The sequence below is a fragment of the Grammomys surdaster genome, unplaced genomic scaffold (genome assembly GCF_004785775.1).
Source record: "Grammomys surdaster isolate TR1022 unplaced genomic scaffold, NIH_TR_1.0 280, whole genome shotgun sequence".
Taxonomy (NCBI): domain Eukaryota; kingdom Metazoa; phylum Chordata; class Mammalia; order Rodentia; family Muridae; genus Grammomys; species Grammomys surdaster.
In genome coordinates this window covers 2,661,338-2,733,426 of record NW_021604721.1, presented here as the reverse complement: position 1 = coordinate 2,733,426, position 72,089 = coordinate 2,661,338, and the positions used below count along the sequence as shown (strand labels likewise).

Genomic DNA, 72,089 nt, shown 5'->3' with positions numbered 1-72,089 from the left:
TGTTTACAGCAGAAACACTTGTACCACCCGGCCTTATGTATTGCATTGTTTAATATAGAATGTCCAAGTCAGTTGCTAGATTCCAGCAGAAAGCAATATAAAAAATATTGTACAAACCTACTGTAAAGATACGCACATTGTAGCGCATTCATACTTCAACAGCTAAAGGCACATAAAACACAGCTGATAACACTGAAATCCCGTTACCTGTGACTTTTCACTTAGAATGTGAATTTGGTTTAAAGCAGAAACACTTGTACCATCTGGCCATGTAAGTTTCATTGTTTCATATAGAAAGTCTAAGTAAGTTGCTATATTCCAGCAGAAAAGCCCTAAACAAAGTATTGAACAATACTATTCTAAAGATAAGTGCATAGCAGAGCATTAGTACTTCCAAAGCTAAAGGTAAGTACAACACAGCTGAAAACACCTAAATCATGTTACAGGTGACATTTAAGTTAGGATGTGTGTTTGGTTTAACGCAGAAACACTTGTACCATCCAGCCATGTATATTTTATTGTTTCATAGGAATCTCCAACTAACTTCCTAGATTCCAGCAGAAAAGCACTGTAGACAATATTGAACAAAACTACTGTAAAGATACCTGCATTGCAGTGCAGTCCTACTTCCACAGCTCAAGGCAAGTACAACACAGCTGAAAACACTTAAATCACATTACATGTGACATTTCATTTAGAAAGTGTGTTTGGTTTGAAGCAGAAACACTTGTACCATCCAGCCATGAATGTTTCATTTTTTCATATGGAATGTCCAAATAACTTGCTAGATTCCAACAGGAAATCACTATAGAAATTATTGAAGAAATATGCTATAAAGATATGGACACGGCATACCATTCATACTTCCAGAGCCTAACGCAATTACAAAACAGCTGAAAACACTGAAATCACATTATATGTGACATTTCGGTTAGGATATGTGTTTGGTTTAAAGTAGAAACACTTGTACCATCCAGCCCTGTATCTTTCATTGTTTCATATGGAATGTCCAAGTAAGTTGCTAGATTCCAGCAGAAAAGCACTATAGAACGTATTGAACAAACCTACTGTAAAGATACGCACATTGCAGTGCATTCTTACTTCCAGAGCTAAAGATAAGTACAAGAGAGCTGAAAACACAAAAATCATGTTACATGTGACATTTCAGTTAGGAAGTGTGTTTTGTTTAAAGCAGAAACAATTGTACCATCCGGCCTTGTGTATTGCATTGTTTCATAAGGAATGTCCAAATAAGTTGCTAGATTCCAGCAGAAAATCACTACAGAACTTATTGAAGAAATGTGCTCTAAAGATATGCTCATGGCATAGCATTCATACTTCCAGAGCCTAAGGCAATTACAACACAGGTGAAAACACTGAAATCACATTATATGTGACATTTCATTTAGGATTTGTTTTTGGTTTAAAGCCAAAACACTTGTAACATCCGGCCATGTATCTTTCATAGTTTCATATGGAAAGTCCAACTAATTTGCTAGATTCCAGCATAAAAGCACTGTAGAATGTAGTAAAAAAAAAAAAACCTACTGTAAAGATATGGGCATTGCATTGCATTCTTACTTCCACAGCTACAGGCAAGTACAACACAGCTGAAAACACTGAAATCACTTTACACATGACATTTAAGTTAGGAAGTGTATTTGGTTTAAAGCAGAAACACTTGTATCATCCTCCCATGTATGTTTCATTGTTTCATATGGAATGTCCAAATAAGTTGCTAGATTCCAGCAGAAAATCACTATAGAACTTATTGAAGAAGTGTGTTGTAAAGATATGCACATGGCGTAGCAGTCATGCTTCCAGAGTCTAAGGCAATTACAACACAGCTGAAAACACTGAAATCATGTTATATATGACATTTCTGTTAGGAAGTGTGTTTGGTTTAAGACAGAAACACTTTTACCACCAGGCCATGTATATTTCATTGTTTCATATGCAATGTCCAACTAAACTTCTAGATTCCTGCAGAATAGCACTATAGAACATATTGAACAAATCTAATCTAAAGATACATGCATGGCAGCGCATGGGTACTTCCACAGCTAAAGGCAAGTACAACACATCTGAAAACACTCAAATCATGTTACATGTGACATTTCAGTTAGGATGTGTGTTTGGTTTAACGCAGAAACACTTGTACCATCCGGCCACGTATATTTCATTGTTTCATATGGAATGTACATGAAAGTTGCTAGATTCCAGCAGAAAAGCACTATAGAATGTATTGAACAAACAAACTGTAAATATACACGCATTGCAGCACATTGGTACTTTCTCAGCTAAAGGCAAGTACAACACAGCTGAAAACACCTAAATCATGTTACATGTGACTTTTCAGTTAGGATGTGTCTTTGGTTTTAAGCAGAAACACTTGTACCATCTGGCCATGTATCTTTCACTGTTTCATAGGAATGTCCAACTAACTTACTAGATTCCAGAAGAAAAGCACTGTAGAACATATTGAACAAAACTACTGTAAAGATACTTGCATTGCCGGGTATTCATACTTCCAGAGCCTAAGGCATGTACAACACAGCTGAAAACACTGAAATCACATTATATGTTGCATTTCAGTTAGGACATGAATTTGGTTTAAAGCAGAAACACTTGTACCATCTGGTGATGTATGTTTCATTGTTTCATATGGAAAGTCAAAGTAAGTTGCTAGATTCCAGCAGAAAAGCACTTTACAACGTACTGAACAATCACACTCTAAAGATAGGCGCATTGCAGCGCATTCCTACTTCCAGAGCTAAAGGCAAGTACGACACATCTGAAAACATTGAAATCATGTTATATGTGACATTTCAGTTAGGACGTGTGTTTGGTTTATAGCAGATACACTTGTACCATCCGGCCATTTATATTTCATTGTTTCATGTGGAATATCCAAGTAAGTTGATAGATTACAGCAGAAAAGCTCCATAAAAAGTACTACTTTGAAGATAAGCAAAATGTAACACATTCCTACTTCCAGAACAATACAGATGAAAACACTAAATTCTTGTTACATGTGACATTTCATTTAGGATGTGTGTTTGGTTTAATCATAAACATTTGTACCACACGGCAATGTATCTTTCATTGTAGTGGGAAGAATGTCCAAATAAGTTCCTATACTCCAGCAGAAAACCACCATAAAATCTACTAAATAAACCTACAGTGAATAAACTGGAAATGCAACAACTTCTGACTTCCTGCACTAAAGGCAACTACAATATAGCTGGAAACACTGAATCCACCTTACATGTGACATTTCATTTACATCGAGTTTTTGGTTTAATGCACAAACACTTGTACCACTCGGCCATGTATCTTTCATTTTTGTAGAAAGAATGTCCATGTAAGTTGCTAGATTCCAGCAGAAAAGCACCATAAAACGTACTGAATAAACCTACTGTAAAGATAAGCCAAATGCAACACATTCCTACTTCCAGAGCTAAAGACATTACAGCTGGAAACACTAAATTCACATTACATGTGACATTTCAGTTACGATGGGTGTTTGGTTTAAAGCGTGAACACTTGTACCACAAGGTCATGTATCTTTCATTGTTGAAGATAGAATGTCCAAATAAGTTGCTAGACTCCAGCAAAAAAAGTACCATACAATGTACTGAAAAAACCTACAGTGAAGGTACGTGAAATGCAACAGATTCATACTTCCAGAGCTAAAGGCAGCTACAATACAGCCAGAAACACTAAATCCATGATACACGCGATATTTCAGTTAGGTAGTGTGTTTGGTTTAAAGCATAAACACTTGTACCACACGGCCATGTATATTTCATTGTTGTAGATAGAATGTCCAAGTAAGTAGCTAGACTCCAGCAGAAAAGCACCATACAATGTACTGGAAAAAAAGCCTACAGTGAAGATATTCAAAATGCAACACATTCTTCTTCCAGAACTAAAGGCAACTACAATATAGATGGAAACACTGAATTCACGTTATATGTTACATTTCAGTTAGGACCTGTTTTTGGTTTAAAGCATAAACACTTGTAACACTCAGCCATGGATCTTCCATTGTTTTAGATACAGTGTCCAAGTAACTTGCTAGATTACAGCAGAAAAGCAGCATGCAATGTACTGAATAAACCTCCTGTAAAGATAAGTAAATGCAACACATTCATACTTCCAGAGTTAAAGGCAACTACAATAAACCTGGAAACACTGAATCCACTTTACTAGTGACATTTCAGTTAGGATGTGTGTTTGGTTTAAACAATAACACTTGTACCACACAGCCATTTATCTTTCATTATTGTAGATAGAATGTGAAAGTAAGTTGCTAGATTACAGCAGAATAGCACCACAAAATGTACTGAAAAATCCTACTGAGAAGATACTGTGAAATGCAACACATTCCTACTTCCAGAGCTAAAGGCAACGACAATACAGCTGGAAACACTGAATCCATGTTACATGTGACATTTCAGTTAGGAAGTGTGTTTGGTTTAAAGCAGAAACACTTGTACCATCCGGCCATGTATATTGCATTGTTTCATATGGAATGTCCAAGTAAGTTGCTAGATTCCAGCAGAAAAACACTATAGAATGTATTGAACAAACCTACTGTAAAGATACTCGAATTGCAGCGAATTCTTACTTCCACAGCTAAAGGCAAGTACAACACAGCTGATAACACTGAAATCATGTTACATGTGACATTTCAGTTAGGATGGGTGTTTGGTTTAAAGCATAAACCCTTGTACCACAAGGCCATGTATCTTTCATTGTTGAAGATAGAATGTCCAAATAACTTGCTAGACTCCAGCAGAAAAGCAACATACAATGTATTGAAAGAACCTACAGTGAAGATAGGTGAAATGCAGCACACTCCTAATTCCAGAGCTAAAGGCAACTACAAAATAGCTGGAAACACTGAATCCACATTACATGTGACATTTCAGTTTGGTAGTGTGTTTCGTTTAATGCACAAAACAGTTGTACCACCCAGTCATGTATCTTTCATAGTTTTAGATGGAATGTCCAAGTAAATTGCTAGATTCCAGCAGAAAAGCAGCATACAACATACTGAAAAGACCTATTGTAAAGAAAAGTGAAATTCAACACATTTGTACTTCCAGAGCTAAAGGCAAGTACAACAGAGCTGAAAACACCTAAATCATGTTACATGTGACATTTCAGTTAGGAAGTGTGTTTGGTTTAAAGCAGAGACACTTGTACCATCCGGCCATGTATCTTTCATTGTTTTAGATGGAATGTCCAATTAAGTTTCTAGGTTTCAGCAGAAAAGCACCATACAATGTACTGAAGAAACCTACAGTGAAGATACACGAAATGCAACACAGTCGTACTTTCAGAGCTAAAGGCAACTACAATAGAGCTGGAAACACTGAATATATGTTACATATGACATTTCAGTTAGGATGTGTGTTTGGTTTAAAGCATAAACACTTGTAACACCTGGCCATGTATCTTTCATTGTTGTAGATACAATGTCCAAGTACGTTGCTAGACTCCAGCAGAAAAGCACCATACAATGTACTGAAGAAACCTACGGTGAAGATACATGAAATGCAACACATTTCTACTTCCAGAGCTAAAGGCAACCACAATATAGCTGGAAACACTCAATCCATGTTACACTGACATTCAGTTAGGTCGTGTGTTTGTTTTAAAGCATAAACACTTGTACCACCTGGCCACGTATCTTTCATTTTTGTAGACAGAATGTCCAAGCAAGGTGCTATGTTCAAGCAGAAAAGCAGCATACAATGTACTGAATAAACCTACTGTAAAGAAAAGCAAAATACAACACATTCCTAATTGCAGAGCTAAAGACATGTACAATACAGCTGGAAACACTGAATATACTTTAATTTGACATTTCAGTTAAGACATGTATTAGATTTAAAGCATAAACACTTGTACCACACAGACATGTATCTTTCATTGTTTTAGATACAATGTCCAAGTAAGTTGATAGACTCCAGCAGAAAAGCACCATAAAATGTACTGAAAATAACCTACTGTGAAGATACGTGAAATGCAGCACATTCCTACTTCCAGAACTAAAGGCAACTACAATAGAGCTGAAAACACTAAATTCACGTTACATATGACATTTCAGTAAGGATGTATGTTTGGTTTAAAGCATAAACATTTGTACCACACGGCCATGTATCTTTCATAGTTTTAGATGGAATGTCCAAGTAAGTTGCTAGATTCCGTCAGAAAAGCACCATACAATGTACTGAATAAACCTACTGTAAAGAAAAGCGAAATGCAACACATTCCTACTTACAGAGCTAAAGACAACAACAACACACCTGGAAACACTGAATACACATTACATTTGACATTTCAGTTAGGACTTGTGTTTGGTTTAAAGTATAAATACTTGTACCACAGAACCATGTATCTTTCATTGTTTTAGACAGAATGTCCATGTATGTTGCTAGATTCCATCAGAAAAGCACCATAAAATGTACTGAAAAAACCTACTGTGAAGATACCAAAATGCAACACATTCCTACTTCCAGAGCTAAAGGCAACTACAATACAGCTGGAAACACTAAATCCATGATACACGTGACATTTCAGTTAGGTAGTGTCTTTGGTTTAATGCATAAACACTTGGACCACCCGGCCATGTATCTTTCACTGTTTTAGATGGAATGTCCAAGTAAGTTGCTAGATTGCAGCAGAAAAGCACCATACAACTTACTGAAAAAACCTACTGTGAAGATACACAAAATGCAACACATTCCTATCCTCTTTAAAAAAAGAAAGAAAGAAAGAAAGAAAGAAAGAAAGAAAGAAAGAAAGAAAGAAAGAAAGAAAGAAAGAAAGAAAGATGAAAAGCAATGCATTTGTACTTCCAGAGCAAAAGGCAACTACTATAGAGTTGAAAACACTGAATGCTTCTTACATGTATTGCTTCAGTTAGGAAGAGTGTTTGTGTTTATAGCATAAACACTTGTACCATCGGCTATGCATTTTTCATTGTTTTGAATAGAATGTGCAAGTATGTTGCCGGATTCCAGCTGAAAGGAACTATTAGAATGTATTGAAAAAACCTACTGAAATGATATGAAATGATACACGATAAGCAAAGCATCCATAGTCCCAGAGCTAAATGCAACTAAGATAAAGGTGAAAACAATGAATGCATGTTACATGTAATGTTTCAGTTAGGACATGTTTTTGATTTTGAAATAAACAATTGTACCACCTAGGCATGTATATTTCATTGTTTTGTATAGAATGTCCAAGTAAGTTGCTAGATTAAAGCTGAAAAGACACTATAAAATCTGTTCAGAAAACTGTGTTATAGACACACGAAAAGCAAAGCATTCGTAGTTCCTGATCTAAATGCAACTATTATCAAGCTGAAAACCTGAGTGCATGTTACATATGATAATTTAGTCATGACATGTTTTTGGATTTTGGCATAAACAATTGTACCACCCAGCAAAGCATATTTCATTTTTTTCAAGAGAATGTCCAAGTAAGTTGCTAGAATACAGATGAAAAGCACCATATAATGTACTGAAGAAACCTGCTCTATAGATACTCGTAAATAAAAGCAATCATTGTTCCAAAGTTAAATGCAATGACAATATAGCTGAAATCAGTGTTTGCAAGTTACTTGTGTGTTTCATTTAGGAGAAGCTTTTGAATTTTGACATGCACATTTGTAACTCCCGGCCAAGCATATTTCATTGTTTTGTATAGAATGTCCAAGTAATTGCTAGATTACAGCTGAAAAGCACTATACAACCTACTGAAAAAACTAGCCCTAATATCCATGAAAAGCAAACCATTTGGAGTTCCAGAGCTAAATGCAACTAGCGTAAATCTGAAAACACTGAATGCATGCTACATGTGATGTTTCAGTTAGGACATGCATTACGATTTGGGCATAAACACTTGTACCACCTAGCCATGCATGATTCATTGTTTTGTATAGAATGTTCATGTAATTTGCTAGTTTACAACTGAAAACCACTATACAATGTACTGAAAAAACTCTGTCTAAAGATCCACCAAAAGAAACACAGTCGTAGTTTCAGAGCTAAATCCAACTAGTATAGAGCTGAAAACACTGAATGAATGTTACATATGATGTTTCAGTTAGGACATGTTTTGGGATTTTGGCATAAACACATGTACCACCCAGACATGCATGTTTCATTGTTTTGTATAGAATGTCCAAGAAACTTGCTAGATTAGAGCTGAAAAGTAAAAGCCCTGCTCTATAGGTACATGATAAGCAAAGAGTTCATAATTCCAGAGCTAATTGCAACCACAATAAAGCTGAAAACACTGAATGCATGTTACACATAATGTTTCAGTCAGGACATGTTTTTGGATTTTTGCATATTAAACACTTGTACCACCCAGTTATGGATATTTCATTGTTTTTTATAGAATGTCCAATTAAGTTGCTAGATTAGACCTGAAAAGCGCTATACAACCTTTTACAAATACCTGCTCTATAGATACACGAAAAGCAAAGCATTGGTAGTTCCAGAGCTAAATGCAACTAGTATAAACCTGAAAACACTGGATGTATATTACATGTGATGTTTCAGTTAGGACATATTTTTGGATTTTGGCATAAACACTTGTACCAAACGGCCATGCATATTCAATATTTTCTTTACATTATCCAAGTAAGTTTATAGATTACAGATGAAAAGCACCATACATTGTATGGAAAAAAACGTGCTGTATAGATACACGAAAAGTAAAGAATTCATATTTCCAGAGCTAAATGCAACTAGTATAGAGCTGAAAACACTTAATGGATGTTACATGTGATGTTTCAGTTTAGACATGATTTTGGATTTTGGCATTAATACCTATACCACCAGGTCATGCATATTTCAATATTTTGTAGACAATGTTCCACTAACTTGCTGGATTACACCTGAAAAACACTATACAAGGTATTGAATAAACCCTATAGTATATATACACAAAAAGCAAAGCATTCATAGTTCCAGAGCTAAATGCAACTAGGATAAAGCTGAAAACACTGAATGGATGTTACATGTGAAATTTCAGTTAGGACATGTTTTTGGATTTTGGTATAAACACTTGGACCATGAGGATATGCATATTTCATTGTTTTGTATAGAATGTTCATGTAAGTTTCTTGATTAGTGTTGAAAAGCACTATACAACAAATTGAAAAAAACCTACAGAATAGATACACAAAAAGCAAGCATTCATAGTTCCTTAGGTAAATGCAACTAGGATAAAGCTGAAAACACTGCATATTACATGTGATGCTTCAGTTAGGACATGTTTTTGAATTTTGGCATAAACACTTGTACCACCAAGTTATGCATATTCCTTTGTTTTGTAAAGAATGTCCAAGTAAGTTACTAGATTACAGCTGAAAAGAAATATACAATCTATTCAAAAACCTTGCTCTAAAAACATAAGAAAACCAAAACATTCATATTTCCAGAGCTAAATGCAACGCTGATAAAGCAGAAAACATTGAATGTGATGTTTCAGTTAGGACATGTTTGTGGATATTGGCATAAACACTTGTACGACTCGCACATGAACACTTCATTGTTTTGTATAGATTGTCCAAGTAAGTTTCTAGATTAGACCTGAAAAGCACTATACAACCTGTTGTAAATACCTGCTCTGTAAGTACATGAAAAGCAAAGCATTAGTAATTCCAAAGCTAAATGCAACTAGTATAAAGCTGAAAACACTGGATGTGTGTTACATGTGATCTTCAGTTAGGACATGTTTTTGGATTTTGGCATAAACACTTGTACCACCCGGCCATGAATATTCACTGTTTTCTATAGAATATCCAAGGAAGTTGATAGATTACAGATGAAATGCACCATAAAATGTCTTGAAAAAGCCTGCTCTATAGATACATGAAAAGCAAAGAATTCATAGTTTCAGAGCTAAATGCAACTAGTATAGAGCTGAAAACAATGAATGCATGTTACATGTGAGGTTTCAGTTAGGACATGTCTTTGTATTTTGACATAGACACTTGTACCACCTGCCTATGCATATTTCATTGTTTTGTATAGAATTTCCAAGGGAGTTCCTAGATTACAGCTGAAAACCACTATACAGCCTATTGAAAAACTGACTCTATAGATACACGAAAAGCAAAGCATTCATAGTTCCCGAGATAAATGCAACTACTATAAAGCTGAAAACAATGAATGCATGTTACATGTGATGTTTCAGTTAGGACATGTTTTAGGATTTTGATTTAATCACTTGTACCACCCATTCATGCATATTTCGTTATTTTGTATAGAATTTCCAAGTAAGTTGCTAGATTACAGTTGAAAAGGACTATACAATGTACTGAAAAACCCTGCTCTGTAGATACATGATAAGCAAAGCATTCATATATCCAGAGCTAAAAGCAACTAGTATAAAGCTGAAAACACTGAATGTATGTTATATGTGATGTTTCAGTTTATACATGTTTTTGAATTTTGGCATTAATACTTATACCACCCAGCCATGCATATTTCAATGTTTTGTAGAGAATGTCCCAGTAACTTGCTGGATTACAGCTGAAAAGCACTATACAATGTATTGAATAAACCTGTAGTATAGATACACGAAAAGAAAAGCATTTGTAGTTCAAGAGCTAAATGCAACTAGGATAAAGATGAATGTGTGTTACATGTGATGTTTCAGTTAGGACATTTATTTTATTTTGGCATAAACACTTGGACCATGTGGAAAAGCATATTTTGTTGTTTTGTATAGAATGTTCATGTAAGTTGCTGGATTATTGTTGAAAAGCACTATAAAACAAATTGAAAAAACCTACAGAATAGATACACCAAAAGCAAGCATTCATAGTTCCTGAGCTAAATGCAACTAGGATAAAACTGAAAACACTGAATGTTACATGTGATATTTCACTTAGGACGTGTTTTTGGATTTTGGCATAAACACTTGTACCACCCGGTCATGCATATTTCTTTGTTTTGTAAAGAATGCCCAAGTAAGTTACTAGATTACAGCTGAAAAAAATACGCAACCAATGGACAACCTTGCTCTATAGATACATGAAAAGCAAAGCTTTGTAGTTCCAGAGCTAAATGCAACTGTAATAAAACAGAAAACACTTAATGTATATTACATGTGATGTTTCCTTTAGGAAATGTTTTTGGATTTTGGCATAAACACTTGTACCACCCAGCCAAGCATATTTCGTTGTTTTGTATAGAATGTCCAAGTAAGCTGCTGGATTACAGCTTAAAAGCACTATATAACATGTTGAAAAATCATGCTCTACATAGACACGAAAAGCAAAGCATTAATATTTCCAAAGCTAAATGCAACTACAATAATGCTGAAAAAACTGAATGCATGTTTCAGATAATGTTTCAGCTATTACATGTTTTTGGATTTTGGCATAAACACTTGTACCATTTGCCCATGACTTATTTAATGTTTTCAAGAGAATGTCCAAGTAAGTTAATAGATTACAGTTCAAAAGAGCTATAAAACCTATTGAAAACACCTCCTCTATACATACTCGAAAATAAAAGAATTCATTGTTTAAGAGCTAAATCTAACTGTAATAAAGTTGTAAACACTGAATGTCCATGTAAGTTGCTAGATTACAGCTGAAAAGCACTATACAACCCATTGAAAAAACCTGATCTATAGATACTCAAAAATGAAAGCATTCCTTGGTCCAGAGCTAAATACAACTAGGATAAAGCAGAAAACACTGAATGAATGTTACTTTTGATGTTTCAGTTAGGACATGTTTTTGGATTTTAGTATAAACAATTGTACCACACAGCCATGCATTTTTCAATTCTTTCTATAGAATCTCCAACTAAGTTGCTAGATTACAAATGAAAAGCACATACAATGTACTGAAAACACATGCCATGTAGTTACAGTAAAACCAAAACATTCGTATTTACAGAGCTAAATGCAACTAATATAAACCTGAATACACTGATAGTGAGTTTTATGTGATGTTTCAGTATGATAAGTTTTTGAGTTTTGGCATAAACACTTATACAACGCAGCCATGCCTATTTCATTGTTTTGTTCTGAATATCCAAGTAACTTGATAGATTACAGCTGAAAAAAAAAACTAAACAACCTATTGAAAAAACAGGCTCTAAAGATCCATGAAAAGCAAACCATTCATAGTTGTAGAGCTCAATACGACTACAATAAAGCTGAAAACATTGAACGCATGTTATATGTGATGTTTCAGTTAGGACATACTTTTGGATTTTGGCATAAACCCTTGTACCACCTGGCCATGCATATTTCATTGTTTCATATAGAATGTCCAAGTAACTTGCTAGATAACAGCTGAAAAGCACTATAAAACCTATTGAGAAAACAGGCTCTAAATATTCACAAAGTAAACCATTCATAATTGCAGAGCTCAAGGCGACTACAATAAATATGAAAGCACTGAACGCATGTTACATGTGATGTTTCAGTCAGGACATACTTTAGGATTTTGGCATAAACCCTTGTACCACCCGGCAATGCATATTTCATTGTTTTGTATAGAATGTCCAAGTAACTTCCAAGAGTACAGCTGGAAATAACTACGCAACCTATTGAAAAAGCTTGCTATAAAGGTCCACAGAAAGCAAATAATTCTTAGTTCCAGAGCTAAATGCTACTAGCATAAAGTAGAAAACACTGAATGCATGCTACATGTGATATTTTAGTTAGGACATGTTTTAGAATTTTGGCATAAACACTTTTACCACCCAGCCACGCAGATTTCATTGCCATGTAAGTTGCTAGATTACAGCTGAAAAGCACTATACAACCCATTGAAAAAACCTGCTCTATAGATACCCAAAAATAAAAGCATTCCTTGGTCCAGAGCTAAATACAACTAGGATAAAGCAGAAAACACTGAATGAATATTATATTTGATGTTTCAGTTAGGACATGTTTTTGGATTTTAGCATACACAATTGTACCACACAGCCATACATTTTACAATTGTTTCTGTAGAATCTCCAACTAAGTTGCTAGATTACTGATGAAAAGCACGTACAATGTACTGAAAACACATGCTCTGTAGCTACACTAAAAGCAAAACATTCATATTTCCAAAGCTAAATGCAACTAATATAAACCTGAATACACTGATAGCGAATTTTATGTGATGTTTCAGTACAATAAGTTTTTGAGTTTTGGCATAAACACTTGTACAACGCAGCCATGCCTATTTCATTGTTTGTTCTGAATGTCCAAGTAACGTGATAGATTACAGATGAAAAGAACTAAACAATCTATTGAAAAAACTGGCTCTAAAGATCCACGAAAAGCAAAGCAGTTTTAGTTTCATAGCTAAATGCAACTAGTATAAAGCTGAACACACTGAATTCATGATGCATGTTATGTTTCACTTAGGACACATTTTGGGATTTTGGCATAAACAATTGTACCACCCGGCCATGCATATTTGATTATTTCCTATAGAATGTCCAAGTAAGATTCTAGACAACACCTGAAAAGCACTATAAAATGTATGGCATAAACCTGCTGTATAGATACAGGAAGAGCAAAGCATTCGTAGTTCCTGAGCTAAATGAAACTAGTATAAAGCTGAAAAAACTGAATGCTTGTTACATATGATGTTTCACTTAGGATAAGTTTTGGGATATTGGCATCAACACTTGTACCACCCAGCAATGCATATTTCATTATTCTGTATAGAATGTCCAAGTAAATTGTTAGATTAGAGATGTAAGTACTATAAAATGTACTTATATAATCTGCTCTATAGATACACGGTAAGCAAAGCATTCATAGTTCCAGAGCTAAATCCAACAATGTAAAAGCAGAAAACACTGAATGCGGGTTACATGCAATGTTTCAGTTAGGACATGTTTTTTGGATTTTGGCATAAACACTTGTACCACCCGGCTGTGCATATTTCATTGTTTTGTATAGAATGTCCAAGTAAGTTCCTAGATTCCAGATGAAGTGCACTATGGAACCTATTGAAATAACTGGCTCTATAAAGACTCAAAAATAAAAGCATTCATTTTATTATAGCTAAATACAATTACAATAAAGCTGAAAACACTGATTGCATGTTACATATGTTGTTTCATTTAGGACATGTTTTTAGTTTTGGAACAAACACTTGTACCACCCGGCCATGTATATTTCATTGTTTTGCACAGAATGTCCAAGTAACTTGCAAGATTACAGCTCAAAATAACTATACAACCTATTGAAAAACCTGGCTCTAAGAATCCATGAAAAGCAAATTATTCTTAGGTCCAGAGCTAAAGGCTACTAGTATAAAGTAGAAAACACTGAATGCATGCTACATGTGATGTTTCAGTTAGGACAGGTTTTACAATTTTGGCATAAACACTTGTACCACCCAGCCATGCAGATTTCGTTGCCATGTAAGTTGCTAGATTACAGCTGAAAAGCACTATACAATCCATTGAAAAAACCTGCTCTATAGATACTTAAAATAAAAGCATTCCTTGGTCCAGAGCTAAATACAACTAGGATAAAGCAGAAAACACTGAGTGAATGTTACATTTGATGTTTCAGTTAGGACATGTTTTTGGATTTTAGCATAAACAATTGTACCACACAGCCACGCATTTTACAATTGTTTCTATAGAATCTCCAACTAAGTTGCTAGATTACTGATGAAAAGCACATACAATGTACTGAAAACACATGCTCTATAGATACACTAGAAGCAAAACATTCTTATTTCCACAGCTAAATGCAACTAATATAAACCTGAATACATTGATAGCAAGTTTTAGGTGATGTTTCAGTACGATATGTTTTTGGATTTTGGCATAAACACTTGTACAATGCAACCATGCATATTTCATTATTTTGTACTGAATGTCCAAGTAACTTGGTAGATTACAGCTGAAAAGAACTAAACAACCAATTGAAAAAACTGTCTCTAAAGGGCCAGAAAAAGCAAAGTAGTATTAGTTTCAGAGCTAAATGCAACTAGTAAAAAACTGAACACACTGAATTCATGTTACATGTCATGTTTCACTTAGGATACATTTTGGGATTTTGGCATAAATACTTATACCACATGGCCATGTATATTTGCTTATTTTCTATAGAATGTCCAAGTAAGATTCTAGACAACACCTGAAAAGCACTATAAAATGTATGGCATAAACCTGCTCTATAGATATAGGAAGAGCAAAGCATTGGTAGTTCCTGAGCAAAATGCAACTAGTATAAAGCTGAAAAAACTGAATGCTTGTTACATATGATGTTTCACTTACGATAAGTTTTGGGATTTTGGCATCAACACTTGTACCACCCAGCAAGGCATATTTATTATTCTGTATAGAATGTCCAAGTAACTTGCTAGATTAGAGCTGAAAAGTACTATAAAATGTACTTATATAATCTGCTCTATACATACACGATAAGCAAAGTTCTTTAGTGAGGCTCTACCTTCTAAAAGCTCTACAACTATGTAAGAGACTAGCACCAGCTGGTGGCTAAGCATGCTAGCACATAGCCTGTTGGAGGGCTTTCTGTTGTTTCTTTTCTTCGGGTTGCTGACGTTAAACATTTGCACACTATGCATGCTTTTGCATAGATGCTTTTCCTGCAAAGGAAACACATCAGTGTGCTTCTGAAGACCCTACTTTAACTCCCAGTGAATGACCAAAGTCCCAAAATAATTTCCAGTTCTTGGGGTGGGCACACATGCATAGAAAGCATGAGTGAGAGAGTTGAGAGGTGACAATAATGCAACATCACAATGTGCCCATCATCTACTGGTGACAGCTCACGTTCCCCAAAGATAAAATTGTACTGACTTTTGTTTTTATTCACATACTCTAAAAATAAATTTCATTTTTCAATATTTCATGCTTCATAAACAACTTTGACAGTTCAGCATCTAGGTGGCAAATTCAGTTATACAGCATATTTTTATTAACTGTGCTAAACAGTTCACCTAATAACAAAAATAATGTCATTGATGTAGAAAGTGTACATATTACTAATTTAATTTTTTTTAATCTCATGTCTAAATGGTTAATTGTTATTCTTTGTATACTTCTGGTTATCTTGAAGAGTTAGCTGATTTTCAGTGAGTATGTGTGAGTATTGAAGAAAAATCTATTTAGTTTTGAAACATTCTAAAATAATTTTTTAATTAAAAAAATGCTGTCCTTTTTCCAGTGGATGGTTTTAGCTCCTTTTTCAAAGGTCAAGTGATCATAGGTGTGTGGGTTCATTTCTGGATCTTCAATTCTATTCCATTGATCTTCTTGCCTCTCTCTGTACCAATACCATGCCATTTTTATCACTATTGCTCTGTAGTACAGTTTGAAGTCAGGAATGGTGATTCCCCCAGAAGTTGTTTTATTGTTGAGAATAGTTCTCACTATCCTTCATTTTTTGTTATTCCAAATGAATTTGCAAATTGTTCTATCTCTATGAAGAATTGAGTTGATATTTTAATGGAGATTGCATTGAATCTGTAGATTGCTTTTGGTAAGATGGCCATTTCTACTATATTTATCCTGCCAATCCACAAGCATGCGAGATCTTTCCATCTTCTGAGAAATCTTTGATTTCTTTCTTCAGAGACTTGATGTTCTTGTCATACAGATATTTCACCTGCTTGGTTAGATTCACACCAAGGTATTTTATATTATTTGTGACTATTGTGACTATTTCACTAATTTCTTTCTCAGCCTGTTTATCCTTCTGATTTGTTTGAGTTGATTTTATATCCAGCCATTGTGCTGAAGTTGTTTATCAGGTTTAGTGTAACCACCCAAGCTGCCTCATGTTCAGGGGTCACTTTGAAACAGCCCTTCTGCTGCTCCAGTCCATAGGCTTGGGCCTAGCAAGAGAGAGAGTGGGGGCAAGAGACGCGAAAAATGGAGACAAGACAGAATCTGATCAAGTCTCTCTTTTATTAAAAGGAAATCCTGGATATTTATACCCTTTACCACATCCCTTGCCCTCATGGACAAGCACACCTGAAGGCACTACATCATGTGCCTTGCAGCATGGAGACCACGTGTACCTAGCTAGCAGTGAGGAGACCACATGTGCCTAGCAGCATGGAGGCCACATGTGCTGGCTGCACTAAACAGCAAAACAAGATATGTGAGAAAAACTAGATGTTTATCAGAGTGTGCTCAGCTGTTTCGAGCTGTTGAAAACAAGTCTCTTGTCAGAGTATATGGCTCGAGATGGCTGCAAAGATGATAGTTGCTTTCAGCTAAAAGTCAGCTCCCAACAGTTTAGGAGTTCTCTGGTGGAAATTTTAGGGTCACTTAAGTATACTATCATATCATCTGCAAATAGTGAAATTTTAACTTCTTCCTTCCTTATCTGTATCCCTTTGACTTTCATTTGTTGTCTAATTGCTCTGGCTAGGACTTCCAGTACAATATTGTATAGGTAGGGAGAGAGTGGGCAGCCTTGTCTAGTACCTGATTTTAGTAGGAATGCTTCAAGTTTCTCTCCATTTAGTTTGATGTTGGCTACTGGCTTGCTGTATATCTCTTTTACATTCTGTGAAGATTCACGAAAAGAATACCATAAGTTGTTATTGTGTTAAATGTCAACTATTTGAAAGCAGAAAACACTGAATGCATCTCACAGGTGCTTTTTATGTTAAGATATGTTGCTTTGATTTTCACATAAATACAATAATACCAGGGCATGCCTAGTTCCTTGATTTGTATAGAATAGAAGAGTAAATACCTTTATTATGATGGAAATGAACTGTAATATGTAACGGAAAAACATTCTATGAAGATACAAGAAAAAAATACCATATGTTGTTCCCGAAATAAAATCCAACTATTAGAAAGCAGAAAACATTGAATGCATCTCACAGATGATGTTTCTTTTAAGATATGCTGTTTTGATTTTTGCACAAACACAGTAAAACATGGACGTGCGTATTTAATTGATTTGTATAGGATATATGAGTAAGAACCTTTATTTCAGTGGAAATGCACTGTAGTATGCAATAGTAAAAATTCTATGAAGACATATGAAACCGAAAAGTATTCATTGTTCCCTATTTAAAAGCCAAATATTAGAAAGCATAAAACACTGAATGCATCTCACAGGTCATGTTTCTGTTAAGATATTCTGATAAGATATTTTGATTTTCACACAAACACAGTAAAACACGGGTATGAATATTTCATTGATTTGTATAGAACCAATAAATATAAGAACATTTATTGCCGGGCGGTGGTGGCGCACGCCTTTAATCCCAGCACTTGGGAGGCAGAGGCAGGCGAATTTCTGAGTTCGAGGCCAGCCTGGTCTACAGAGAGAGTTCCAGGACAGCCAGGGCTACACAGAGAAACCCTGTCTCAAAAAAAAAAAAAAAAAAAAAAAAAAAGAACATTTATTACAGAAGGAATGCATTGTAGTATGTAACAAAGAAACTTTATGTGAAGATACACTAAAATAAAACCATATGTTATTCCTGGGTCAAAAGGCAACTATTAGAAATCAGAAAACACTGGATGCATCTCACAGGTTTTGTTTCTGTTAAGATACATTGTTTTGATTTTCTCATACACACAGTAAAACCAGGGCATGCATATTTGATTGATTTGAATAGAATGTACAAGTAAGTACCTTTATGACAGCTGAAATGCACTCTAGAATATAAGGAAGAAACATTCTGTGAATATTAGTGAAAAGAAAACTATACGATGTTCATGTGTTAAAAGCCAACTATCATAAAGCAGAAAACACTGAATGCATCTCACAGGTGATGTTTCTATTAAGGTGTATTATTTTGATTTTCATATAAACACAATAAAACCCAGGCATGAAAATTTTATTGATTTGTATAGAATGTGTGAGTAAGTACCTTTATTACAGCTGAAATGCACTGTAGTATGTAATGGAAAAACATTCTCTGAGGCTATATGAAAAAAACATACATTGTTCCCGCATTAAAACCCAAATATAAGAAAGTACAAACACTGAATTTGTCTCACAGGTGACGATTCTTTTAGAAATGCTGTTTTGATTTTTGCACAAACACTGTGAAACACAGGTATGCGTATTTCATTGATTCTTATTGAGTGTACAAGTAAGGACCTTTATTACAGCTAAAATGCACTATGGTATGAAATGGAATAACTTCCTTTGAAGATACACGAAAAGAAAATCATACTTTTTCCCATGTTAAAAGTCAACTATTAGAAAGCAGAAAACACTGAATGCATCTCACAGGTGATGTTTCTGATAAGATTTGTTGTTTTATTTTTGCATAATCATAGTAAAACCCAGGCATGCATATTTTATTGATTTGTATATAATGTACGAGTAAGTACCTTTATTACAGCTGAAATGCATTGTAGTATGTAAGTGAAAAAGTTCTGTGAAGATTCATAAAAAGAATACCTTACATTGTTCCTGCATCAAAAGCCAACTATTAAAAGCAGAAAATATTGAATGCATCTCAAATGTGATATTTCAGATAAGATTTGTTTTTTATTTTTGCATAAATACAGTAAAACCCAGCATGCATATTTAATTCATTTGTATAGAATGTACTAGTAAGTACCTTTATTACAGCTGAAATGCACTATAGTATGCTATATAAAAACATTCTGTGAATATTCTAGAAAAGAAAGTCATATGTTGTTATTGCGTTAAAAGCCAACTATTAAAAAGCAGAAAATACTGAATCTGAGATCCCCTTTCTTTGGCCATGTGAGACCAGCACCAAAGTCTCCAAGGTGAAGAAGAGGAGACAAAGCTGGATGTCCAGACTTGGTAAGGAGATAGAGACAGGGAGAGCCCAGACAGCTTCCATCACCCCCCAGAACATCCCAAAGTTTTACACTATTTTGTCATTTATCTTAATGGTGATGAAGTTTTAAAAGAGAAAGAGATAAAATGGTTTGATCTGAGGCACATGCTAAAAGCAGCATGTTGGGAATGAGAATGAAGAAAAGCATGAACACTCAGTGACTGATAACTGACTGGTAGAAAGAGCCATGGACAGCCACTAGAGTGCTTCAGTGAGATTGTACCTGTGTAGCATCTCTTGTTGGAGGTGGTAATAAGAAGTGCAGGGACTTGGTGGAGTCTTTGGCCACCTGTGAAAGAGGAGATGGTGGTGTCTTCCACCCAGCTACTCACCTACCCTCCTCGATGCAAAAGATGAGAGAAAACCTCTGAGAGAGACCAGGACCATCAAGGTCCAGCCCTACTTTGCTCTCCACACTGGCTCAAAGGTCCTGGTCACTCTCTGCAGTCTGGGAAAGAGAATCATTGTATACAAATGAATGTACCCTCCTCTTCTTAGTTAACTGCATCTAAGAAAATTAGTTGGTCACATCAGCACATGCTTACCCAGGTCATTTCTCCCATTTAGGCAAAGAGCGGGTGGGAAAAAAAAATGAACTCATGAGACATATGGACCTCAACCTCAACAGTGGATGTCAGTCACTTTCACAGAAGTACTCCTTCATCCTTGAGCTGCCCTGTGATGGTGTGAGATAAAAGTATCTTGTCAGGGTTATTATAATTACTTGTGCTGTTATCGTTTTTGTTTGTTGTTGTTTGAGACAGAAACTCTCTATGAGTTCTGGCTGATCCTGGAGGAACTTAATATGAAGATCATGCTGGCCTTGAATTCACAGAGATCTACCTACCCTCAGGAGTGCTGGAATTGAAGGCATATACTGAAGACCTCTGCAGAAGGGAGACCCTCACTCAAATCTCAGAAAGATGCGACCGCCCAGTAATCTGCTCGAGACATCATGTACCGGAGCAATTGCGAGATTTATTAGGGCGTAACAGCTAGCTGCCGGTCAATTCGTATGCCCACGCAGGAGCTGAATTGACCCCGACAGCCAGTTTGAGAGGTGTTTTTAAAGGGAAAAACCACAAACCAAGGAATGAGGAGGGGGTGAGGGGGTTGCTAGGGTGGTATAACATAAAAATAGTGGAACATTCCAAAGGAACCCAACCTACATGAGTCAGGGTCAGGTAAAAACTCTCTGTACGCTTATCTTTCTCAAGAATGTGGTCTTGCCCTGTCACTGTGGCCTTGCCCTGTCACTGCGGTTCTCAGCTTGGTTCCCAGCTTGGTTCCACCTAGTTCACTTGCATTCTTTCCTTTCTCTTTGCAGATAGGCCAGTTCCAGTAATGGTGACTGGTCTTTCCACATTCCTAACTTGCTTCATGGCTCAGTTTCTCAGAAAATTTTCCATGTCCTTACAAAGAAAGCCTAAAGAATATTTTATATGTCTAAAAAGGATTCTATATACCCAGTATCTATAATTTTTCACTCTACAATACCACCACACCACGATCATCATGGTTTTCATCTGGCCCGTCAGTTAAGTTCTGCTTCATCCCTTCACCATCTCACTAAGAGGTGCAGCCTTCTATCACACCACATGGCCAAACCTAGGAGTCATTTTCGAATCTGCTCCCCCACCTCCCTCACAGCAGCAATGCTGACATTTCCATTTCTGTGTGACATTTTCATTTTTTCTCTTGAGCTCTAAGGCCACCTCCATGGTCCCCAAACATTATTTCCTCTCAAAGTTTCCCTTCCATCTCCATTGTTGCTTGCCAGCATCCTCACCCAATGTACACACAGACTCCAAGAACTTGACAAAAGGGACATCCATTCTGGTAACCTCATTGCCAAGCTGGCTGGCTATCTCATCCCACCTAACTGATACCCACCAGACTCCAGTCAGTGGACCATGCTGTCATCTTCCATCCTGCAAGTGGACCACTGTGATAATTGTCACATTTTATTTCAGGTCTCTACTATGAAGTTCCATTTCCATGGCATGAGCTTGTGCAAATTAGTTCCCATACAGGCATAACCAGTACCAGGCAGCCATCTATTATACTGTTGGGAACAAGCAAAAGAAACGTCTTCTAAATGTTACCATTTCATTTTCAGACTTCATTCAATCATAAGGAGAAACTAAATTGAAGGTCCCATGGTATAGGGGGACTGGAGACTTCCCTTTAGCTGAACAGCTTCTGCTGTAAACAGCTGTCTGAGTCCAGCCATCCCAAGGACAACTTCTCCTCCATCTCTTGCTGGCGGGGTCAGACAAGTTCATGTTCCCAGCCCAGGAATGAACACCTCTCCCACTTCTCTATATATTTTCTTAATTTTATGTTAAAAGGTAAAGAATATAGAAATTGCTGTTATCTAAACCAAGGTGCACAAATTATAAAAACTATAACCAATGTAATGGCCTATTATGTCCTAATTAACTACATGCATTTGACCTGCTCCTTTGTCCCCTTATCACTCTAGGCTCCATAACTAAAGTTGAGGAGAATGAATTAAGGACCTAGAAGTTGCATATGGGCATCGATTATGTCCCTGGTACTTATCTATGCAAGGTTGACCCTGAGAAAGAATTCAGAAGGTATTCAGGGATTGTGCCCATAAACCAGTTGGTAGAGTGATTGCCAAGTATGCATAAGGCCCAGGGTTCAATACCCACTACCCTGTGTAGTGGTGCATACATGCTAATCCCAGCACTTGGGACATTAGAAGCAGGAAGATCAGGAGTCCAGGGTTGTCCTCAGCTACAAGGTGAATTTCAGGTTCCCCTGAGATACTTGAAATATTATTTCAGAAGCGTTTTGAATGAATATAACAAATAGCCAAACAAAAATCATTCATTATTTTATTATAAAGGAAATGTAGCTACTACATTATGAAAATGAATCAGGAGGTACAAAGTTGACATTCTAACTTCAAGTAGCAACAAGGATTTTCTGTGAAGTTGGAGTACTTCTCCATGTGGAGAACACGGCTCTTGCTTGGCTGGGCATAGGTAGGTGTTGCCCAGCCTGGTGATAGAACACATTTTCCAGGAGTATGAAGAGTAGTAAACACAATAAGAAAACAAATCATGGGACTAAAACAAAGATGTGCTAAGATCAGAAACAAACAATGTTATGCAAATAATGTGTATAAATCCAGATCATGACAGGAAATGTCACAGGACCCAAGTACATAAATCATTTTTTCTTGAACATGCCATGCAAACACTTTTAGAAAAACTGAAAGCTAATGCTCTGGAGTTTTTATATGGTAGGCAGGAATTTTGCCTTTTTGATGAGTACAAACTTCCGTGGAGAGAAAGGCCATCTTCTGAAACTGATTTCATAAAATTATTCATTTTATTTTATATGTTCAGTGTGAATTAAATAGCTTCATTTTTCTCATTTATCGATTTTAAGAGGTACATTCATAGCATCTGTGAACTTGGAGTGAAAAGTGAACACAAGAATAAGAAAGCAAAGGCGGTCAATAAAAACACCCGACAGGCAAGGTTGGTCTTTTGGAAACACCGGCTTCTGTTGGTTCGCCCTTTCTCCTAGATGTTCCAATGGGCTGCCTTGGTGAGCCAGCTTTCCAGAACTACAGGAAGTGCAAGTGCAGGAAGCACGGATCTCTGTGTGGCACACAGGAAGCTTCTCCAGGCTGCAATCACCATCATGGCACCTGTCTCTTGATCTGGAGCAATCCAGAGCTTGCAAGGTTAGGTGTCATTGGGCAAGAGAACAGCTCTTTCCTCCTCTGTACCAAGGATGTTCTGAGCTTTAGATCTACAGTACAGAAAAAAACAACAGTACTGGTTTTGTTAAAAAAAAAAAAAAAACAAACACAGCGGGTGGTTGTGGCTATGTACACACCTTTAATCCCAGCACTAGGGAGGCAGAGCCTGGAAGATCTCTGAGTTCAAGGCCATAGTTCGGGGCCAGCCTGGTCTACATTGTGCATTACAGGACAACCAAAGCTACACAGAGAAACCCTGTCTCAACTCTCAGCTCAGCCCCAAAAGAAAACTAAACATTAAGTATCTACATCTCAATTCAAGAACCTCCTTGGACCTATCTGTCAAATAATGAGGCTTAGGATGCCTTGAAATCCAATAGCAAGGAGAATGGAAAATGATACTTCTTTTCTACTCTCATGAACTGATTTCTTTTAAGAGGAAACAAGTCTAGCAGTTGACATACCTTCTTCTTGTTGCTGAGTCCTCCCAGAGATAAAATAAGGCCATCACAACACCCTTTAATGCAATGAAACACACTGTCAAAGTAAGTCCTCCAAGGCCAGTGTCGCCAAAATGTAAGAAAATGGAAGGAAGCCCCATACATCTCTGGGTACTCACACTTAGTAGAGTCCATACACCTTGTATAGCTGCTGCCCACTCGAAACCAATTTTCTCACACAGAAATCCTCCCAAGATAGGTCCCATGAAAGCACTAATGAAAGGAGAAGAATGTGTGAATAGCTAACAGTGAAAAAGTGATACAGGATGTCCTGGCTGGAGAGGTGGTTCAATGGTTAAGAGCACTGACTGCTCCTCTAAAAGTCCTGAGTTGAATTCCCAGAAACCACATGGTGGCTCACATCCATCTGTAGTGGGATCCGATGCCCTCTTCTGAAAACAGCTACAGTGTACTCACATACATACATAAACACATACTTCTTTTTAAAAAAATGCAGGACACCCAGTCACTGGTCTTCCTTAAACTAGAACAACAAAAGATAAACAAACAGGGCAATTCCTGGGCATAAATGAGTCCTGGGATTGAGACATTCTCAGATATTGAGAGTAGAAAGAACAGTGGGAGGTGACATGGCTGAGCAGGTAAGGCCTGGAGACCTGAGCTCCATCCCGAGAACACACATAAAGATGGAGAGAAGAAGGGAACCAATTACACAAGGCTGTACTCTGACCTTCTTATGGGTGCTGTACTGTGTAGTGCGTTCCCCACACCCACAGCAGAAGGGTCCTTTTAAGCTCACAGTTCTTTCTACTCTCAATATCTGAGTCAGTTCAGTCCGTAGTTAGTGACTTTGTATGCATCACATTGCAGTGTCAGGTCTAGTAGGAAGTAAATAAATAAGCAAACAAGCAAGCAAGTGTATCAATAGATGAATGCATTTTAAAAGTCTAAGATACACTACTGCTAAAAGAACTTTTAAGTATCACCCAAAGCATGGATCATGCATATCTTGGTTTGGTGTGAAGTTTGCTGACATACTAGACTTGGAGTCACATGGTGTCAATTAGAATTCTTGCTCTGCCTGGGTAAGCTTTTTTTGCCTTAGAGAACCACTTGTGCCTTCCTGGTGTTTCAGTCTGTACCTTAGAGACAACACCTTCTCAGGAGCAAATAGATTCACTTACCCAACTGACCACATGGCACCAAAAAGACCAGATACGAGTCCCAGTGTACTTATTCCATCTTCAAACCCATTTGCACTGTAGAGAGAAACATGGACATAATCCATCATGGAAAGAAGAACTGGAAAACTTGTATGGAAACATTGCTTGACAGATACATTAAGATAAACCAAGTATCATAAAAAGAAACTAAAATAAGAACATTCCATTTCTAAATATAAAAACAAGTCTGGGAGCCAAAGAAGTAGCTTAATGGTAGTATACAAACCTCCTAGCTTGCCCAAGGCCTTGGGCTCAATTACCAGCACAAAACAGACATCAACCCCACACAAGGAACATAAATAGCTGAGGAAAGCTGGGAGCAGGTGAGGTGGCTCTCCTCAAGGAAGAGCACACCAATTGTTTGTCTAGTGCCAAATGGTCATCTTTGAAAACACACATACAAGTAACATAATGACTAGGTTTAGGAACATATGTGTAAAGAAATGCATATATTCATTCAATAACAATGAAAAAAGGGAAACTGGATTGGAGAAGAGTTGGGGGATATGGGAGGATTTGGAATAAATAAAGGGAAGGGTGAAATATAGTAATATAATCTCAAAAATTATCAAAAAAATATGTGAATCAAATTTGAAGGTATCTTCATAAAATAACAGTTACATCTGCATAATAGTAAGATTCATAACCCATTTGCATTAAATGTCAATTAAGAATATAATTGAGAAATTCTTGAAATAGGATGAAGAGAACAAAGGCTACTCTAAGAAAATACAGAACCTGCTCTTTGTCCTCTGTGCATCATTGAGCAATGGCAGCATAGTCAGTGTTTATGAACACGCCCACTATACAAGGAACAATGGCCAAGGACAGAAAGCTGGTCACCCGATGCACTTGTATGGTTCTCCTTCAGTCACAAGTTAACAGGGGAAACACTGAAACCTCTCCATTTGGCTCTGGATTTTTAAAATTACACACGCGCGCACACACACACACACACACACACACCACCTGAGACATACAGCAAGGCAAGCCCTTTAACCTACTCTACCTCCTACCATGTGGTCACTATGCTATCACCAGTATGATTCGTTATTACTTATATGATTTATATCCCAGTATTTACATGCTATGAAATCATGAGAATTTATTATTGGGCAAACAACCTATGGGACTGAACAGTTGAGGTGAGATTGGAAATCCCATCCGCATGCCCATCATACTGCAGCTCTTCAGACAATTGAGAAACTTACTATGCACAACTGAGCATCTCTGGGAAGGTCGGGATGATGCTCATTCCAGCAGAGACACCATTTATAACTAACACCAGCACAAGAAGCCAGAGTTGACTGCAGAGAGACATGAGGAAAGCAAGACATTAGTATTTTAAGAGACATGAACTTAAATCCCAGGAGGGTAGTATCCCAGAGTCAGATGCATAAATGGCTGGGCTTCTTCAGCTCGTCTCATGACACTCAGGGAGAACTCACGCTGGTGCCTTAGACCTCTGCTGCAAATGCAGCTCATGCATCAACCAAAGTCACTTTTGTTCACACATTCCACATACATGTGGTTAGTCATACATACTACATGTCTGTAACCACCTGGCCAGCTCACCATAAGAACATCCTCTCAATGTCAATGCTGTTGTTCATCTCATTAAACATGGGAAAGAAGGGAAAGGCAAAGGAAGAGAAGAGAAACTGTTATTCTTTATGGGGCTTTATCTAGGTACTTGACAGACATGCATTTCATTCTTGTCATGTCTGTATTAATTAGCTTTAGTTCCTTTAAAAATTTTTAATCGTATTTCTTTATTTTGGAAGGGAGGTGTGCCGCAGTGTGTGTAGAGGTCAGAGGGCAACAAGCATGAGTTGGTTTTCTCCTTTCACCTTGTAATGCCTGGAGTTAAATCCTGGAGAATTCACTCAAGTTTCCAGGATTTACAGCAATTATCTTAGTATGCTAACTATGTTCCTGGCTCTGGTTTCTTTCTGTAGACAAGAAAGCTTAGGTTTTTGGAAGTTAAATGATTTGTTCAAGTTCTGCTACCATTTGACTAGGTCAAAATTCAAATCCAGGTCCAAAAGACTCCAAAATCAGCCCCTCCTATGATGCTGTCACCCCTCCTGTAACGGTGTCACCCCCTCTTGAGATGCTGTGTTTCATCCTAGAAGTATGTGAAAAAGTCTAAGAGGCTCAATTTTGTTTTGATAAATTTAAATTAAAAATTATAATAAATAATCTTTAATGAGCAACATGCTAAGAATGGCCTGGAAACAATAAAAGCCTCAGTCTCCCTCCACTCTCGGTGAGTGAGAAGAAAGAATTTTTTTTAAAAATTGTATTCTCTTAAGTATCAAACAGAGAATTGCAATAATAAATATATTTTAAAATTATTTCAAACAACCATGAAATTGAAACAAGAAGAAAGCAGATAAGATGGTGCAGGTTTATAATCCTAGCATTTGAGAAGAGTCCAGAGGAACATAAGTTCAAAGCCAGGCTCAGCTTAAAACAAACAATTGAACAAACATTTTATAGATAAGAATTAACAGCTTTCTCAATTGATAAAGATTTCATGTGTTAAGGTTTGCTTAGAGCACTGCCAACTTCTAGTAAATAAGGCTCTGTTAGTCAAGCAAACAGTCCAGTCCAGTTCAAGGTAAAGGTCATTGTTTAAATAGCAATGCCCACAGTACCAATCCATTTAAAAGGTTAAATAATTACTGTTTCTCCAAAAACCTGGAAGACAAGAAAAGTTACCTTTTAATGTGCAGAAGGGGTACAGGTCCTAAGAGCATGTAGCACCCAGCTGTGATTAAGTTTCCAAAAACCAGAAACCATTTCCTTAGATTCTAAAGAAAAAGAATTTAAAGCTTAAGCCAAAAGACCCTCTATTAATCAAACATTTTTTTAAAAACTACAATAATAACATCCAAAAATCCAAATCCACTGAAGCAAACGAAGTTATACATTTAGAGAAAATCAGTAGATAATAAACTTAAGGACAAGGAGAATATTTTCTAAGAGCGTAGAAGTCCCGTAAGAAGGGAGCACGCTATGGATCTGCACATCATGAACCATTACAAATAGGTAAGAACTTGCCTATGTCTTTCTTTCTAAAGCAAGGTCTTGCAATATAGCCCTGGTTGGCATTGAACTAATAACCTCTTAGGCCTCCTGCCTCCTAGGAGCTGGGGTAATTAACATTTGCTACCAGTGATGCCTGGCTTAAGGTTATGTCTTCATACTTAGCTCCAAAGGCAACTGTTTGAGATGTGGTTAAAAGTTCTTTCCATATAGTTCCAAATCAAAGTCACTGGGATTTTTTTGTTGTTTGTTTGTTTGTTTTGAAGTTTTGGGGGTGGGGTGGGGTGATTTTTTTTTTTTGAATCAGGGTTGTCCTCTGTAGTCCTGGTTGTCCTGGAACTCCTCTGTAGACTAGGCTGGCCTTGAATTCACAGAGATCAACCCACCTCTGTCTCCCAAGTGCTGGGATTAAAGGCTACCACCACCCAGCCAAAGTCGTTGTTGAACTATTAATGCATGTACTGCTAAAGCTGTATTAGTCCTCTTCCATGGAATCCAAGTTTGTTCCCAGCACCTATGTCAGGTGGCTCACAACTGCTAGAAGTCCAGGTCCAGGAGAGTCAATGCCCATTTCTGGTCTCTGAGGTCACCCACATATATATGTGTGGCATACATGTGAACAGACACAAACAAAAAATGAAGGCAAATCTTTTTTAAAAAAGAAGGCATTATCCTATTGAGACTTGGGTTACTAAGCCAATCCCTATAATATATATGTCTTGATAAATAACTGTATGTTCAAAGCTAAAAAGAGAAAAATGTAAGCTCTAAGAAGTAAGGCTTCAGAAGCAGCCATGGGAATGTGAGGTCTGTTAAAGGTACTGCTTCTGCATATCAGTCATGCAGATCGAATGGGTCAGGCCAAACTGAAGGGGAGCAGAAGGGATTCTTCTCAAGATGGCTACTGAAGAGTTGATACACATTTCCAGGGCCATCTTTTAGACTCACTAAGTCATAATTTCCGTATAACAGCTTCTCAAGCTGATCAAGTCCAAGAACTTCTAAGACTCTGCCTTTGGATCAGGGCTTTTGCATTATTTTATTTTGTTTTGCATGGATCAGTAAAGAAGCTTTAGAAAGTACAATATAAGCCAGGCTTGTCTTATCAATGACAGGGGGTGATCTTAGCTCAGAGAAGATTGAAGCAAGGGGACCGATTTCCAGACCAGTCTGGTCCATACAGTGAGGCCCTCTATCAAGGCAGTGTACAGTATAGACCATGACATGTTTCAAGGCACAGGCCAAGAAGATTCTGTACTTTTCCACCAACTGACCCCACTTACCCTCTCCCCTTGTAAAACATGCTATAAAAAAGCATTTCATGTTCAAAAAAATTAAAAACAAAACAAAACAAAACAAAACAAAACAAAACAAAAAAACAAGTAATCTCACAGTCCAATCATCATTTGCAGGAGTTTTATCATCAGACTCGTTTTCACTGAAATACTGAACTTGTGCCCACTTAGAGCAACAACTGAGGCTGAGGAGACACTGGATTCTCTCTCAGGCCAGCTGAAGGTGTCAGCTTTAAGCAATGGAGCTTCAGAATTCTGGGGAAGTAGCTACAGATCTAAACATGCAAAAGCAACTCAAGTATAATTCAGTGTACATACAGGCCTCTTATCACTGAGTAGACCAAACAGCGGTGAGGAAATGGTGTAGGATAGAGACAGACCCAGGAAGACCAGGCCCACATATCCAGTTGATAAACTGAACTGGAAAAGAAACGCCATGTTAAAATTGAACACTACATCTCTCTTTAAAATATACATCTCCCTTTCCCTCAGTTACACACAGTATTCATGTGTGGCTAGCTGTGCCTAGAGAACAGTGTAAAGAGAGAGACTGTAGCTCATTCTGGCTCATGGTTTCAGAGCATCCTGGAGGGGTGGATGGAGGATCCATCTGGAGGGGAGGATGCAAAAGAACACAGAACTTGCATGCTAGCAGCCAGGAAGCAGAGAGAGTATGTCTGTGCTCATTGGATTTCTCCTTTCTTCCTGCATTTCATCCCAGCCCCATCTCTGGGATGATACTTCAACATCAGGGCATCCCACCTAGTTAGTGCTCTCTGGAAGTAACCTTACCCAGAGGCACACCTTACTCATTTCTTAGGCACCTTTCTATCTAATCAAGTTATCAATCAAGACAACTGGAATAAGGGATATCCCAAAAGCTATTACCTATACATGGGCTATGTTCTTCTAGCTGAGTTTCCTTGTCTGGCCTCAGTGGGAGAGGATGTTCCTAGTCTCACAGAGACTTGAAATGCCAGGGTTGGGGGGGTATCCAGGGGCACTCCCACCTGCTCAGAGGAGAAGGGGAGGGGTGAGGGAGGAGGAAGGGGGAAAGGATTGTGGGAGGGAGTGACAGGGAGGGGTGGTGAACGGGATGTAAAGTGAATAAGTAAAAGAAGTAAAATTTAATAAAATTTTCCCTTCAATTTTTTTCTTACTTTGTTCGTGGATAACACTTTTTTTCTAAGGAGGAAAAAAAATCCCAACCTTCTACCAGAAATCCTAGAAGTTTTATTTTGTAACATTTGGCATTAGCATATCATTTGATTTCTACAAACTGTTGCATTTTCATATATAGTAATTCAGAAATTTTATGTATACAAGAAAAAGTTCACACAGAGAACTTTTTAAAGGATGCTCTAGGTATGATTTCTGGGGGTCAGGGTCTGTACAGGAGAGGGTGTGTCACTGTGAAAAGCAAAATAACTAATACGAATCCAGCATTTATGTTTCAGCAATGCAGACTCTTGGTTCATTTCTCTTAGTCTGTAGTATAGACCATTGTCATCTGATTATATCAAATAGCTAAAAAGAAAGTGGACCAGGGGACATCTGGGAGAGAAGGAAAACTCACATCAGAAGACCTAGTGACCTAATGACCTAGTAACCACTTCTAATGCCTCATTACAACTCACACAAGTAGAAAAAAGGTGTCCTAGTAGGTAACATGGAAGATGCCTGCACAGAGGGCTCAGACCTAGAACAACGTGAGCAAGATCTGGTGTAGAAGGAGACAGTGCATTGGACTCTAGGAGAAGATTCTTTTTTGTTGTTTTAATGGATCAGAACTACACATCACAGAGTTGTATCCCTCAAAGAACAACAATGAGGGAAGACAATCTTTCCCAGAGTGCAGCTCCCTGTCTACATCCTTTCCACAGCTAAAGGTCTTCCTCTAAGGAGCCTGAGGGCACATAAAAAGGCCACTGCTGCAGAACAGAGTGCTTACCTTCTCCTTGACAAAGAGAGACAGGGTTGGGTCCAGGAAGCCAAAACAAGAGCTGAGAGAGATGATCATGAAGGCTATAAGACCAATCTTGGGTAAGGTGACAAGTTTCCAGAAGGACTGTTTTCCTGGATCCGACTCTTGGGGTTAAAAATAAAAACAGAGGGCTGGTGAGATGGCTTAGTGCTTAAGAGCACTGACTGGCCTTTGGCTGGCGCAGACACCTAGCTGATCTTCTTCTGTGGAGACACCTTGTCCTGAGCCATCCTAGAGGAGCCATTGTACTGAGAGCAGCGAGTAAGAACCCTCACCCACTACCCCATGCCCCAGAGTTACAACTGGGAGCCAGGGGTGCACAGGAACCATCAGCTACCCAAACCCCGCCCATCCGGAATACTACTTCCTTTCCGCCCTGTGTCTGGTCCTTATGGCTGGGGCAGACACCAAGCTGGTCTGCTCCTGTGGAGACACCTTGTCCTGAGCCATCCTAGAGGAGCTGCTACACACAGAGCAGCAGGATTTCAGGATCTCAGAGGCGGCCTGAGTCCCAGGAGTTCTTCCACCCAGGAGCTGAGGATCATAGGAACACAGAACCATCGGGACTCTGAGGAATTCTGACACAAGCAAGATAACTGGAAAGACAGACTCCAGTCTTACTCAGTGAGCACAGGTAACACTAGAGTTAATCAGATCACGAAAGGCAAGCTCAAGAAAAAAAGCAACAGAAACCAAAGTTACATGGCATCATCAGAACCCAGTTCTCCCACCATAGCAAGCCCTGGACCCCCATCACACCAGAAAAGCAGGATTCAGATTTAAAATCAATTCTCATGATGATGATAGAGGATTTTAAGAAGGACATAAGTAACTCCCTTAAAGAAGTACAGGAAAGTACAAGTAAACAGGTAGAAGCCCTTAAAGAGGAATCACAAAAATCCTTTAAAGAATTGCAAGAAAACACAACCAAACAGGTGAAGGAATTGAACAAAACCATCCATTATCTAAAACTGGAAATAGAAACAATGAAAAAAATCTCAAAGGGAGACTGCCCTGGAGATAGAAAACATAGGAAAGAGATCAGGAGTCATAGACGAAAACATGAACAACAGAGTACAAGAGATAGAAGAGAGAATCTCAGGTGCAGAAAATACCACGGAAAACATTGACACAGCGTCAAAGAAAATGCAAAATGCAAAAAGCTCCTAACCCAAAACATCCAGGAAATCCAAAACTCAATGAGAAGACCAAACCTAAGGACAAAAGGTATAGAAGAGAGTGAAGATTCCCAACTTAAAGGGCCAGTAAACATCTTCAAAAAAAGAATACAGGAAAACTTCCCTAGCCTAAAAAATGAAATGCCCATAAACATACAAGAAGCCTACAGAACACCAAACAGACTAGACCATAAAAGAAATACCTCCATAATAATCAAAACATTGAATGCACAAAACAAAGAAAAAATACTGAAAGCAGTAAAGGAAAAAAGTCAAGTAACATATAAAGGCAGACCTATCAGAATTAGATCAGACTTCTCACCAAAGACTACAAGAGCTAGAGGATCCTGGACTAATATCATACAGACCCTAAGGGAACCCAAATGCCAGTCCAGACTACTATACCCAACAAAATTCTCAATCACTATAGATGAAGAAACCAAGATATTCTATGACAAAATGAAATTTGCACAATATCTTCCCACAAACCCAGCACTTCAAAGGATAATTGATGGAAAACGCAAACACAAGGAGGGAAACTACAACCTAGAAAAAGCAAGGAAGTAATCTTCCAACAACCCCAAAAGAAGATAGCTACACAAACATAATTCTACTTCTAATAACACAAGTAATAGGAAGCAAAAATCATTTCTCTTAACATCAATGGACTCAATTTTCCAATAAAAAGATGTAGATTATCAGACTAGATACATAAACAGGACCCAGAATTTTGCTGCATACAAGAAACTCACCTCAGTGACAAAGACAGACACTACCTCAGAATAAAAGGATGGAAAACAATTTTCCAAGCCAATGGTCCCAAGAAACAAGCTGAAGTAGCTATTCTAATATCAAATAAAATAGACTTTCAACCAAAAGGAATCAAAAAAGATAAGGAAGGACACTTCATACACATCAAAGGAAAAATCTAGCAAGATGATCTCTCAATTCTAAACATCTATGCTCCAAATGCAAGGGAACACACATAAAAAAAGAAACTTTACTAAAGCTCAAAGCACACATTGCACCTCACACAATAATAGTGGGGGATTTTAACACTCCATTCTCTGCAATGGACAGATCATGGAAACAGAAACTAAACAAAGATACATTGAAATTAACAGAAGTTATGAACCAAATGGATTTAACAGATATCTATAGAACATTTCATCCTAAAACAAAAGAATATACCTTTTTCTCAGCACCTCATGGTACCTTCTCCAAAATAGACCATATAATGACTCACATAACATGCCTCTACAGATACAAAATGATTGAAATAGTCCCTTGCATCCTATCAGATCACCATGAAATAAGGCTGGTCTTTAATAATGACAAAACCAATGGAAAACCCACATGCATGTGGAAACTGAACAATGCTCTACTCAATGATGACTTAGTCAAGGAAGAAATAAAGAAAGAAATTGAAGACTTTTTAGAATTTAATGAAAATGAGGAAACATCATACCAAAATTTGTGGGACTCCATGAAGGCAGTGCTAAGAGGAAAACTCATAGCTCTAAGTGCCTACAAATGGAAATTGGAGAGAACATACATTAACAACTTGACAGCACACCTGAAAGCTCTAGAACAAAAAGAAGGAAATACACCCAAGAGGAGTAGACATCAGGAAATAGTCAAACTCAGGGCTGAAATCAACCAAGCAGGAACAGAAAGAACTATACAAAATATCAACAAAATCAGGAGTTGGCTCTTTGAGAAAATCAACAAGATAGATAAACCCTTAGTCAGATTAACCAGAGTGCACAGAGACAATATACAAACTAATAAAATCAGAACTGAAAAGGGAGACATAACAACAGAAATTGAAATTCAAAAAATCATCAGATCCTACTACAAAGGCCTATACTAAAAAAAAAAAAAAAAAAAAAAAACTGGAAAATCTGAATAAAATGGACAATTTTCTAGACAGATACCAGGTACCAAAGTTAAATCAGGCACAAATAAACCATCTAAACAGCCCCATAACCCCTAAAGAAATAGAAGCAGTCATTAAAAGTCTACCTACAAAAAAAAGGCCAGGACCAGATGATTTTAGTGCAGAATTCTATCAGATCTTCAAGGAAGACATAATACCAATTCTCTTCAAACTATTTCACAAAATAGAAACAGAAGGAACACTACCCAGTTCATTCTATGAAGCCACAATCACACTCATACCTAAGTCTCACAAAGAACCAACAAAGAAAGAGAACTTCAGACCAATTTCCCTTATGAATATCTGTGCAATGAATACTCAATAAAATTCTAGAAAACCGAATCCAAGAACACATCAAAACAATCATCCATCATGATCAAGTGGGCTTTATCCCAGAAATGTAGGGATAGTTCAATATCCGTCAATGTGACTACATAAACAACTCAAAGGAAAAAAAAAAACCACATGATCATCTCACTAGATTATGAGAAAGCATTTGACAAAATTCAACATGTCTTCATGGTAAAAGTTTTGGAAAGATCAGGAATTCAAGGCCCACACTTAAACATAGTAAAAAGCAATATACAGCAAACCAGTAGCCAACATCTAACTAAATGGAAAGAAACTTTAGCAATCCCACTAAGATCAGGGACTAGACAAGGCTGCCCACTCTCTCCCTACCTATTCAATATAGTACTGGAAGTCCTAGCCAGAGCAATTAGACAACAAAAAGAAGACAAAGGAATACAAACAGGAAAGGAAGAAGTCAAAATAGCGCTATTTGCAGATGATATGATAGTATACTTAAGTGACCCCAGAACTTCCAACAGAGAACTCCTAAACCTGATAAACAACTTCAGCACAGTGGCTGGTTATAAAATCAACTCAAACAAATCAGTAGCCTTCCTCTACATAAAAGATAAACAGACTGAAAAAGAAATTAGGGAAATGACACCCTTCACAATAGTCACAAATAATGTAAAATACCTTGGTGTGAATCTAACCAAGCAAGTGAAAGACCTGTATGACAAGAACTTCAAGTCCCTGAAGAAAGAAATCGAAGAAGATCTCAGAAAATGGAAAAATCTCCCATGCTCATGGATTGGCAGGATTAATATAGTAGAAATGGCCATCTTACCAAAAGCAATCTACAGATTCAATGCAATCTCCATTAAAATATCAACTCAATTCTTCACAGAGTTAGAAAGAAAAATTCTCAAATTTACTTGGAATAACAAAAAACCCAGGATAATGAAACTATTCTCAACAATAAAAGAACTTCTGGAGGAATCACCATCCCTGACCTCAAGCTGTACTATAGAGCAATAGTGATTTAGAAAAACTGCATGGTATTGGTACAGAGACAGGCAGAAAGATCAATGGAATAGAATTGAAGACCCAGAAATAAACCCACACACCTATGGTCACTTGATCTTTGACAAAGGAGCTAAAACTGTCCAGTCGAAAAAGGACAGCATTTTCAACAAACGGTGCTGGTTCAACTGGAGGACACATGTAGAAGAATGCAAATCGATCCATTCTTATCTCCTTGTACACCGCTGAAGTCCAACTGGATAAAGGACATCCACATAAAACCAGATACACTCAAACTAATAGAACAGAAAGTGGGGAAGACCCTTGAATACCTAGGCACAGGGGATAAGTTCCTGAACAGAACACCAATGGCATATGCTCTAAGATCAAGAATTGACAAATGGGACTTCATAAAATTGCAAAGTTTCTGAAAGGCAAAGGACACTGTCAATAGGACAAAATGGCAACCAACAGATTGGGAAAAGATCTTTACCAATCCCACATCTGATAGAGGACTAATATCCAACATATATAAAGAACTCAAGAAATTAGACTCCAGACAACCAAATAGCCTTATTAAAAGATGGTGTATAGAGCTAAACAAAGAATTATCAACTGAGGAAATTAGAATGGCCGAGAAGCACCTAAAGAAATGTTCAGTATCCTTAGTCATCAGGGAAATGCAAATCAAAACAACCCTGAGATTCCACCTCACACCAGTCAGAATGGCTAAGATCAAAATCTCAGGTGATAGTAGATCCTGGTGAGGATGTGGAGAAAGAGGAACACTCCTCCATTTTGGTGGGATTGCAAGATGGTGCAACCACTTTGGAAATCAGTCTGCCAGTTCCTCAGAAAATTGGACATAGCATTACCTGAGGACCCAGATATACCACTCCTGGGCATATACCCAGAAGATGCTCTAACATATAACAAGGACATATGCTCCACTATATTCATAGCAGCTTTATTTATAATAGCCAGAAGCTGGAAAGAACCCAGATGTCATTCAACGGAAGAATGGATATAAAAAATGTGGTACATTTACACAATGGAATATTACTCAGCTATTAAAAACAATGAATTTGAGAAATTCTTAGGTAAATGGGTGGAACTAGAAAATTTCATCCTAAATGAAGTAACCTAATCACATAAGAACACACATGGTATTCACTCACTGATTATTGGATTTTAGACCAGAAGCTTGAAATACCCAAGACTCAACTCACAGACCACATAAAGCTCATGAAGAATGAAGACCGAGTGGGGGTGCTTCGGTCCTTCTTAGAAGGAGTAACAAAATACTCAAGGGAGCAAATATGGAGACAAAGTGTAGGACAGAAACTGAAGGAGGGGCCCTCTGCAGACCATTCCACCTGGGTATCCATTCCATGTGCAGTCACCAAAGGTAGATGCTGATGTGGAAGTCAGGAAGTGCATGCTGATAGGAGCCTGACATGGTTGTCTCCTTAGAGGTCTGCCAGAGTCTGACATATTCAGAGGTAAATGCTCACAGCTAACCATTGAACTGATCACAGGGTTCCCACTGGAGGAGTTAGAGTGAAGACTGAAGGAGTTGAAAGGATTTGCCACCCCATGATGAGAGCAACAATACCAACCAACCAGAGCCCCCATGGCCTAAACCACCAGCCTGGGAGCACTTAGAGAGGGATCCATGGCTCCAGCTATATATGCAAGGGAAGATGGTCCTGTCAGGTATAGGTGGGAGAGGAGATCCTTGGTCCCATGAAGGCTGGATGCCGTGTGTGTGGGAATTCAAGTGTGGGGAGGTTGGAGTAGGGAGATAGGTAGGGGCACATCGTCATAGGAGCAGGAGGAGGGATGGGATAGGGGCTTCCTGGGTGGGAGGGGGTGAAATGGGGCAAGGGAATAACATCTGAAATGTAAATAAAATATCCAATAAAAATTTAAAAAAGAAAGAGCATTGACTGCTCTCCCAGAGGTCATGAGTTCTAATCTCAACAACTACATGGTGGCTTACAACCATCTGTATTTAGATCTGATACCCTCTTATGAGTTGTCTGAAGATAGTTACAGTGTATAAACATATAATAAATAAAATTTTCAAAAACCTTTAGAAATAAATGAATAAAAATAAAAACAGAGATACATCATAGCAATTAACATCTCTTAGTGTTACTTTTTAACTTACTTTTGAGGGGCAAGGCTGGTAAGACTATCTATCTGGTAAAAAAAAAAAAAAAAAGCAATTGTACTATTGGGTTGCCTGAAATTAAATAGTATCATCAACATCAGCTTCTAAACTCTTCATCTTTAGAATCCAGAATGGATTTTATTTAAAAGACTGACATTTATCCTGGCATGGTGGTGTATGCCCACTATCTCAGCACTTGGGAGGCAGAAGCAGGAGGCTCAGGAATTCATTTCATCCTTGGCTACATAGTGAGTGAAGTCAGCCTGTGCTCTGTAAGACTCAACTCAAAAGACACACAAAACAAAACCCCAAAATAAAAATACTCAGGTTTTCAAATACGAATAGTGTCTAGTGGAATTAGTGAGCAGGGAGGTTTTTAAGTTACAATCTAGAAGTAAGGCTTTTGGGATGGGACAGTGGAGTGAGCAACTGCAGAGAAAGTGCCACCCAAGGTTTGAGCTCCATCAGGGACGTGTGTGTGTGTGTGTGTGTGTGTGTGTGTGTGTGTCTGTGGTTAAGGAGGGCTTCTCATTTGCTTTGTAAAACAAGACCTGGTTATTTGTGAGTGCATGATAAACACTAATCTAGAGACTGGAAGTTGGTGTTACTGTGTAAACCACTTTTATCATTTAAGATCACTTCTCTCAGTCTCCTAACCCATGGTCATGCCTATCCGAATACCGGGCACGGCTATCTGCAATGTCGAAACATTCAAAGAGTATACAAATTTTTGCTATTTTAGGTAATATTCTCAGGAAAATTTTCAAAATACAGAGAATACTATAATCCAAAAGCTCAACCTTCAAACCGTGGTATATATTTTACTTTAGAGAGGAAATAGTGCCATTTTGTGGTACAACCAGGTATTGCCAACAATACCAGGTATTGTTGATCAGTAGTGAATTTTAAACTGTAATGAATTTAAATTGAAAATTACAAAAGATGGGCTGGAGAGATGGCTCGGTAATTAGAGCACTCACTTCTCTTTAAGAGGAGCAGAGTTCCATTTACAGTTCCCACATCATGTGACTCACAATCACCTTGAGCCCCAGCTCCAGGGGATCCAATGCATCTGAGCTCTGCAGGCATCTGCACTCACACACATCCTCAGACACACACATAATTTAAAATAGTAAAAATAAGCAGGCATGTGTATGCCTTTAATTCCAGCAATCAGAAGAGAGAGGCTGTTGGTTTCGAGGCCATCCTGGTTTACAAGAGAGAATTGCAGGACAACCAGGGCTACACACACACACACACACACACACACACACACAGAGCAAAAAAAATCCAAATAATATATATTAAAATAAAAAAATTAATTACACAAAAGTTTTGTTTTAGTATGTTACATTTCTTGTGTATACAGAAAGCATTACCTGTTATAATGTTTGGGTCGGTGATTAAGAACACTAGCTGCTCCTGCAAAAGACATAGGTTTAGTTCTCAGCACCCACACAGCAGCTCAAATACATCTCTAACTCCAGTTTCAGGGAATCTAATTACTTCTTTCTGACCTCTGTGGGCACAGACATGCACACAGACAAAAACTCATACACACAAAATGAAATAAGTGAAGATCATCAATAGTTTTAAGTTTAAAATAAAAGAATGTATCAAAATACTTATAAAAAGCAACACTTTACTGGTGTAAGTGAAAACTCTTGGGTAGAACATAGCAAAACCTATGGAAAGTTTCAAAGGTACTTGGGTGTCCCCGTGTTTCTTCCAGATCCTGGTATTGCTATTCTTCTTGAAGAGACAGAACTCCCTGGTTACCAACACCTACTCTGAAATGTATCAGAGATGGGGAAGGCCATGAAAAAAGTCACACACGTGATGCCACTTGACATCATTATCTTACAAAAGAGAGATCTGAGGAAACTACTTAGAAAAGGGGACAGAGATAGACCACACTAGGTCAGTAGAAGCTATGGAAGAGTTTGGATATTTAAATTCAACTTCATGTGACAGCTCTTTTATTGACACTCGGCAACTGCTCAAATGGCTTTCAGGATAGGGTGTATGTTTCATAAAGATTATATTTTGAATTTGCCTGCAATCCTATCATGCTACAGACAAAGATAGGAGGGCCAGCCTGGTCTATGTAGTGAGCTCCAGGGCCTATATAGCAAGACCTTGCCTCAGAAAACAAATTAATTTACAAGTAAAACTGAGGGTTATCAGTAATGTATGACACTGATGTTTGCAAGTGTGTGTGCACATATGTACAGTGGAAAGAGTAAACCCAAGGAATTGACAAAAGCCACACCTTACCTCTCATGCTTGTCATTCTCTGTATGAGAACTTTTAAAATCTACTATTTTAGTAATTCTCAAGGATGATAGCTTTGTGTTCTGAGATCTCATCTCCACATTGTCTACAATGCCATGTAAAGTAAGAAATAATTAGGTAGGTTGTGGTGGCACATAGCTTTAATCCTAGTACTTGAGAGGCAGAGGCAAATGAATTCAAGTCCAGCCTGGTCCAGCATGGCCAGAGATGCACAGAAAAACCCTGTCTAGATTATATGTGTGCATGTGTGCGTGCGTGCGTGTGTGTGAGTGTGTGTGTATGTATGTATGTATGTATGTATGTATATATTGATAATAATAATAAATAGAAAATTCCAGAAATGAGCTTCTAAATTTTAAATAACTTTAATTATAGTAATTCAACTTGTTTTATGCTTCATTATTATTGCTAATCTCCTTTTACAAATTATTTATTTATTTTACATGTATGTGGTGTTTTGCCTGTGTGTGTATCTGTGCCATATACCTGCCATGTGTTCCTGGTGCTGTGGAGGCCAGAAGAGGATGCTCGGTCCTGAGTTACAGATGCTTGTGAGCCACTGTGTGGGTGCTGGGACTTGAACTCTCGTCCTCTGCAAGAGCAGCCAGTGATCTTAACCACTGAGCCACCACACCAGCCCCCTGTTGTTAGTCTCTTAACTGTGCCTAATTTTAGATTAAACTTTGTCATATGTATGTGTGCATTCATAAAACATAGTATAAGTGGTCTGGATGTGTGTTCTTGTTCAGGGTACAGGTCTTGTAGCCTGTGGTTCACAAAGGAGGTGGGACTATTGTGTGACCTTATAGATCCTTCTGTCACCATGTTGTAAAGCAGATCTCCTCAGGTTCTCGAGTTGAAGGTTTTAATGAGAGGTGTGACATTCCATGACTGGTAGAGCAGAACATCAGAGGACAACTGGAGAGCGGATCTGAAAATGAGGGTCAAGGGCTCCTAACAATGCTAAGTATCACTGGCCGTGGAGATGGAAGGAATGAGCAGAGGGCATAGAACACCCGATTCTGCCGATGGATGTGTTAAGACAAAAGACAATTTGGTTACTATTCTAATTGTCTGCATTAAAACTTTCAATAACTGTAAGAATACACTTAAATAGGAGCATTCCAATCTGAATTATAGCCTTAATATTATCGACCTTAAGGATTTTTTAAATTCCAGTTTTAGTTAGTCTGTCTTAGATGTCTTTTCTCATCTCCTAATGTAATAGAGTTATTTTTTTCTTCTGCTACATAGGAATCTGACCCCTTTCTTTTCTTTTTAAGATTTATTTATTTTATATATGGAAGTACACTGTCACTGTCTTCAGACACACCAGAAGAGGGCATTGGATCCCATTATAGATGATTGTGAGCCACCATGTAGTTGTGGGAATTGGACTCAGGACCTCTGGAAGAACAGTCAGTGACCTCACCTGCTGAACCCTCTCTCCAGCCCTAATTTTTTTAAAAAAAAAAATAATTAGACTTATTTATTTTATATGTGTGAGTGCTTCACCTGCCTGTTTGTATACAGGCCACGTGCATGACTGATGCCCAAGGAGATCAGAGGAGGGTGTAGCTCTCCTAGAACTGGAGTTACAGATGGTTTTGAGCCACTGTGTGGTTGCTGGGAATTGAACCCAAGTCCTCTGGAAGAGCATCCAATGCTTTTCACCACTGACCCATCTCTCCAGGTCTGTTGCTGACTGTTTTTTTAATTAATGATCAAATATTAAAACCATACCTGGATAAAGCCCAGAATGCTAAACTAAAGAAAAACAAACCAAACAGATTCCTTACAATTGCAGAAAAGATAAGTGCCACCTTGTGGTTTACAGTGGTATTGCCTCTCTGGCTCTGTTTTCCCCTGGTCCCTAGCTCTGGTGCTGAACTCTCCAGCTTTGTTACTTAGTAACCTGGCAAGCATACAAGTTGACTACCCTACTAAGAAGCAATGCTTACAATGTACATAAACCGGCTGGTAAATTTCATTTGAACCAAAGGGAACTACAAATGAGCCTCAGCTAAGTACCTGATGGCACAAAGTGTTCTATGTTCCTTGCCCTGGTTAACTCCCATCAGTTAACCAGTGACCATGGGTTCCTGACAACATACACAGTAATTTATATAGGAATGGAAGCCTTGAACCCCAAATGATTCCATTACTGTGCCAGAGACCTATGTCCTTGTAACTGTTACTTCTACACAGACAGGCCAAGGCCCACTGGGAAGGAAGACCGTGCCCTGCTACATTGAATGTTTTAGTTTGTTTAAGATGTATCTCAAAGAAACTAACAGAGTGAGAAACAAACATGTCACTTTGTGCCCAAGATAGCCTGGAACTCACTGTGTACACAAAGCTGGCCTAGAGTTGGGAGTGGTAGAAGCAGGAAATTCTCTATGAGTGGAAGACCAGCCTGTGAGTTCCAGGACAGGCAGAGCTATACTGTGAGATCTCATTTAAAAACAAACAAACAAAAGAACCTAAACACAATGTTGACCTAGAAGTTATAGGGATCTCACCTTGCTTTTATGGCTTTGTAGACAAAATGTGTTGCTCACAGCAATTTCTGGTGAAAATTTAGTTCACTACAATGATAATGGCTCGTGAGCAGAAATTAAATATTTGTTTCTCCTAAACCCTGGAAAATTTTGTGATATGCTTTTTTATTTTTATTTTTTTAAGATAGGGCCTCATGCAACTTAGACAGGCCTCAAACTCACTCTAGAGTTGAGGTGCCTTAAAAGTGAGCAACTACCATGTTCTGCTTGTGTGGAACTAGAGAGCAAACCTAGGACTGCATGCATGCTAGGTAAGAACTCTGCTAATTAAGCTACATTCCTAGACCTTTGTAAACAAAAATTCTCATAAATTACCCATATCTTAGGAAAGAGAACCAATTTTTGAGAGTGCAGCAAAAGAAGTATTACATTAACTAAAAGCTAACATATAGTAATGTATCCTTTACAAAGACATAAAAATAAAATAAAAAGTCTAAAATGAGTATTAAGTTTGAACTTACCATAACTAGGCAAAATGCATAGGTTGAGTGGTATCATCAGCAGAACTATGCACCCTAGAAGAATAAAGGGCACCTCGTAGCCAAAGGATTGATACAAAAGGCCACCCAAAGGGGGACCTGCTACCAGCCCCAGTCCAGAAAAAACCTCAAGACTTCCCTAAAAGTAAAAAAGCAAAAGAGAATTTAGCTCATGTATTTTTTTTTTTTTAGTTGAAGGATTACACATGATAACACATGCCTTTAATCTCAGCATTTGGAAAGCAGAGACAGGTAGACCCTTAACAGTTCCAGACCAGAAAGGGTGACAAAGTAAAATCTCATCTCAAAATGCCTGGTATTGTAAACCTAGCTAACCCCCCTGTGGCTGGTAAGGTCATGGGCATGAGAATAGACTCTGGTAACTGCCACTTTCCTAAACCGGTATAGTGTATAAACACATTTGAAATATATATTCTTAGGGCCACAGGGAAGTGCACCTCCCACCTCTCATCAAAGAAGCTTCCTTTCAAAGCTGCTGGAGCGCATTACAGAAATCTGCAACTGGTCTCAGGGTGCTCAACGCCAATTGATACATATGCACCAAAACCTGTATAACTAAGTCTTGAGAAACACCAAGGAATAAGGGTAGAAAGATGGTAAGACCCAGAGGCCCAGAACGTCAGCTATGAAAGAGTGCCTTCTACATGTGACAGCGAAGTTGCATCCATGAAATATCAATACAGTTACCTGAGGAAGACCAGCATAATGACTACACTATCTGACATGCCACATGGATGAGAGAAATTTCACAAATCATTATCCCCAGATGAAGCACTACAGGTAACCAATGGCTGCTAAAAAGAGGAGAATCAGTTTTCTCTAGGGGGAAGCCCCTGATTGGTTATCCAACGCAGTGGTCAGGGCTGAGCATATATACATATAAGCAATACTAGATGAACTTGGTGGAAGCTGTATTTACACACACACACACACAAGTAATTAAAGAGAAGGGGTGGAAATTATTTAAATATTGTACTCATGTAGAAATTTTAAAAATGTCATTTCATGACTTATACACACACACACACAGAGAAATATTTGTTTACACATTGATGTTGTAGCACTGTTTGTGATGTCAAGCAAGGTTTGGTGGCAGACTCCTGTGATCTCAGCATCCAGGAGAAGAGATTCAGGCAGCAAAACCAGGAATTCAAGGTCAACTTTTGAGAGTTTTAGCCAGCCTGACCTACATGAGACCCTGTTCTAAACAAAGGGACAAAAGATGCAAACGATGTAAATATTCACTAGCATTTTAATTAACTAGGAGATATCTACATAGTGTATGCAGCCAGTAAAGAGAGAATAAGTATGGGTTTTGTAACTAGATACAGTAGGTTTCCACTGTGAATTTGTCAGTATAATCATTGAGGCGTTAAATGATGTGAAGAGTATGTCATCACTTTCGTAAAGAAAAGGAGAAAGAGTCCTGCTGCTACTCTATATGCACATGTACGTGTGTGCATGTGTGTGTGCATATGTGTGTGTGCAAATGCATGTGTGCACATATGTACTTGTATGTATGTGTACATGTGTGCATGTGTACATATGTATATCTGTGCATGTGTATGTGCAAATGTATTTGTGTGTATGTGTGTGCATATGTACATGTGTGGGTATGTACTTGTATCCATGCATAGGTATGGAATCTTGGGAAAAAGCCCTCTTGGAGTAGGTGAGGCACTGGGTGCATGGATGGCACATGTGTGTTTGAAGTCAGAACAACAGTGCTATGTGTCAAACATTTACTATATTCTCTTTCTTTTTTTTTTTTTTTCGAGACAAGGTTTCTCTGTGTAGTCCTGGCTGTCCTGGAACTCACTCTGTAGACCAGGCTGGCCTCGAACTCAGAAATCCGCCTGCCTCTGCCTCCCAAGTGCTGGGATTAAAGGTGTGCGCCACCACCACCCGGCTATTTACTATATTCTCTATTCCATTTCATAACTTTCTAATTTTATGCTGCATAAAATTAACTAAAGATAAAATAAACAAGGCAGTCCTGTGGAAAAGAAGCTTACTGTTGAGGAAATTGGAGCATTTTACATCAATCTAGTTTTCTAGGGCTTTAAATACATCTATGGCTTATAAAGGGGAATTAAGCATCCTACCTACCCTGTAATTATGACACACAATCCATGTATTTTATTTACAAGCAGTAAGCCTAGATTGGGCAGATTCGGAGCTATTCTAACTTAGGTCCCAGCCATAACGTCCCTTATTACTGCTGTTTTTTTCTGGCCATGTGCTCATGGTCAATTCCCTCTCATTTCATCCTCCACCTTCATGTCCTCCCATCCCTCTTCTCTCCTCTACCTGCAACCCCCTCACTCCATCCTCAAGTCCTGTCTTCCTCCCTCTACTGCCCAATCACAGGCTCCAACCTTTTATTGATCAGTTAAGTTGGGGAGCAAGGTTTACATACCATCACTTGGTGACCCTGTGAGGATCTGCTTGTTAGGGGCAACCAGATCTTGAGAGCCAGTATTTGGCGATAGAATTCAAGTGGCATCAGACCAACCCACTATAATGGCTGACAATTCTACAGTCAAAATCTGTAAAGTCCACACATGATTAAGTAACTTGTGAAATATGTTGGCCCTGGCTATGACTTTTTATGGAAGACTCGGAGGGGGGCAGGCAAGTCTACGTTCTCCTGCCAATCTCAAATGCCAGTGGATGGCTGCTGCCGTCATAAGAATCTTCTTGCCAGCATGGTCCACAGGATACCAGCTCCTTAAGAGGTCAACAAGTCTGATGTGGAGGAAGTTGACACATGGATAAACTGACAGGGTAGTAGTCAGAAAATGTTCAAAATCAGAAGGGTGCTCCTCAGACAAGACAGAAGTGTTCTGAGAATTTCAAGATAACCTGTGATCTCTTCCAAGAATCTGGGGAAAATAGCATAAAGACTCTTATGAGCTAAGCTTTTGTCATGAGGGATAGCTTCTAGAGTAGAGGAAAGCTATGGGCATCTCTGGACCTACTCATAGGACCACAAGGAAGTAGCAAAACGCTACTCAGATCTTAGAAAGGGAAAGAAAGAAATGGGGGGTGGGGCAGGATAGAGATTAGAGAGGTGGCTCGGTGGTTAAGATCACATGCTCTTTCAAAGGACCTCAGCTCTATTCGCAAAACCCATATGATAGACAACAATCATCATAACTCCAGTTCCAGAGTATCTGATACCCTCTTTTGACCTTCGTGGTTCCCCAGGCTCACAAGTGGTATACATGAATATATGCAGGCAAAACGCTCATACAGACATAAAAGAAAACAAATATTTAAAAATATTTCAAGAGTGATTTAAAAAAAAAAGAAATGTTGGCATCCTGTTTACCCATCAAAGTGCATAGACCAGGAAGAGCATTTAGGGAGCACTAGAGATCACTGCCTTTTGTTTTTCTTCTTAGGATACAGGATCTCACTGTGTAGCTCTGGCTGGCCTGGCTGTGTGGGCAGGAGATCCTGCTGCCTCTGCCTCCTAAGTGCTAGGATTAAAGGCATGTGCCAGGTTTCCACTTCTTTTTAAGCTCTCTCTTCCTGGGGTAGAGTTGTCACAGATGGTCTCCATTTCTTTGCTTGCTTTGTTTTTCAGACAGTGACTCACAGGGTCACCCATGCTGACCCTCCAACTGTTGATGTTCCAACTACCCATGTTGTGGGTTACAGGTATGTGTCACTACACCAAGCAATGCTATGCTTTTTTATCTTTTCACTTGCTGTTGGAACTAGAAATCACAATGAAGGGGGTGTGGGAGAAGGGTGACACACACAAGAGAGTGGGGGAAAGAAGAAATCAAACAAATCCTTTGGCCATGTAAGAAAGGAACTAAGAATAAGTTCAAATTACATACCATGATTGTAGCCACATTATTTGGGAAAGCCTTTGCAAGGATGGAAGACGAGGCAGTTATGGCTGCACCAAAGCCTATGGCATCTACTATTCTCACCAGAAAACACATGGCAATAAATATCGGTCCTTCTGGAAGCTGATCCAAGACACTGAAAAAGAACATGACAATTACCAAATGTCAAACTGGTCTCAGTTTTTAATTCACTATACTCCTTGAAGAGAACCACACTTTCCAAACTTATTAGATAAAAATCTCTTTAGGGATCTTCTAAAAAGTTGGTTTGTCAGCTGGGTGGTGATGGCACATGCCTTAAATCCCAGCACTGAGGAGGCAGAGGCAGGTGGGTCTGTGTGAGTTCAAGACCAGCCTGGTCTAAAGAAGGATTCCAGGACAGCCTGGACTTCACAGGGAAACTCTGGGGTGGGGAGGGAGGTTGGTTGTCCCAGTTTTGATAGGGAATTGCTGTTTTTAATTTTTGTTATAATTCAAGCCATGACAGCTTAGCTGTCCCTTTTTTGTTGGTATAACTGGTTTCTGATAACAGTATTCTAAATAAGCTTCTTTGGAATATTTTGGTCCCCTGGACCCATAGAAGACTGTGATGACAGGACCTATCATAGGTAACAAAATCAGAGGATGTAGAAGTTCTCAACATCAGCCATATTGTCTACTATAACTGATGCTCATCTTACCAAATGCATCTCTGCTTTTAATTTACATATTTATCTATTATGGTGCTGTGCTGATCACAAGGCCTCAGCCATGGTAGGCCAATACTCTTGCAGAGCTATGCTTAAGTTGCTCACAGTACTTAAGTTACTTCTTGAAAACCTTTGACACCTAGCACAGTGCAAATGCTATATAAGTAGTTGATATAGCTGTTATTGTCAGATAGTGATAGGAAAGACCAAACTCGTGCCTTTTATCTCTGTCTCAGCATTCCGAGGCAGAGGCAGACAGAGCTCTGTGAGTTCAAAGCCAGCCAGGTCTACACAGTTCCAGGCCACTCAGGGCTACACAGTGATACCCTGTCTCAAAAACAACCACAAAACAAAAGGAGTTGGTGGAGCTTGTCTAGGAACATTACAGAAGAAAAGGAGGAAGCTGAAAAAGATTTCTGATGACTCCTTTCAGCATCCATAGCCAGGGGTCTGGTTCTGTAAGAAACAGATTCTCTTTTCTGCCTAAGCAAAATGTTTCTATGACTTAGAAGACTATTAAGTTCTCATCATGAGTGGTCACAGGAGTCCTGGTGGATGAATTCAGGAGCCACAGTGCTGTTTTCTCTATTGTCTTAAGACAGGGTTTTCCTATATAGTGCAGGCTGGCCTCAAATTTGAGGTCCTCCTCCATTGCCTCTGGAGAGCTGGAATTACAGGTCTTCATCACCATGTTTGCTTCAGCAGGCAGTCAACAGAAGATCTTGGAGGATGCTCTTTAAGGTCAACAATGTTTCTATTTTCTTCCCACCTCCCTCCCTCCACCATTAGTCACAGAGTAACCATCTGATAATATAGTGCTGATTGGTACTGATTGGTTGCTGTTAATGGATCAGTGAGTTGGCTTAGCGAGGTAAGGTGATCACAGCACAAGCCTGGCAACCTGAGCTCAATACCTGGAACCCATGTAAAGGTGGAGAAAGGAAAACAATGCCACCTCTGCCCTCCACATGCACAACATCCCCCCTCATACACATATAATAACAATAAACCTTTAAGAGAACTTTTAAAGCCATTAACATTTTTAGGAGATGGACTAAGAATTTTATCCTTGTTCCCAAACATTAGAAAGTTACTTACCCAAAGAGAATTGTAACTCCTCCTGAGACAAACATTCCTGCTATAAACATAAATTTGGCTCCAATGTGTACAAGCTACAATAAGAGCGAAAAGTGATACATGAATTGCTTCCACAAGTCTACATGTACATAAACAAGCCTAGTAGCACATATACAACTGCAGGAAAGCATGAGTTTTAATATCATATCAAAATAATTGTTTAAAAGAATTGTAACATACACTGTTCATAAGCATGGAAGGGACTAACATCAACCACAAAGAGAACTGTGGCGTGATTTATAAAGATATAATGGCATTATTTTCACATATATAGAAATTCTAGAGTAGTAAGTTATAATAATTCACCCCATGGTTTTTGAAGATTAAGATATGTATATGAGCACCAACACTTACATATTTTCCAAACACCAAAGATGCCAGCAATTCAAATAACGCGTAGCATCCGAAGATCATTCCGATCATGGTGTTGCTGGCCCCCTTCTTTTCTGCCTTAGAAAGAACAGAAACAGGAATACAATTTAAAAGCCAGAACAGCATTGGTGGAAAGACAGGAGGATGAAGTCAGAACATCACCTTTGTGACTTTCATATATGTACAGTAATTTCCAAGATTTGGGGGCGGGAGCATTAATGTCCACATAATAATAAAATAAAAAATAATAAAAATAAAATAATAAATAAGTATTTTTGTAAAAATTAACTTACCAAGTAGCAGGTTCCTTGGAACATTTTTGTACATACTTAGTTTGGTTGGTCCTACCCTATCTCCTGTTCAAACCTTTCCATTTCTGGAATTTTAAAATATTATTTTAAAATAAGTAAGGTAAGGAAAGATATGAAAGTAGATGGTAAAATCTAGACTCTGATATGAAAATAATTCACTTAGTTTGCCCATAAAGAATTCCATGGCACATACCTTTCATCCCAGCGCTCGGGAGGCAAAGGCAGACAGATCTCTGTTAGTGTGAGACCAGCATGAACTACAGAGTGACTACACAGAGCTACACAGTAAAACCCTACCTCCAAAAAACAAAATAAATAAATAAATAAACAAACAAATAATTTCTTCATCTGAGTAAAAGTCAGTATTACAGAATATAAAACACACAAAATACTTGAGATGAGGCAACCTGGGCCAGCTTCTCAGTCACAGAGCTAAGGAAACAGCTGATGTAGACAGACTTCCTTTTTGGCATTGCTTCTAGAATTGCAGTCTACACAAAACAAACACAAAGCACGTGGCAGTCACTAGTTCTAGAAAAAAATAAACAAAGCCAAAAAAAATCGAGGAGAGGAAATGTCAAGAACTGGCAAATGGGTCATAGGAAGGCCCAGCCAGTAGGCTCCATGGCCCATTTGGGGAGAATTTTTTTTCCTGTGAGGAGTGCAGATAAAGGATGCTCCACACAGTTTACTCTCCATAGTTGGGATTATTAATCTTTAGAGCCTGTTCCACCAGGGACATCTAATCTTTGCTATAGATGATGCAGCACTTATTCTAAATCTACTTTGTGTATGCACCTGAATATGTGTACGTGCACCACAGGTGTGCATGGATTTCCTGGGACTGGAGTTACAAGCAGTTGTGAGCTACTCTGAGAGTGCTGGGAACTGAACTCATGTCCTTTGCAAGAACAGCAGGTGTTCTTAACCACTGAGCCACCTCTTAAGCCTCTAAAAACCTCTTCAAATTGTGCAAGTATGGTTGACCTGTGAGCCCCAGTGAGGCAGTGGTCAGAGAAACAGCTCTGTGTTCCCACCTCCAGAAGGCTGAGTCCTTTTCAGAGACCTCTACTCAGCTCAAGCTGAGATTCTTTCGTTTATTTTTTTTTTCGCTTTTTGAGACAGTATGCCATGTAGCCCTGACTAGCCTAAGACTTGCTATGTAGCTGAAGCTGGCCTTGAATTCCTCCTGATTTTCCTGCCTCTGCTTCCTGAGTAATGTACAGGCATGTACCACCACATTTATTCACGTGATGCTATAAATCAAATATGGGGCTTTGGACTAGGCACACACCACCAACTGAGCTGCAACCCCAGCTTCAAGCTAATGCTCTTTATTTCACCACAGAGAAAGAATTTCAGGACAAGTCCACATGAAGCAAAGCTGAAGCTTATTATGAGGTACAGATGGAGGTTATTATATTTTAAATAGACTTAAACATAGACATTTTAGACAGAAAGAAGGGTTGGGGTTTAAGGGTGGAGAGAGGCACTTATGGAAGGATAGTACACATCCCAATGTGGGTGTGTGCTTCTCAAGACAGGAACATGTCAGTGTCTTTATAATAGTCACACTGATAATTTCCCCTATCTATCTTGCCTCAGATCCTCACATTGGGTGTATATACATTTAAGGGTTAAAATATGCAGATCTTTAATGCCAGTGCTTGGAATGCTGAGGCAGTGGGATCTCTGTGAGTTTGAGGCCAGCATGGTCTACAGAGCAATAACTAGACAATCCAGAGCTACACAGTGAGACCCTGTATTTAAAAAATAAAAAGGAATGATTCTTAAGGATAAACTATGAAACTCCAAGTCGGTATGAAATGGAGTATGGAGCCTCACATGGCTGTTCTCTGAGAGTCACCACTTACTAAAAAAGTAATCTTTTCTGTGCCTGGCTGTGTGTCTTATGGAGTATTTATAGTCAGTTGAGTGGTTTCAATTCATCCTTTCACCAGAGCATTAAACAACTTTACTCAGAAATACACATACCTGAGAAACCTTCAGAATGAGTCCTTAGGCCTGGGGCAGATGGTTCAGCAGTTAAGAGCAAGTGTTGCTCTTGTACGGCTCACAACCATCAGTAATGTCAGTTCTAGGGGACCTACCTTCTGATATCTTACCTTCTGATATCTTATGTATGAGGTACACATACATGCATGTCCAAAATAAATAAATCTTTAATTAAAAACTATGTATATAGATTTAAAACCACTTTCTCTACAGTAGCCACAATTGCATTTCTTTTCTTGTTTTTTTTTCAAACTACAGCTTTTGTGCATGCGTGCATGTGCATGTGCATGTGAGTGTGCGTAAGCGTATGAATGTACAAGTACACTCAGATAGATAAGGAGGGCAGAGCAGGACATTGGTGTCTTCTGCTATTTCTGTCATCCTTGCCCTCATACAGGATCTCTCTCTCACTGAACCACTTCAACTAGATCAAGCTGACTAGTGAACTCTTATGCTCTACCTGTCTCTGTCTAATGTTGGGGTTACAGGACTTATCAGCCATGCCTGGCTTTTTACATGCATGCTGGAGAATCAATCTCAGGTCCTCTTGCTTGCAAAGCAGGTGTTCTTACCTAGTGAGCCATCTCTCCAGCCCCTCCAACCATGATTTTTTTTAAAAAACAAGTTCTCCATCCCTTCCCATGTGAGCTATGTGAGAGTTATGAGCTAGGAATGGGGACCTAAAACAAACTATGCATATTCATCTTACTGTAATGTTATATTACACATACTTTGTTTTTTATAAAAATACTGCTACTACATTTGTGTGGGTGTGTGTGGGAGCACGCATGTACCACAGCACATAAGTGAACATCAGAAAACAACCTGCAGAGTCAATTCTCTCCTTCTACCATATGGGCCTGAAGAAGCAAACTTAATACCTTTACCTACTAAGCCATCTTACCAGGACATGGGTGTGTGTGTGTGTGTGTGTGTGTGTGTGTGTGTGTGTGTTTCTGTCTGTCTGTCTGTCTGTCTGTCTGTTCGTGTGCCTGTGTGTGTGTTTGTGTGTGTCTGTGTGTGTGTCTGTCTGGGTGCCTGCATATGTATGTGTATCTGTCTATTTGCCTGCACTTGTCTGTGTGTGTGTGTGTACCTGTCTGTGTGTCTTGTCTGTCTGTGTCTATGTGTGTATCTGTCTGTCTGTGTCTGTGTGTCTGCATTTGTGTCTATGTGTGTGTGTCTGTCTCTGTGTGCCTGTATGTGTGTGTGTATATGTGTCTGTCTGTCTTTGTCCCTGTGTATGTGTCTGTTTGTGTATGTCTCTGTCTGTGTGTGTGTCTTTGTGAATGTCTGTGTGTGTATCTGTGTCTATGTGTGTGTGTATCTGTGTCTGTGTGTGTGTCTGTCTGTGTGCCAGCATGTGTGTGTGTGTCTGTCTGTGTGCCTGCATGTGCGTGTGTCTGTGTATATGTGTGAGTGACAATTCCTGGCTTGTAACTCTCATCTAGCCTGTCAGATAGGTTATAAGACCCTTCTCATTCTGGAGGGGCCCTACCTCATACCTTGGAGGTAGGATAATTACATAGAGAGCAAAGAGAACCTGGACTGTCAGGCCTGGCTGTGTTTCTATGCCCAGTCTGTAAACTGTCATGCTATATAGTGAGGTATCCACAAACCCCAAAGGCACAGGGCTCATGAGGTTTCTACACAGCTGAAAATGTTCTTGATTGGTAACATGTCACCCAATGCATTGGCTCATGCATGTTCTGTATAATAATTTAACCAAATTAATTAAACCCAAGGTCAGGTATGTATGATTCCCAACTTGTAGCCAGTTAGTCACAAGCTCCAGGCTACAGCTTGTGACTCAAGGGGTCTGCAACTGACATTTGAGAGCAGGGGACAGTCCTGGGACTGAGATATCTCCAGGTGACAGAGTCACAGGTATCCTGGATTAGAGGACTCCACAGTGTCTGTTGCTGAAGAGTTACTAGCTCTCTAGAAATAAAGGAGCAGCCCTGTGCCTTTTGAGGTCATAAAAGTGACCTGCGTTGTGAATGCACAGCAGGGGAAGCTGCACTTCAGCTGGCTTTTCCCTTTGTGCTGACTAGTTTTTTGTCAACTTGATACAAGCTGGAATCACTGGAGAAGAGGGAGCCTCAGTTGAGAAGATGCCTCAGTAAGATCAGGTTGTACGCAAGCTTTCAGGGCATTTTCTTAATTGATAATTGATGAGGAAAACCCAGCCCATGGTGGGTAGGACTACTTCTGAGCAGGTGGTTCTGAGTTCTATAAGAAAGTGGGATGAGCAAGCCATGATGAGCAAGCCAGGATGCAGCACCTCTGCATCAGCTCCTGCCTCCAGGTTCCTACCCTGTTTGAGTTTCTATCCTAACTTCCTTCAATGATGAACAGTGACATGGAAGTGTAAGCCAAATAAACTCTTTCCTCCCTAACTTGCTTTTTGGTCCTGGTGTTTCATTGTAGCAATAGAAACACTAAGACCCGCAGAGCAGGCAATTCTCAACCTGTGGGTCTCCACCCCTTTGTGAGAGTCAAATGACCCTTTCACATGCATTCGTCACATCAGATATTTGCATTATGATTCATAGCAGTAGCAAAATTAAAGTTATGAAGTAACAAAAAGAATTCTATTGTTGGGGGTCACCACAGCATGAGGAACTGTATTAAGGGTCTCAGCTCCAGGAAGGCTAAGTCAGAGCCTCTTATCATTATTTTGTCACAAAACCCAAATCTGGCTAACCACTCTGATGCTCTCCCAGCCACCAGCCCTGGGCATGCATTCCAGTGTTCTTGCCTTCCAGCTGTAGCTTGCCCCTCAGAGTCCCAGCCTTCTATCAAGGTTTTGCCCTGCCCTAAGTTTAAGCCACAGTGAGCTGTCTCCTGTTCTCTAAAAATATGGCATCACTCTGCCCTCCTCCGACCACCTCTGAAATGATACTCCTCCCTGTTATTTACCAAAGGAACTACCATTTCTCAAGCCACACCTCACTTAGACTCAACAGAAGTCTCAGACAGTGGCACACCCTTCTCCTTAGCCATAATTAATCTATCAAGAAATAGCTTGAATATAATCTCTTCTTGCCATCTTTTCCTTAAAGAATACCCAAAGTCTAAACCAATTCTCCTTTCCTTCCTGTCTTTTCTCATCTGCTTTACTCCTGGACACTTTCTGGCTTCTCCTTACCTGAGCACATATATCTATGGCTCAGCGCATCCAGAGTAGAAACTTCCATGAAATTGGACTGAACTGGGAAAGGCCCTCACTTCTGAGACTGCTATTTTAGAGTAATCAATGGGATCCTCGCTGTTCTCTCTCCTGGGATTGTCAGAGGTGTGCTGAAAACCAGTGAGTGCTCTATGCGTGCAGAACTATGTGTTGCTCCTTCAGCAGAGAAGCGCTCTCTGGTAGCATCCAAAGTGAAGGAGTACAGGCTATGGAGGTGGTTTAAGGACTGAGAAGTTGTCAGTGCACCGTGGACCTAGAACTTTGGAAAGATGCTCAAAATAAACATTTGGACATACTGTCTGAACTGGCTCAAATGAGTTCCCTTCATTCCATATTATATGCATGCACTACACACTCTAGTCTAACCTTTGTGTCATGGCTACAGTTCCTAACACCATGGAAAGAGCAAAGGTTAGAGGGAGCCAGCAATGTTAATCAGAATCCTTCCTTTGTGTAAACAATGCTTCTGGAGTTTATAATGAAGTCAGACTGAATTTCCTGGGTCATAACTATCTCCCACCCCACTCCTAACCCGCTTAGAAACAAAGTCTCACTTTATGGCCCTGTCTGCCTGGAATTCACTTATAGACCAGGCTGGCCTCAAAACTAGAAGCTGCCTGCTTGCCTCTGCCTCCTGAGTGCTCTGAATAAAGGCATGAGCCATTATACTTAGCTAAAACTACCTAAGTCATATATGCACAACACCAGAAGACAGCATTGGCATCTTGATTTTAGTTTTTTAAGCTATACACTTCAAATAGAGATTAATCAAGCTACATGGTAAAAAGAAATAATACTTAGAAAGTTTCAAATATATATTTGGAGAATTACCCAGCAAAAGGAAGGATGGTCTTTATATATATATATATATATTGAACACTAAGAAACAGTCTCTTGCTGTGTGTGGAGGAGGATGATTCAGCAGGTAATGTGCTTTTTTGTGTAACCAGGACAACCTGAGTTGGATCCCCAGCACCCACATAAAAAAAACTGAGCTTATTGGCACACATCTGTAATATTAGCACAGCAAGGTTAAGGCAGGAGGCTTCAGGGGCCTGCTGGCCAGCCAATCTAGCTGAACTGGAAAGCTCCAGGTACAGTCAGTGAGCGACCATGTCTTGATGAAGGAGCCTGCCATTGACCTCTGACCTCTGCACATGGGCTAACAGTCCCTACCCAACACACATAGACACACACACACACAATACAACTGTCATATAAAACACAAATATGTTATACATACTATAGGTACATTTTTATATTTTATTTATTTTGAAGATTCTTAAAATTTCTAACTATGTGTGTATGCACATGTATGTAGAGGTATTTACATGTGAGCACTGGTATCCTTGGAGGCCAAACATACCAAATCCCTCTCAAACTAAAGTTAAAGAACTGAACTCAGATTAACTGGAAGAGCAGGACACACTCTTAATTGCTGAGCCACCCCCCCCATTATAAAATTCTTACATTTTATAACATCTATATAACTGAAAGGGTTTTCAAAAATTAGAGTTTATACAGTATAAAAATGTTTTACCTCCTTAGGGAAAAATGGTCCAAGGATGGAATAGGTCATCATGCAACCTAAGTTCATGGATGCTGCTGATACCAGTACAAAAACCTGTTCTTTTGACAGTCTCCTAGATGTCTTGCTTGTACTTCTTCCAGGGTCAGCACCTTAAATACAAACATACTGCTATCACATGGGTGAAACTGGGATTCTGGGTAAAACACACAAATGGTATTTTATATGGAATTAATAGACTCTGAGCACACTTGTTGGGATAAAAGACTATTCTAAATATAATAGTTATGACCAAACAGAAAAACAGACCTGGAATACCATTGCAAATTTGAAACATTTTCATACAGAGATTCTTCAGTTAGAATTTCAACATGGAAAATATTAAGCCATCTGATCTATTTTTTGACTGCTGTTTTAGAAATCCCTTTAGTGATGAGCACCAGAGTGATTTGCCAAGGGCATCAGGCTCTAAAGAAATCTCATTTCTCAAGCTCCTAGCTTCATATGCCACACAGACTCAGTCGGGGCTTAAATGTTTAAACAGGTAATGCTAGCTCTTTAGCAGAGTAAACAGGTTGTTCTAGCTCCTTATTGGACTTTCAGTTGTTGAATTTAACATTCTGGAAAGACAATTCTCACAAATATGTAAATCTGCTCATTTTCCACACTAATTAGTGGTCTCTAAAATCAACTCATTTCATATTTTTTTCCAGTTTAAACTGTCAAAGAACCAATCAATTACTGAGTTTCAAATGTCCAAGCAGATTCCTTACCCATTTTTAAATCAAATGATTCTGAGGGGGAACAAAGAAGGAGGAGGAGAAAGAGGGGAAGGAGGAGAATAATAATTATCATTTAATCTGTTTTTAAAGGCCAGGTGGAAAAATCTATGCAAAATAGGGAAGCCTTAAGAATCCTATAAAAAATGCCTGAGTTTGCATACTGAGTAGCCTCTATTCAGCCTTAATCTGAGGGGAGGTGCCCATTCTTACTGCAAGTTGATATGCCAAATGTTTGGTTGATATTCATGGGACGACTGCCCTTTTCTGAATAGAAACAGGATGAGTGAATGGGCGGATGGCAGAGAAGAGGGGAGGAGACAGACGAGGGAGAGGAAAATGCTGTGCCAAAAAAAAATAACTTTTTACATATACACATACACGCATATACACAGATATACATACGCACATACATACGTATACACAGTAATACATATACACAGACATATATATACACAGACACACAGACACACACACAGACACACACACAGACACACACACACACACATGCCCGAGCTGAGGAAGGAAACGAGGGAAAGTTACAAGAGAAACGCCAGTGAATATGAATACCAAAGAACATTTTAGGCCTGATGATGTGGTGTAATAATTTGAAAGCATTCTGAAACCCCTACTTAAAAAAGCAGAGGATTGGGACGTACCCATACGCGTTCCCCAGACGGCAGAAAAGAAATGCTGGCCGAGACCCCTCAGTCAGGCCAGACAGACCCCACCCTGCTTGAAGGTCTCAGAAACAACAACAACAACAAAACAAGCTAAGCTATTATATCCTAAAGATACAGGCCCGAAGCCCGCGGCGCGCAACCTGCGGACAGCAGTCACCTCCTGTCCCCGCAGGAGCCGGGGAGCCCGCCTCGTCCATGAGCCTCTTTTGGGGTCTTCCGGCGCTCGGGGCTCAGCGGGCGGGATGCGGTGGCAGCCGGCGAGCGATTGGAATCGGACTCTGCATTCCGGTCCAGAGGTGGAGACTGGAGCCAGGACAAGAAACCTAGCCTATCCCTGGACCCGGGGACTCACGGGAGCTAGGGCCGGCAGGGGCGGAGCTGGGGTCGCCGCCCAGGGCGATCCTGGGTTCCAAAGAATGAGGAGAAAGTCAGCTCTTGTGACCTTTAAAACAGTAAGTCTGAAAATTATGCTGGTGCCTAAAGGGTAGAAATGACGCGCGCGCGCGCGTGTGTGTGTCTGTCTGTCTGTGGGAACCTTTTGTGGATGCAGGTGTCTGCTGCTTTGCTAACTATTGGCTCACTTGCTGTGTTTTTGAATGATAAGGTCCGTTTTGTTTTTGTTTTTGTTGTTGTTGGAGTTGTTTTGTTGTCTTGTTTTTCCGTATCCAGAGCTGGGGTTGAAAGGCTTGTATGACCTAGTCTGTTTGTGCATGCCTTAGTGATAAGAGGTGCAACCAAGTGCCCTCTTTCTCTCCACTGGAAGTATCCCAGCACAAGCCTATCTTTACTTTGTCTTCTTGTTTATTATCTGGGAAAAGTTTAAGTTTGGAAATTTAGGCCAAGGCGAAGGATTGAGTCACACTCCTGCAGTCGATGTGATTTTAATATGATTGAAACTCTTGTCTGGCTGCCCATTAGTAGCATGCTGACCTACTAGTAGATGTGACAGAGACGATTAATATTTTACTGTAATGTGTTGGGTTCTACAATAGAATTATTGGGAAAGGCCTGTACTTCAGCAAAGTGAATCTTGCATAGTCCCGGTTACTGTGGATCTTGAAGATTATGTAGAAATTCCAGGCGGGCTAGAAATAGTTCTGAGACAAAGAACTTGGGAAATGCTCCAAACACCAGGCTTAGCTAGAGCAAGGATTCTTCAAAGCTGTTTACGGAGTCTCTAGGCTCTAACCTCTTCAGCTTCAATCTCATTAAAAACCTTTAGAAATAATATATATATATAAAAAAAACCTATGTGTATGTCAGTGCAGATTCCAAAGGAGGCAGTTGGATCTCTTGGAGGTAGAGTTAAAGCTAGTCATGAGCCCACTCACATAGATGCCAAGAACTGAACCTGGGTCCTCTGGAAGAGCAGTAAGTGCTAACCACTAGACTACCTTGCCATTCCCACCACAGCTATTACACTGTGTTCTCATTCTGACTCAACCTCGACCCAACCTCAACCCAACTTTCCACCAGTTATCTCTTTCATGGTTTGCTTTTTTCCTTTCTGTCTTTTAAAAAAAAAAACCCTCACTTTCTGGACTGCAATGTTAACTGCAGATGTTGTGTTACCCAAAGTTAACCTGCTCCCTACCCCCACCTCTTTCAAAAGAACTTTCTTTCTTGGACTCTATAAAAACTTATCTTAACTTTGTATTAGCAACCTTTTAACTAATTTTTACATTTATGTTGACATCTATTTCCATCTGCAATCAGCAGCTATTATTACACCCTTAGTACACACACACACACACACACACACACACACACACACACATATATATATATATCTCCTTGGGCCTCCAAGATAACTGAAAAGCTAAGGATACTTACTGCCTAGCACTGCAACCCAAGTTAGATTATTCCTGGGATGCACATGGTGGAAGGAGAGAACAAACTTTCTCACACTGTCCTTCAACTAGCACACTTGTGCTCCCCCATCAAATAAATAAATAGATGCAATTAAAAAGATTAAAAAATTGTGTTCCTCTTTTGTGTCTATGTATCGCTGATTCTTGGGGTCTGGACCAGGTGATTCCAAGCTTTTGCTCATTTAGTTAAGTATTTAATAAAAAGCATACATAGCTCAACAACCTGAGGCTTAACTTGGCTTGGACTTTGCACATGCCTCTCTTTGAATAATATACCTGGCATTAATTTGTGAACCTGGGACCTCCACGTTCATTAAGCTGTACACATGCTCCTCTCTCAACAATGGCACAAGTATCTTCTTGCCTTCCCAACCATTAAACTCAGACAGATTCTATTCTACTCTACTCATTTTATATAAAGGAAGGCCTGAGCCAAGATGAACTAGTTTGATATAGATGCACAATAAGACAAACTATGTTCTCAAAAGAACTTTAGGGGGTGGAAATCTCCTATTTGCCACTTTATGCCTCAGCATAATACGGTACACCTGACTGAAATATATTCATTGGACTGGAGAGGTGGTTTAGAGGATGAGAGCACTGGCTGTTCTTCTAGAGGACTCACAACCAGCTGGAACTCCAGTTCCAGGTGGATCTGACTCCCCCCACCCACTTCTAGTCTCTGTATGTACTTGGTGGACATACATACTGGCAAAAAACAAACCCTCATACATATAAAATAAACAAATAAAATTAGATGAATTATGGGGAGGGACATATGAAGTAGAAAAATTACATCCTCAACTGTTGAGTTTGTTTTGCTGCATGTATGTCTGTGTAAGGGTGTCAGATCCTCTACAACTAGAGTTACAGACAATTGTGAGCTTTCATACAGGTGCTGGCAGTTGAACCTGGGTCCTCTTGAAGAGAAGCCATTGTTCTTAACCAAGGAGCTCTCTCCAGTCCCATGCATTTCCTTAACTAAGAGGAAAACCAACTTTTTCCACGTATTCTCATATTTACCATTTCTGAGGTTCTTCATTCTAGACCATCTGAGCTTTCCCTCCCATGCCATTTCTCTTCCACACGAGTTTTTCCCTGTAATATTACACATGAGTCATTATAAAGTATCAGCCATCTGGTGCTAAATTCTTTTTGTTTTATTTCTTTCTGGGTGATTTTTAAGGTTTTTTTTTTTTTTTATTAAGTATAGAAATAGGTATAGGAAGTTCTCTCTTGGCCCTTGCAAAATGTGGGTTTAGTGTCCTTTGGCCTCTTTCATTTCTTCAAAGAAAATTAATGGAATTTCGTGTTTTCCTTATTAATCTCTTGTACGCAATGTTCCCCTCCCACCTTGGTCTGCCTGCTTTTTTTTTTTTTTTTTGTTTCATTTTTGAGACAGGATTTCTCTGTGTAGCCCTGGCTGTCCTGGAACTCACTGTGTAGAGCAGGCTGGACTCGAACTCAGAAACCCGCCTGCCTCTGCCTTTCAAGTGCTGGGATTAAAGGCTGCCTGGTGGTCTGCCTGCTTTTATTTATTTATTCCTCTTTATCTGTTGGTTTTACTAACTTATGTAGGTGCCCAGGGGAGCATTTTTCACATTTTCTACAATGATCACACTTTCTTTTCCTAGTGTTGAAAAGTAGAAAGCCTGCTATTTGCAAATGCAGAGACCTGCAACCTGGACACACAAGAAGGCTAGTACCAGTGACAGCTAATCAAAACCAGAGCCTTGATAATAGATAGCATAGTACAGACCTGCAGCACTTGATAAAGTAAAACTGACCAAACAAGAAAGCCTGTAAGGGCATCTCATTTAATTCTTTACTATTTCACTGTTGAAATAACCGAGGGCCAGGATTTTGTTAGTTTGCTTGAGATGGGATCTTATGAAGCCTAAGCTGTTTGCAAACTTGCTTTGTAGCCTTTGTAGTCTTGCTCTGTTGATCCTCTTGCTATTACTTCCCACGCCCTGAATTCTGGCTGTTCTTCAATACACCTGGCTCAGGATTGAGTTCAGTTTCAGTTACAGTTAGCGATGATAAGACCTACTTTCCATTGATTCGATAATTCAAATTATCTTCACATTCTAGATCATTAAAATCCTTTCGATTAAAATCCTTTTGTTGTAGTGGATACATGGTCTCATTCAGCTCAAGCTGGTGTCAAGCATATTCTTGGAGTTAGACCCCCATATGTGTTCCTGGTCACCATCTTGGGGATGGTAGGTAGCTGCTCAGGTGCAGCCATCTGCACGCACAGGGTCACACCCCACTCTTTTGCATGTACACTTTCTAGCCCATATTTGTATATATTACGTGACTTGCTAGAATGTGCTGGGTAAGAGCCACTAACCTCTACATGAATTTTCTGCCACCTTTGCCAATATCTAAAATTAAGAGCCTATTGTTAAAGAGTGTGTGGAGGAGAATCTATATCTAAAACAAAAATCTTTATCACATGAAAAATAACTTCCCTTTGGGTACTTAAATGATTACACAATCAAAATTTAAGGGGGAGAGGCTCTAGTTGTTAAAAGGGGGGTGCTTACTGCTGACAGAAAGGCATTTATTAGAGTGAACTATTAGGACAAAGAGCTGACATCAAAGGTGTTGAGAGAAATCAAGTCTGAATTGGTTTGTTACTGTGTTAGGAACAGCTCTAAAATTTAGGCACCAAGATAAAAGCGCTCAGTTGTTTTTCTTAGTATTTACACGCACATTAGTTTTTTTCCACTTTTTTTTTTTTTTAGAGCTAAGGCCGGAACGCAGGGCCTTGTGCTAGTGCTCTACCACTGAGCTAAATCCCCAACCCCAGTTATTTTCCAATTTTAACATTTAGTCTCTTTTGTGAGACTTTTCTTCTGGGAAGAGAAATCTAATATGCTTTAACACATCAACATTTCCCTTTTTTGTTGTAGACATAGCCTCACTAGTCCCTGGTGGGACTGGAACGCTCAACTATCCACCTGCCTCTGCTTCTCAAGTGCTGCTGGGATTAAAGGCTTGCACCTTAGGTATGGTTTGACATACTAACTTTTAATAGCCTTATACTAAGGAAACTACTTAAACTCTACTTAACCACATCCGTGTCCGACTGTGTAATGTTTCAAAATCACTTCCAAAACAGCCAAAAGGCACGTGTGCCTTCCCCTTTGCGCTCTCCTGCTGTTTGAATACTTTCAGTACTTACCAATAAGATCAAGCCCCCTTTAAATGCTTTTATAAACTCCAAATCCTCTGCGTTTTCACATCATCTCCACTCCCCAACACCGTGGCATTCTGGTATTTTAATCTTTGGCTAAAATGCTAGCTTTATCTTTTAAAATGCAGGCAATTATAAGTATTGGCAGTCTTTCATCTTTAAAGAAAAAGCACTGGAAGACACTGGCAGAAAATACACCCGGAGAAACTAACCACTTATCAAATACATTTTTGAATTGCAGGGGTAAGGAAGCAAGCGTGAGGCTTTAAAGGTGAAACTCAAACGTTTATTAGAAAAGCTAAAAGGGAACACCAACTTTCTGAAATCCTCATGAAACTCATGAGCCCGACAATGATCACTGTATCCACCGGTTGGCCATCCGAAGCTCTGACTGGCTTCAGGGATATTGTCTGAGAGAGGCGTTGTCTTGCATATTTGCTTTGGAAGTAGAAGAGTGAGTAATTCCTTCAAAATTAAAACGCATTTGTCTGAGTTCGAGGCCAGCCTGGTCTACAGAGTGAGTTCCAGGACAGCCAGGACTACACAAAGAAACTCTGTCTCGAAAAACCTAAAAAAGAAAAAACAAAAAACAAAAAACAAAACAACAACAACAACAAAAAAAAACGCATTTGTCGGCGTGGGCGGGAACCAGCCCACTCTGGAATTCCACTCCTGGTGGCCAAGTCCTGTGTGGAATGTGGGTTTCAAATACCAGGCTTTCCCCTTAGTGATAGACCCACAGTGGGAGTTTAATAAGCAGTGGGGTTTGCGATCATAGACAAATCACAGCCACACAAACGGCTCAAAACAAGGGACCAAAATGTGTTCTCCGGTGACGTTCAGCCTAATCGACTAGAGTTGCCAACAGGAAGCTTTCGATAAGATATGGAAAGACTTTTTTAAACAAAGTAATTTTGCATTGCAGCAAAGAAAACGGAAGTAGTTTGGTTCCTCTCGCGTTTCGTAGAAGCAGATTGTGGGACCTCTAAGCGACATGCCCCAGGGAAGTAGGCTGCCCGCAGCGATGCCTGATGGAAATCCAGCCGTGTTCTCACCACGGACGCTACAAAAGGCGGAAGTGGAAACTCCCAACGTCTGGCACCGCGGGAGCCACCTCTCTAATGGGAGGAGTTGCACATGCGCAAAGAAGTCCAGCAGAGCGCTTAAATACCGTCATGCAGCCACTCGCGGCCTTTTTCTCTGCCGCCGCCAACTTGCGCGGAGGCGGAAGCTCGGGGTGAGTCTGAATTAAACGTGTAAGCCGTGACTAGCTTGGGCGCTTTGGTTTCAGATGTGGAGAAGTGCTTTAGTCCTAACAGGCGTTTTGCTGGTGTTTTGTTTTTCAGTGCATTCAAGATTCGGCGATACTCGTAATCCACCGCCATGGCCGAGGAAGGGTGAGCTGACGGGCCCTAGTTGGGACGTGAGCCTCCCACGGCCGGCGCGGGTCCGAGCTTTCTCCAGATTAGCTACTGTCCATAGTCTGCCGAGGATTCTAACGATTCTGTTTGCATTTCAGCATAGCTGCTGGAGGTGTAATGGACGTCAACACTGCTCTACAAGAGGTGCTGAAGACCGCCCTCATCCACGATGGCCTAGCACGTGGCATACGCGAAGCTGCCAAAGCCTTAGACAAGTATGTGTCTCAGTCTCAAACTGTGGGGTGTTGCAGCCGGAACAAAAACTGCAGCCAAGGGAAGAAAGCGTGAAGTTCATGCTGTTAGCACAAAAGTTCTGAGTGTCACCTATCCAGCAGGAAACATAGGAAAAGGTATCAACTCTAGCCCACTTAAGATGTGTGGGTTGCTGTGTGGATTGGGGATGAGCGGTAGTTCCTTTTGTAAAGCTACAGTGTTTGTGTGATGACTTAATTGTCGGATACCCCTTCACCTCGTTCATGGGTGAGAAACAGCTAGTCTGACAAACCTGTAGCTCGTGGGGATAATCGGTACATTTGCTAATAGGCAGAAAGGGAACATCAAATAAAACTAGCAATATTGCAGTGTCTCAGAAATCTAGCTATGTCCAGGATACTTGAGAACGTAGTTTATTAGGCTTATGCACGTGTATGTTCCAATGCTTAAGGTAAAGTCAGGTGATTTTGATGTTTTTTTGTAAAATGAATTGAGTCCAGATCCTGCTGTTAATATTTACAACGCAACCTTCAAGATTTAAATGTCTCGAACGTTGCCATGATTTGCTTTTGCCATAAGTAGGTTTCCTCAAGAAAGAATGGTATGTGGTATCCGAGGGCCAAGGTTTGTACAGGAACATTGGATGCTCCAGCAGTTTGTGCACACCTATGTGTGCTGCTTAGTAAGCTTTAGTAGTTAGTGAAGACCTGATCCTTGACCGGAAACGCTTGGAGCTGTGGTTTCACCTTTTGAATTTTGAACTTTAGGCGCCAAGCCCATCTCTGTGTGCTTGCATCCAACTGTGATGAGCCCATGTATGTCAAGCTGGTGGAGGCACTTTGTGCCGAGCACCAAATCAACCTGATAAAGGTAAGCTAAAGTTCTTTCTGTCTTTGTGATGATGGTGTTGGGCCACAGGTACCAGAACTAAGCTGCTTGGTAAATTTAAGTTGATTATTGACAATGGGCTGTACATGATGACAACTGGCTCCCTCTACTGAACTTCGGTGAGGAAACTGCCATGTCACCCTTCTGACACAGCCACCTTGGGAATGCTGAGTTTTCAGTTTTTGTTATCTTTGATACTTGGTAGTAATTACTTTTGTTTTTGCTAGGTTGATGACAACAAGAAACTAGGGGAATGGGTGGGCCTCTGTAAAATCGATCGAGAAGGGAAGCCACGGAAAGTGGTTGGTTGCAGTTGTGTAGTGGTTAAGGTAAGTTTTGCTTTTATTTTAAACATTGATGGCCCTTAATGGATACAGAAATACTAAACAGGCTTAAACATTCTGTAATTTGAAAGCCAGCCAGTTAAATCTGCTTATCTCAGCATTGCTGCAGAAATTTAGAAAGGTTGGCAGTAATGCCGAGGTACAAGCTTTAAGGAGGGCTGAAGTTCCTGGAAACGGTAGAAATGCTAGGAAGCAATTTAAGACTGAATCAAATAATTAAGAACTTACTGAGAAAGTAATTTGGCATCTAATTTTTTTTTTTTTAAGGACTATGGCAAAGAATCTCAGGCCAAGGATGTCATCGAGGAATACTTCAAATGCAAGAAATAAATAAAATTTTGGCTCGTTTTTCTCTTGTATTTTTTCTCGTTTGCTGCTACAAAATGGAATGTCCTTACTTGGATGTTTGATAGATTGGAAGTATATACTCCTAAGATTTTAGTTGGGTAAATGACTAACCAGGCTACATACATAAAAATAAAATTGGGCTTGTAAAAATTTTGATGGACAAAAGGAGGTGATGGCATCAAAGCTTCAAACTGGGGAACATGGGCCTCAAAATTGGGCACACTTTGGCAGCCAGAACTAGAGAGAGAATTGCTTCAGGGTCTGGCTACATGCCATGACAGGTTGAGAGGTAAATTTCACAGAGCAGACATCCAGGATTTATACTAAATAGGATGATAAATTAGAGGAAGTGAGGGTTAAATGTGGAGACTTGGGAGATGTAAAACATGTTTTTCTGAACCCTGTTTACATCCAAGTTAGCCACTAGTTGGATGTACTGAAGTTGCTTGGAAAGGCTTAGAAATCAGGAGTAATAAAGGATTCATAATCTGCAGGATATGAACCTCCTATTTGTCTTTTTATTAAGTACTTGGTGACAGTTACATTAAAAAAAATTTGCACCATCGCTGCCTTCAGACCCCAGAAGAGGGTATCAGATCCCATTACAGATGATTGTGAGCCACCACGTGGTTGCTGGGAATTGAACTCAGAGGACCTTTGGAAGAGCAGACATCTCCAGGCTGAAATTTTGCTTTCAAAGTGTCTGGTTTTAAGAAAGGAAAGAAAGAATTTCGGCTGATGAAGTCACTTGACAACTGGATGGCTGTTAACCTTCAGTAAGAAGAAACTTAGGAGAGACAAGGCCAGTGAGCATTGGAGTCAACCTTGTGGCCTTTAAGGCTGAATTGCTCAGCCTTTTTGAGGCTTTATCCTGTCATGGCAACAAGTCAGTCTCACTTGAGCTTCCCTTCAGACTACTATGGTGCTAAGCTGTCTCAGTTTCTCTACTCTAGGGAGCAGGACATAGAAACATCCTACTACAGTATGGGGTATGTGGCTCTAGGGATCTGAATAATTTTAAAAGCTATTTTGAGACCCGTGAGTAGTAATAAACATGAATTCAGGGAAACTTTACACTGCAGTAATTTCTTTTTAAAGCATGTTATTTGAAACAATAGCTCTGGTGATTTGTCCTTTTTCCATCTCAGCACAACTGTCACATTTCCAAATGGACTTAAAAGTCCTTGTTTGTACCTAGTTGGCTTGTTGAGTAAAAGTATCACAGATACTTAACATTGCTGTTACCAGGTTAAAGGAACAAAAGGTGTGTAAAAATAGGTGACTGAGATCTTTAGGGGGAAATAGACAACATACAAAGTAACACAAGTCTTTAAAAACTCATCTTTTCTGGACTTGATGCTGGGTAAACAGGAATTCCAAGGCAGATATTTTGCTAAATGGGCATATGCTGCAGCTTGCCAGGGTCCTTATCACACTTTGGCATAAAGTCTTGTAGTAATGTCATTGTCTCACAGAAGAACATACAGAGCCTAAGAAGAAACTGAAGATTTTGAGTCATTTCAAATGGTTTGAAATAAAATCATCAGTCAAAAATACTCAATTTTGTCATGTAGGGACTTAACACTGAGTGTTAAAAGTCTGGTTAGTTTTGTTTTTTTTTTTTTTTTGGCAACATTTTAGGTAAGTTTCAGGTTTATTTTTACTTTGTATGAGTATTTTGCCTGCATGTTTGTGAACCGTGATCATGCGTGGAGGCCAGAAGAGATCATTGGATTCCCTGGAAATGGAGTTGCACGTGGTTGTCAATTGCTATGTGCGTAGTAAGAATCAAACCTGGGCCGGGCAGTGGTGGTGCATGCCTTTAATCCCAGCACTTGGAAGGCAGAGGCAAGCAGATTTCTGAGTTCAAGGCCAGCCGGGTCTACAGAGTGAGTTCCAGGACAGCCAGGGCTACACTGTTTCGGAAAAAAAAATCAAACCTGGGTCCTTTGTAAGAGTAATAGGTGCTCTTAACCGCTGACCCATCTCCCCAGCTCTGCAATTTTTTATAATAAAGTTAAAATAATATTAAAAATTAGTAGGAGAAAAAAGGCATGAAGGGAAAAAAGAAATGTTCCAGCCGTGATAATTAGTTAATTTCTCTTCATTCCTTTTCTTGATTATTCTCTTACTTTGCTACTGGAACACAAGTTGAAACTAAGTACCAGGAAACTGAGTATTATCAGGCAAATTTGCTTGTATGTCATTGAGTAGAACTCACATAGCTGCTTTCTCCATCATGTCGAACTGAAGCAGCTCAGTAATTTCTAGCCCATATGTGTATGTGTAACTACTGTTCTAAGAAATTTTTTCAGAGCAGCAAACTATAACGCCCTACCTGTATAACTGTACTCTCCCCCTAAGGCTTGAAGACAGGGGAGTCAGGAGCAGAAGTGGGTAGGTAGTGCATGTGCTGATTCAACTGAACCTTGGCTATACTTAGACAAAACCTCTCGTTAAATCTCAAGCATCTATTATTATTAATCTTTGTCAATTAAAAACAAGTTTTAAAAGACAGCTTGTGTGAGAAATGATAACACTTACCTAAGGAAGACAGAATTATACATTGATATTTATAATATTGTGGTGCTTTGAATATGCTCGGCCCCAGGAGGGGAACTATTAGGAGGCGTGGCATTCTTGGAGGACTCCCATCATTGTGTGGGTAGACTTAGAGTCTCCTGTGCTCAAGCTTTGCCCAGTGGGAAGAGGGCCTTCTCCTACCTCCCTGCAAAAGATTCTCTTCCTGGCTGCCTTTGGATCAAAATGTAGAACTCTCAGTTCCTTCGCCAGCACCAGATCTACCTGAACACTACCATGCTTCCCACTATGAAGATAATGTTCTGAACCTCTAAAACTGTAAGCTAGCCCCAATTAAATAATGTCCTTTATAAGAGTTGCCTTGGTCATGATGTCTGTTCACAGCAATGAAACACTAAGACAAAAACTTTATTTAAATTGAAAAAAAAAAAAACCTGAGAAATGGGGCTCCTCACTTTATAGTAGTATTAGAGATAGTTTATTTTGTAACTGCATACTCAGGCACCAGCCCAGAAGGACAGGTGTGGCAATTTAGCACAGAGAACAGTTTCTGAACACCAAACACATGATTCTTCTTTTCTCATCACTGAGGAATCACAAGGAACAACCTTAAGTGCAACCGAGATCCCATTTTTCCCTGTGTAATTTACATTTGTCTTTTTTTCACAGTAGAAACCTTGACTACATTATTTCTTGTTTTATATCCTGTTTAAGGCTTATCAGCTAATGACCTTGCAGGTAAGCTTAACTTTTAGTAATTTTTGACTCTAAACTGGTTTGGGTGGGAGGTGTGGCTTGGCTGAGTTTGGATGTGTGCGGAATAGCTACACTAGTAGGCATTAGCAGGCATCATTTTGGACCAAAGCTGGTTGGTGGGGTTCCTTAGAAAACGAACCACCAGATGTTATTTCTTACACTTTCCACACATACATGATATGGACGTAAAGTGCTGAGCAGTTGAACATGGGGTCTTTTTGACTTTGCTCTATGATTCTGAAATGTGGAGATTTTATTTCTTTCTCAATAATAGCAGCTAAATCAGCTAATCAGGAGAAAGGGGTTACATCTTTTATAATGTTTTGCTAAGGAATTACCATATTGCTTTATGCTTGATTTTAGGATTTTGAAGAGGGTATACTAGGAAGGGAACTCATATAATCCCAGGATTTATCTGAACCCAACTATTTGATAGAAGTGGATATATCTATTTGCAATGCCTCTCAAAGTTAGCCTTAAGCAAAATGACACAAATGTTAAGCAATTAGAGCTAACTATTACAGTAATTCTTACAATTACACCTGATGGCCTTTAATACTGTCACCTAAAGTAAGCCTGAAATAAACTAGACAGGAACTGTGCAGTTATGCTCTCAAGAATGGCTGCCCTGCCTCTCTGCTTGGGTTATTTTCTGCAGGCAATTGTATGGCCTGACCAAGCTTCGACATTCCCACTTCGACAAACCTGCAGCCCACTTATTTGAGCTTAGACTCAATACATAGTGTCCCAGACAGTAATAATGGGCCAGAATGGCAAAGCCTCAAATTTAGAACCATAACAGACAGAACCACAAGACTGATGAGAAAGACTGACAACTTCAGGTGGGCGTCAGGGGGATCAGAAGTTCAAGGTTAATCTTGGCCATGTGACAAGTTTGTGGCAGCATGGGCTACAGGAGACCTAGTTTCAAAACAGACTCTAAAGCCCACTCATTTCTAAGATTCAAGACAATTTTCTTGTTTGAGACGGTATGTTACTATGTACCCTTGGCTTTGCCTGGTACTGTATAGATCAGGCTGACTTCCAGGTCATAGAGATCTGCCTGCCCTGCCTTCTGAGTGCTAGGATTAAAAGTTGACAGGATGCTGATAGAGCTGTCTACTCAAAGGCTCTGCTAGAGCCTTACTGATACAGATGCAGATGCTTTCAACCAATCATCTTGGCTTGCAGCCAAGCTCAGGGACCCCAGTGGAGGAGTTAGGGGAAGGACTGAAGGAGCTGAAGGGGTTTGTAATCCCATAGGAAGTACAATATTAACCAACCAGACCCCTCAGTGCTCCCAGGGATTAAACCACCAACCAAAGAATAAAAATGGAGGGACCTATGGCTCCAGCTGCATATGTAGCAGAGGATGGCCTTGTAAGGGCATCAATGTGAAGAGAGGCCCTTGGTCCTGTGGAAGCTCGATGACCCAGTGTAGGGGAGTGTTAGGGCGGTGAGGTGGAATGGGTAGGTAGGGGAGCACCCCCGTAGAAGTTGGGGGGAGGGGTTGGGATGGGGGGATTGTTGAGGGAAAACAATGAAAGGGGATAATATTTGAAATGTAAATAAATATCCAATTAAAAAAAACTAAAACAAAAGTTGTGACACCATGTTCCACTCAAGACAATCTTTGTAACTGTGATCCCCTGTAAAATGAAAAGAGATACATGGAGCAGAACCAGTAGCACATAGTAAACATTACCATTATAAAACTAAGAAGCAGCAGGATACTCAGGATAGACCAGGACTATCATTCAGCAAGCAGTCATCAAACTGTAGCTCCCTGTAGAGCATCCAGGGGCTGTGGTATTTCCTTTACACCACAGGAGGGCTTTTGATAGCTCATACCTCCTAACTCCTACTCATTACTCCTGAAAGCATCTCAAACGTGTACAAATCTGTCTACATCCCTCACAGCCATGTCCCCACTTTTTGGTGTCTCTTCCCCCCAACCAACCGCTTTGTATTAGTTACCTTCATTGTAATGAAATATTTGACAAGTAACTTAAGTAACTTTGGCTCACAGTTTTCAAGGACGTGGTCCATCATGGTGGCCAAGACTTGGTTTTGGCTGTGGCGGTGTGACTGTGTAGCACTGCTGTTACATCTCAGCATGTTAAGAAGCAGAAATGATTGACCAATATTCAGAAGAAAAGACAATAGAGCTGTTTTTTCAGGCATTCAGAATGCAAAAGTTAGGGAATCAATAAGACTTGTATCAAGAAGGTCCCATGGGGGGTAGGGGAGTGAACCACAACCAATAAGACCAGGCAATGTGTCATATTCTTTATGTGGAGCTCCTGCATGGGCTATAGGCTATGCATGACACTTTGAAAGTAGAAACAGAGTTTGATGGAGGCCTAAGGACTTTTGAA

General features: G+C 39.4%; 2 protein-coding genes and 2 non-coding genes across 6 annotated transcripts; 3 read left to right on the top strand and 1 right to left on the bottom strand.

Moving 5' to 3' along the window:
• Positions 1–22,674: 22,674 nt before the first annotated feature.
• On the bottom strand, positions 22,675–58,337 carry Slc18b1 (solute carrier family 18 member B1). 3 transcript variants are annotated; one of them, XM_028777348.1, is made up of 14 exons: positions 58,282–58,337; positions 56,675–56,814; positions 49,597–49,692; positions 49,204–49,277; positions 47,405–47,552; positions 43,515–43,671; positions 31,558–31,694; positions 29,925–30,026; positions 27,985–28,076; positions 26,472–26,567; positions 25,222–25,296; positions 24,196–24,289; positions 24,041–24,093; positions 22,675–23,626 (listed from the first exon to the last, which is right to left on the bottom strand). In XM_028777348.1, exons 1-14 carry the CDS (start codon positions 58,319–58,321, stop codon positions 23,560–23,562), a joined length of 1,371 nt encoding a protein of 456 aa, XP_028633181.1. In that variant the 5' UTR covers positions 58,322–58,337; the 3' UTR covers positions 22,675–23,559. The 3 variants fall into 3 exon arrangements, with proteins under 3 accessions (XP_028633181.1, XP_028633182.1, XP_028633184.1); XM_028777349.1 differs by lacking the exon at positions 43,515–43,671 and adding an exon at positions 39,577–39,619; XM_028777351.1 differs by having other exon boundaries at positions 58,265–58,329.
• A 6,023-nt stretch (positions 58,338–64,360) lies between these two features.
• On the top strand, positions 64,361–66,414 carry Rps12 (ribosomal protein S12). Its single transcript, XM_028777353.1, has 6 exons — positions 64,361–64,437; positions 64,547–64,597; positions 64,720–64,836; positions 65,602–65,704; positions 65,950–66,051; positions 66,334–66,414. The coding sequence occupies exons 2-6, from the start codon at positions 64,584–64,586 to the stop codon at positions 66,394–66,396; spliced, it is 399 nt and encodes a 132-aa protein (XP_028633186.1). The 5' UTR covers positions 64,361–64,437; positions 64,547–64,583; the 3' UTR covers positions 66,397–66,414.
• LOC114629365 lies at positions 65,054–65,126 on the top strand. Its single transcript, XR_003712643.1, has one exon. It is a non-coding gene; the product is annotated as a small nucleolar RNA SNORD101 (small nucleolar RNA).
• On the top strand, positions 65,802–65,876 carry LOC114629368. The gene has a single exon (XR_003712645.1). It is a non-coding gene; the product is annotated as a small nucleolar RNA SNORD100 (small nucleolar RNA).
• Positions 66,415–72,089: the final 5,675 nt, after the last annotated feature.

Coding starts and splice junctions, on each gene's coding strand:
- Rps12 (XM_028777353.1), top strand. Junction 64,837..65,601: donor GCTGCCAAAGCCTTAGACAA/GTATGTGTCTCA, acceptor TTTGAACTTTAG/GCGCCAAGCCCATCTCTGTG. Junction 65,705..65,949: donor ACCAAATCAACCTGATAAAG/GTAAGCTAAAGT, acceptor TGTTTTTGCTAG/GTTGATGACAACAAGAAACT.
- Slc18b1 (XM_028777348.1), bottom strand. CDS start 58,321: ATGGACGAGGCGGGCTCCCCGGCTCCTGCGGGGACAGGAG. Junction 56,815..58,281: donor GGCTCCTGCGGGGACAGGAG/GTGACTGCTGTC, acceptor TTTGTATTTAAG/GTGCTGACCCTGGAAGAAGT. Junction 23,627..24,040: donor GACTCAGCAACAAGAAGAAG/GTATGTCAACTG, acceptor TCTGTACTGTAG/ATCTAAAGCTCAGAACATCC.